Source organism: Corvus hawaiiensis, chromosome 3 (genome assembly GCF_020740725.1).
Source record: "Corvus hawaiiensis isolate bCorHaw1 chromosome 3, bCorHaw1.pri.cur, whole genome shotgun sequence".
NCBI classification, from domain to species: domain Eukaryota; kingdom Metazoa; phylum Chordata; class Aves; order Passeriformes; family Corvidae; genus Corvus; species Corvus hawaiiensis.
In genome coordinates, this window is record NC_063215.1 from 12,302,884 (window position 1) to 12,374,972 (window position 72,089).

Genomic DNA, 72,089 nt, shown 5'->3' on the forward strand with positions numbered 1-72,089 from the left:
CCAATTGTTCTAGGAAAAAGGAAAGATTTTAATAGGAAAGATAATTTTTATCACATATTTGACAAAGCCGTGGTGGAATGACCCTGGGAGATGTGAAGCATTGCAAAACTGCACAAGTATAAGTGCTGAAAAGCTGCATTTGGGAGCTCTCAGATATCAGATATGTGGTTATTAGTAACTCAAAATGAAGAACTCATAACAGCTTAGAGTAAATTTTTACTGTTTAACCAGCCTGTACCAGGGCTGGTCTTCAGCCCATGTGTCTGGTCACAAATGTGCTATTAAACTGCCTTTCCTCCGGCTGGCTATCTTTATGCTCTCTACTGGGGACTAAATATACCCATCAAACACAGTAAGAAAGTTAGCCTTAATTTCTCCATCAGCTAAGAAATAAGGAAAAAGGTTGATATTCTTTCAATCCTGTCCATGTCTGAACAGACAAGTTTTCCTATCTTGAATCCAGCATAGCCTCAGACTCCACTCCCAGTAGTGGCCTTATAACCAACTTTCTTCCAGAACCCAAAGACCTGGGTGTCCAGTGAGCTGCACAGTGGCTGACGGGAGTAATGCCACCCAGTAGTGACCTGGCCACAAGCCTCCAGCTTTTGTTCTCAGCTAACGACAACATTCTTGGCAAATGCTTTTGTTTTAGGTCACCTTGGACTGGTCCAAGAATTCCAATTCAAGTGTCACAATATGAATGTCCCCAGCCATTGCTCTTAATTATGGCCCTGCTTCCAAAAAACAACAAAAAAGGCCTAGAGTCCTATTCTGTTATTCCCAGCTGGAGTGTCCTGTTGGCTAGCCAGCTTTGAACCCTTCAATTTCTTCAAAAAAATGTATCAGGCTTCTCAATGAGTGTACTCTACAGCATTGTTAGTTTGCTTTGTAGTAGTAGTAGCAGTAGTAGTCGTCGAGTTTTTTGTGGAGGTTATTCCAGCAGAAAGAACAGTTTGGCAAACTGTGTTTTCTTACAGTTTTTCTGACTGACCTTATTCTAACTAGCATGGGCAAGAGCAGCTCTGGATTGGCAGTGAGAAGAGTTGTTTTTTCTTCAAAGCCTTCTTTCTAACCCACAGTGTAAAAAACACTCTGTTCTGTTCCTTCTCTGCCTCAGTTTACTTCAACTATAAAATGGAAGTGATAATTTCTGTTGTAAAATACTTACATCTGTGAATTGAAAGCATTACAGAAGAACTAATTACTGTTATGCTTAAACATTCCAGCCTTGCGATTAAGTGATTTTTATGCCTTGATAATTATATTTCACTAGGGAAGAGTGAGAAACCATCCATCAAAGTCCCTGGCTGCGACTGAAATCTTAAGCTGACAGGAATTTTGTGGTGCAGTCATTGATAACCATGGTTTTGAATAGCTCTGAAACAAAGCTGTGAAAAATTCACAGTCTCTTCAGATTCACCTTATTTATAGCACACCCCAGTATGACGTAAATTTCAGTCACGTACAGCTTGTTTTAAAAGCAGAGTAAATTTTTATCAGTCTCTTGAATGCTAACAGATGAAAGACTATGTTCAAATCTTTAGGCTTTATACAGCAGACAGGATTGCAAGGCTAATTGGTGCTGCTGGCATTCAGTGTCGAGGTTAATATGAAATAAAGCTGGTTTAGAAAATTATTATTTATTGTTTTGTACAGATGGATTTGATTTGTAGCTTGGAAGTTTCACAAAGCATCTGTAGTACCCAGAGGAAAGTAAAAGGAGTAGAATCAATAGGAAGTGCAATAGGTACCTAGCATGGTTTTAGAAAAATAACCACTTCAGACAGCTTCACTTTAAGTACAGCTTCTGAAGTCTGTATTTGGCATTCCTTCTTACTAAATCAGTGTTGAATAAGGGCTCCATGATTTTGCTGAAAATTAGGCAAGAGCTGTTTTTTCCAGGCTTACACGGAACAGAGCCTCATTTTACTTCTTCATTTCATGCCATGGGGATTTTAGAAGGGCAAAGATATCAGTAAATCAGGAGTTGCAAAATGTTGGCCAAGGAGTGGTCATATCTTGATCTGACCACAGTGTGGCTAAACCAGACACCAGGTAACAGAAGTCCAACTTCCAGTCATGCACATATAAACTGCTGTCCCTCCCTGTGGCATGACAACATCAGAGCTCCCAAATCATCCAGAAAGCACTTCTGTTGGCCTTGATTTTCTTGTGGCAGAATAACACCTCTGATAGTCTCTTTGGTGGGACATAGAGCATGTTTTGGCTCCCCAGAGGATGGATCAGCCACTGTTGACAGCAGCAGCCAAACCAGGTATTGCATGCTGGTATGGAGGAAACCAGTAAAAATTCAAAACACTGTTCTGCAAATCATTGCTACTGCAGTAGGGAGTGAGGCTGACTTCAGTATGACTACATTCATAGTGAAGGAGTGCTAATACATATTTCATGGCCTTTACAAAACTGTACCTTTCTGTGCAATAACTAATGAATGACTCAGGCCTGGACATAGTAATTGTAACAAGAAGCACTGTGCTGCTGAAAACTTGGGAAATCTCTTCTCCAGTAGTGTTGAAATTACTGCATAAAGCTTCTAAATTCCCAAGATATTGAAGACGGAGATCTGTATGCCTAAAAATAGGATTCATCATCTAGCACACAGAGTTTCAGCTAGCAAACAGAAAATGCCTGAGAGAAAAAACGTTCTGTTTATTCAGCTCTCTCCCCACCTTGCCCACTGGCAGTTCTGTGGTAGGTACTTATGTTAAACAAGGATTTAGTGCCAAAAGCTTTCCAGATTCCAAGTAACAGCTTCATACATTTCCAAAGAAATGACTGGCTCACTTTCTTACAAAACCTGCAATCAGTTCATCCTACTCTTTCCAAACTAATCTAATGGTTTAAACATTTCCCTCCTCAGCCTGAAGCATTGTGAGTCGCACCTCCTGCTCCCCTATGCAGCAAGTGATGGGTATGGGCTGTGTTTGCCCCTTCTCCTGCACATGAGCCACTCTGAATTGTGCAGCTGAAAGCTCAGCGGTGGGAGCTGCTTCTGCAAGCCTGCAAATAGAGGACAAGATCTGAGCAGAATTGAATGCCCACAGCTTCATTCTTTATCAGGAACGTCCTATCCATAACCTTTAGCCTCACTTGTGTATTGAAGCTTCGTTTGGTTCATATGGGCTATTAATATGGGTAGCATGTAACTCTTAAGCATTATCTTAGGTGAACTAAGATATTTGGTTTTGCTATCCTTTATGTGTGAGCATTTGTCATTCTATACCTCTGACTAACAAGAGTTGAGGGATTCATATTGAGAGAAGAATTAAACTTTTTCCAGTTAATGCCATCAATGCAGCCTTTGGCACGTTCTCAAAAAGCACTTTTCTGTGCTACCTAGTAGTACTGCGTGGAGAAATAAGGGCAATCTTTACCCCTGGAGTTCAACTGACTGCCCCCAATACTCCTTGGAAATGAGCTGGATAATCTATCTCAAGAAAGAGTGTATGAAATAATAGCTGCTACAGGCAGGGAAGTTATAAAAGTTATTTATTTCTCTCATAATAACCCTAGTTGATTAAGGAAAAAAGAAAAAAAAAAAAGCCAGAAAAAACTCCAACCCTGTACAATAAAAGACTCACATTGTGTGTTACTTTAATTTGATTTCACATCTAGACACCCATATGCATTTACTGTTTTGCTGGGAGGGTTTAAGTACCCTGAGCTAATTATAGGACAATATTTTCCAAGTTACAAGGGTAAAATTGAAAGCACAGCTAATGAGATACTATTTCTGGCTATTAAACTGAAAGAAAAAGGGTCTATTTAATTATAAAGTATGTAAAAGAAGCATAATCATCTCGTAATGTAACAGCTCTCATCTGGATTATTATTTTGGTGCACATTTATAAACACTGCCTGGCACATTACTGAATTGTTTAACATTTATGTGAATGTAGTTATTCTACAGAATATCAATATTGACACTGAGCTGGTTGTCTTTTAATTTCAAGAGTATTTCATATCTATCATATTTTCTCATTTATCAGAAATAGAAAATAAAATATAAAGGGGATGGGAAAGACAGGAGGAACTATTAATCTTGTCTGCCAATACCTCGGTATGTTTTCATGTGGTCATTTAAAATAGTACTTAATTTCACTTTAAAAACCTATTAAGTGAGTTTACTGTAACTTGCAATTCTCAGCAACATGTAAGATGAACTAAAAAGCAAATTATGGGGTTTTTTTTCCTTATTCTAACAGTTACTATACCATTTATAGTATAGGTTGTTCTTCCAGAATTACTTGCTAGTAAAACTCATGCTTCTAACAAACTGAGATATGGGCAACTTTAAAAACTATTTGTTGAAAATATGCCAGAGTTGCTTGGATGTCACTTAAGCCTTTAGTCCTCTTTCTTCACAGCATCCACAGGACTTCTGCTGATTCTTTGCCTTCCTTCAGCTGTCAAGACCTGCTGGGACTTGTCAAGTGGCACTGGCAGCACCCTCTGCAAGGCTTCTGTGAATGAAAAGGTGAGCTGTGACTCAGGTATGAGCCAACTGAGAGAGGCCATGGAAGGGAACAAGGTGAAGTGAGGTGATTTCCTTCATTTGGCTGACCTGCAGTTACTACATGGTTAAAGGAGAGGCACAAGTAACTTGAACGTTTTGGAGCACATCACTGAGCCACTGTAAGTTCTCTGGCAGATTGCTGGGGAATTCTTGCTGGGGAATTCTTTCTATGGCAGCTGTCAGCAGCTAAGTTGGAGATGTTTATGCTTATGGGTTTAAGGACTAGTTTGTGAAGTTAATTGCATACCTAATAAAGGCCTTTCTTGAACTTCTTGAACACACCGAGCTTCTGTGAAATAAGCAAAACTTTTGACTGGAGGGAAGCTGAACACATCTCCACATCTCCCAGGAGATCAAAGACAGAGTAAAATATATATATTATGGCTGTACGGAGGCATTATATTTCACTTCAAGGGGGTGAAGTATCTTAACTATCTGTCTCCTGGATTTAGAAACTGAGCTTTTACTACACTAGATGTTCTAAAAGGTCACAAATAATTACCAACTGTCATTAGCTCCCTGTTAGCAGCTTTTTGTCATGGAATTTCCTTGAATTTGTTATAAAAAGAGAGTGGAAATATAAAAAGAATTTGTTCATAGTTATCTCATGGGCCTATAACTGGAACCAGTAGTCTCACCAGATACAACTTGAAGCCACTATTCCTCTCATTGGAGTGGAACAGGGATAAGGGCCATAACTTCTTTTACATAATTGCTCAAATACATGCTGGGAGGAATTATAAACATTTGTGACTGTTATTTGTGGCATTATCTGGAAGTCACGGATGTGAAAAAGAATCGATGTCTTTCTGTCCTGTCTTCCACTATCCCCTAAAGCGTACAGGTCCAAGCCTTTCTATCACTGCTTTCCAGTTGATTTTCATTGATTTCTTCTCTTATTAAGCATCTAATTACCATTTTAGAAGCTACTGGTGTACAAGATATTGCTCCTTTATGTCTGAGACTCTTTGATGCTATCCACATGTGTCACTTGCAGCAGCTGACTACTCACTGGTCACTCGGAGGTGGATAATTCTTTGATCCTCTTGTCTGAAGTTGCACATAAATAAAGGAAAAACTTTCCCCAAAGAACTGCCCTGTGAACAGGAACACGAGGAAATGTTCCTTTAGATGAGTAAGCCCATGTGTTCCTGTGGGGAGACTGGAAGAAGAGCTAGCCATCACTAGATTCAGTCCAGGCTTTTCAGATCCCACTTTATGCAAGGGAAAATGAGGATGCCTAGGATTTCCTGGTAGCTGCCTCATTTGGAAAAATAAAAAAGCTTTTTTATGGAAGAACAAGAAATAGAACAAGTTGCAACATGTCCCTCATCCTTTTAATTACATGGGAAAGGAGAATACATGGTTAATATTTCCACTTGCAATCCCTTTACCTATTGTATTTCCCACCTGTTTAATTAGTGTTTCTTACTTTTTTTTTTAATTTCTCCCAGTCATTTCCTGATGTCTGAACTGTCTCCCATCTTCTTGCATCTTTTCCCTCGAACCTTGCCCACAGGTTTTCATCCTTTTGTGTGATCCCCATCTTGAAAACATTTGCATATAGATTGTAGTTTCTTTTTGAGCATAATTTTTATGCTATACAGTGATAACATTTCCCCATGAGTAAAAGAAAAAGAAAACAGAAGAGGCTTTGCTAGAGGCACAGAATATGCCTACATTGAGCAAGTGTCATGACCAAACCTAACTGATGTGTGTCTGTGGAGCCAAACAGAACCAAGGACCTGATACCGGCACTGAAAGTACTTTGGGGCTTTTACTTCGGGCTAGTTCTAGTCTGACTGTGCAGCTTAAATACTTGTCAGCTGCTAAAGTGCATTTCATGTCCTCCTGCAGTGCATCTTTCATTTTAGTTTCATCCAAAGGAGCAGTTTGCACACCCTGAGACCACTTGAGACTGCAAACCAAAGCACAGCAGTGGGGAGGAGGGAGCTGCAAAAGCATCTTCCTGGTCCACATTAAAACACTGATGTACCTTCACCTATACTGAGGCAAGATATTTTCTCTCCCTTCCACCTTCTCCCCTCAACTATGCTTTAGAAGGACCTGACAGAGCTTGCTCCTCTTCAGTGAATATATTATATATTCCAGTGGAGCACTCACTTCTTAGGGCAAAGGAGTACTTATTTCTTCTGGGTACTCTGTCTGTGAAGGCTCAGTGTAGTGTGCTTTGTGTTGCCTAGTCTTGTTTCTGTATGGAAATGTGATTTTATTATTTTTTGCCCATATAACTTTTAGTTAGGCTCATTTCATTAAAGTAGAGAAAAGTACTTCTCTGGAAATCATGGAATCATGTATTTTTTTCCCATATACTTAAATAAGTTGTTTAATTCAATTGGATACAGACATTAAAACCATTTATAAATATAGATTCTATTTTAGTAATACTAAGATTATTGACAACAAAATCACAATTATTATGACTGGTCAGAAAACATGTTTTGCAAAATATATAATGTTTTTACATTTTTTGTAACCATATATTCCTTAAAATTTTGCATTCCCCTTGGAATTATGAGAGCTTGCCTCAGGTCTGACTTTCTCCCTATGACTTTTCAATTGATGTCACTGGCTTCCAAAAAATCTTCCCAATGAGACAGATATATTTCTGAGAAGATGTGAGCATTTTAAGCTTTAAAAAAAACCAAACAGGTTCATTACAAAGTCACACACAGTAATACATGCAAGGGACTTCTGGGACCATTGATTTTATTTTCATCCTTCTGCAGGCAGGTATTTTAGGAAGAACTTTTTCCCTAAACCAATTCTGTAGCATATATAGTTCAGATTTTTTTTCCTACTACTCCTGTTGGAAAACTGCTCTAGAATCTCACTTATGTCTGGGTGAATTAAGTTTTAATTGTTTATATCCAGTTGTTCTCAGGTCACATTGTTCTTCCTAACTTGATATTGAATTGATTGATATATAAATGTAAATCTTGGTGATTTTTTTGCAGCCTTTCAGTCTTCGTTTTGTCAGAATAACATAGCAAACATCACCAAATGAGGAAGAATTCACTGCATCATTTTTAAAACAGCATAAGTACTTACTTATCTCAGCAGATTTAACTTGGGATCTCATTTACCATTTTCACAGGAACAGCTTGTTGATGATATATTCATTTCGTTTATAAATGGATCTCTCTGTCTTTTTCCTCGGTCATTTCTAGTTGACGAATACCTAGTTTATAACTGCAACCCTTTTTTATAAGTCCCTAAGTAAAAGTTGCAGCCTGGCCTATTGAATTTAATTTATTACTGTGGTCCTTGACACCCTCCTGCTATTCACCCTCCCTGACACTAATCATTAACTCACGTACTTCTTGGGCGCTGAAACTTTTGATGCTTCTTCTTTTAGCATCATCCATGGACATCTCTTTCATTTAAACAATAATGTCCTTTTAAAAAAATTACTTATAGGTGTAGAAATGTACAGTTTTTAATCCCCTGTTTCATCAGAGAAAGCTATCAGAAAAATATGGTATAGGCAAACCTTAGCAAATCCACGTTACAGTTGTTAGGATTTTTCCATTTATCTTTAGCTACAAATCTATCCAGACTATCTTCAGGTTTGATCTTGTAGTTGGGTACACAACTTTCCTTTATTTAAATATTTAGTGCTGACTTGCTGAATAATTTCCAGTTATTCAGTACTAATCTCAAAAAGTTAAAAAAAAATTTTAAACTATTTGCTACGAGATCAGAATTTCAGAATTCTGGATGATTTTCACACAATGATGTACTAGGATTCTTGATTTCTGCTTTTAATTTTATAATTTCTATTTCCATGCCAATTTTTATACTTCCATTCACATTAAACCATTAGTCCTCTGATTCCATACTCAGCAGAACTATTAATGTTAAAAATTGAGGTAACATTCATTTACTCTTTTCAGTCACACCTTGAAGTCTTGCTGAATCTCCCAATACTCGCTGCATAAAAAATAATTTTTTAATTGCCTTCTCTTATTTATTTTCTCCTTTTCCAGGTGCAATTTTTAATTGTGTTTGGTTCCTGACAGTTGTTGTTATGATCTTTCATGACTTGTCTTTAAAATATTATTTTCTTTACAGAGCAGTCCTTATTTTATTTCTGTTTGGTTTTGATTTTGCATTTCTTGTACAATCTCTGCTTACTCTTAAGTATTTTCTGTGATTTGGAAAAGTTAGTCTACTACACAGGGGTAGGAGTTCTTGTATTTTGTACTATTAATAGAGACAATTCCCAAGCTTACAGTACAGTGAAGTCTATAGGCTCATTAATGCGGCTGACTTTATTAACTAGATAACTTAATTTGTCCTTTTGAAATTGAGAACCCTAGTAATAACCATACCCATGAGTAGCTCTTCATTTCATTTAAGTGAATCAGACCAGGATTGACTAATAACTTTCTGTGAATATCTCCAAAGATCATGAGTTTAGAAAAGGCAAAGCTAAAAAAATCTTACTGTCATCTTCATGTTTATTTGACTGTTATTTTCTTCAAAGAAAATTACTCAGAAATGGCTGGGGTGCTATTATTTTTAGCACCTTTTGTCTCTCTCACTATACTTGAAAAGAGAAGTCATTCAGGCTACAATTCCAAATAGTATTTAATGACTTTATACATTATTCAAGTTCATCATTAGGTTTAGAGGCACAGAACATGTTCTAGAGCACTCTCCAGGAATGATGCTGACACAGGCAGACTTTGCTCTCTTCTCAATGTGTGTGGTTGTATTCATCTGTCATTAGTCTACTTTAAAGTCAATGTGAGAATATGAATACATTGATCTACCAAGTCCTGCTTTAGTTATAGCTTTCCTGAGAAACACATATCCTTAAATACCTCTGTTTCAGTCATGTTTCCTTTTTAACAATTTCTTTCTTGTCCCATAATATTTCCTGTCAGTTCTTTTTTCAGTATTTCAAGATTCTCCACTGTATTCTAAAACATTTCTAGTATTTCCAGTTTCTCAAGTAGATAAGATAGGTCTTTTTGCCAATGATTGTTGCCTCCAATGAATACTTTTGCAGCATTAATAGTGTTGTTTGGTTATGTTCTGGGGTTTTTTTCTGTTTGATATTTGTCCTCTACTTTCTGGCATTCTTTTATAAACAACCTTGACATTGACCAGCTTCATTGCATACATTAACAGAAAACTCACTGAAAAGGAGTTTGTGGACTGTTTGAAAAACATGCAGATAGAGTATGACAGGGAGGCCATAGAAAGTTAATGGACCAGAGAATCTGGCCATAGGAGATACCTGAGCTTTGTATCTGCTTGCTGCACACTGTGCTTCAGCACATGTACTCTAAAACACAACAGACAGGGCAATGTCAGAGAATATGCTACAAATGCTACAAGCACAGTCTGCTACTGTAGCCAGCCCAGTGCCCAGAGTATGGGGAGATATTCACTTCGTCCTCTGCTTCACTCAGTGGTGAAATACAAGAGGCTACTATGGCAACATCACATGGTACATTTGTTATCTCTGAACGAGAATGTGTTGAAGGAAGTAGCAGATCAGTATGCCATGTGTGCTTTCATTTTCTGGAATGTTTTCAAGGGAAAACATCTGTTCAGATATTTTTCCTGAGATTATGGCTTCAGTTAACAAAAATGTGAAGAGGAAGGGATGCAATTCTCTCTCACACTGCAAGCTTTTCTTTTCTTCTATAAAATTAACTTTTTTTCCCAAGAAAGTATGGCTCTTATATCCTATACCATGCTGTTTTTCCTGGGTTGAATGTATTATTTGTGTCTTTACTAGTTTCCTTAAATGAGTAAAAAGCTAAATATTCCTTTGAACGCTTGTGTAGAGATATTGTGGGTAGGTGGAAATGGAAGGTATGGCTGGGAGGTTAGCCAAAATCTTTCTGTACTAGCTACAAGCATTACTTCAAGATGTGAAAAAATTTATATTCCTATTCATTTCATAGAAAAGATAGTCTGTGGTTAAAATATTAGAATTCTGGAATTTGAGAAATATGTATTCCATTCTTGGCATGGCTACTCAGGTGTCATCTCTGATGCTAGACATGTCCTTTAATATCTGTATGGTTCAGATCTTCTCAATATGATATCCACATTCTTGGTTTTGGATGCTAAGCTCCCTGGATTCCTTTCACTTAACTTTAGACATCTGCAGTATAGACATTTACATTTGAACAAGCTGTCTAGGCTTCCTTTATAGTCAATGGAAAAATGTACAGGCTTTGGATGCCATTCATCTGGACAATTTTAAACATCTCAGTCAGACTAAGACAAATTGCATCCAAAAAGTGCCTTTTTCTTTCCACTGATGACGTCACAAGCAGAAATTAAAGATCATATATATCAAAATTTGGACAGATAAGTACTACCTTTGCAAACAGAGTACTCTATGTGTGTTAGTAAAGTAGTTTTGCTGATGTGCCCCTTTGTTATGACTGTAGTTTCTGTGTGATACTTGAACACCAGCTACAATCAAAAAGTAAACTGTAGGAGGCCCCAGTGTTCTTTCTTACTTAAAGACCAAGGCAAATTTCAGTCAAACAGAGACACAGATAAGAAAACTGATTGAGAGAAAGAAAAAAATAATGTTGGCCATAATCCCAATATTAGGTTCTTTTAAATACTAAAAAATAAACTATTCATTATTGTAAAACGTTTTTTTTAAATTGTTGTTTGAAATTAGATCTGCAGCAATAGCCAAGTATTTTAAAAGAAGAAAAAAACAGAAACACATTTTTCTTTACTAGAATATGCTTGTTATTGGCAACTGAAGTGTCTTCTGCTGCGAAAGGTTTTCAGTTCCATGCCAGGATACTTGGTTGAAATACAATTGAATGAATCTGACTGCCAGGGCAGAAAAGTTCAATTAATTTCTTCGTTCATGGGTACACACAGCTCTGAGATGCTCTCATGTTCAAGATGCTCTCATGGGGAAGCGGGCAGTACCACACAGGACCTGTGAGAACTCCTGATATTTGTGAGAGCCCCTCAAAACACACTAGACATCTAAAACGGGGCTGAGATTCCCAAGTATGCACAACTGAGCTGGGCACACAGAGAAGGGAGAGTCACAGCTCCTACATTAAGCACTGCTTTTGAAATGCTGAAGTAAAGTAATTAATGTCTCTAAAAGCCAGACTCATACTGTCAGAGTATTATTCAGAAGAGACATCTAGTTTAGGGGTTCTGAATTGCCTTATCTAGGTTTTATATCTGTCAAGTATCTGCAGCAAGTTAAAAGGGCAAGATCTGGCAATCCTGACCTTTGAAAAACAAAGTTAGGATATGACTCATTTTTCACTTCCACTAAAATCAATGGGGAGAGATGCTTCTAACATATATTATACAAAGCTTATATAGGCACAGGAAGATATCTTATTCTGGAAGTTCTTTTATTTTTTCTGTGTCTAAGGTTAAGGTGACATCATTCCATACCTACTCTAGTAAGAACTGTCTCACAAGCAAAACCACACCAAATAAGTAAAGGAATTGAATCTGAGGTGAATAGAGGACAACCTTAGGGCAAACTGTATCCATTACTTCCAAGTTTTTAGTCAAAAATTAAAATGTCATCCAGATGCCAAATCCAAAGTTTTATGATAACTCAGTAAGTGTGAGATACATTAAACACTTTCTTGCAGAATTTTGTCACAAATGTCTGGTAACAAAGGCCAGTTTTGTAAAGATCTGTAGCTAATTTTCAGGCTTCAAGTTTTACTTGTAATTTGCATCTCAGGTTAATCACATCCGTGCACAACTGCAAGATGTTTGATGACTTTAACTGAAGTAACTGAAATAGAATTAATGAGCAAAAACAAAAGCACACAGAAATTTCCAAGACTTTAAATTTACTCACAATGTTTTAGAGAATATTTCTTCATGGCAGCTGCATTGACTTGAAAGGTATTGTAATGTTAGGGATTTATGAAGAAGACAAAAAGTTATCTAAAATACATACAGTCAGCTTAATAGTAACTAGAGCAAGAGACAGTGAAATAAATCCAAAATAATAAAAAATAGAAATACAAGTCAAAAAAAACAGTTTAAAGGAAAAAAAAAATAAACTAGATGAGCAAGAAAAAGTAGAGTGGCTCTGCCCTTGGCTACATTCTCAGGGTATGTAAGATGTCACAGGACAAGACCTAAGATTTTTCATTAATGTATGAGCTGAAGGAGCTTACAGTGCCTAAAGGAGATAAAGAGACCTTAACTGTTTCCACTAGGAGGGTCCACTGCCCTCACAGCAGGAGATGCTGCTCTGACTTCTCTCTTCGGGACAGTAGCAACTAAGTTTGCCTTTTCTGGCACAGGAAGAGCTGGAAATGGGACTGTGGCTGTTTTGCCACTGTCAATAACCCACTTCCTTCAATGACTGCCTGCTTTGCCTCTTCACAGAGCCAGTCCTGGTGGGAGATTTAGTTTAGTCTCAGTGCAGGAAATACTTTAAAAGTCCCTCGTTAGTCCTCTGCCTTTGATGTCAATCTCAGAATTTGTACCTTTCCCGAGGACCATTGCATGCTGCTGCATTTTAAAAGCTTACCTTTCTGTCTGACTGTGAATATCTGCAGGATGAGAACTTTCCCTGGTAAATGTTAAGAGAGGAGTTTTCTGTTGAACCACTTTACATTTTTACATATTGTGCATTGAAAGAAGCAGGAAAGATTTGCTGATGGCAGCTGGGCTTGGGCTATGTTACCTTCTGCAAGGCTTTTGGAATGGGTTGACTTAAAGAGATTCAATGAAGACTGAAGTTTCATGTCAGACAGAGATGTTGTGAAGCAGGTGAAAATTGGGAATAAGACTAGACAGAACCAGCATGATCTGCCTGAAAAAAAATTAAGAACTTCTCTCTGTAACTCATGCTCACTCAGTTCTACAGATGGACTGTATAGCCTATAACAGACTCCTTTTACGGGATCATGTAAAAATATTCCTGACCACAGATGGACTTTGAATCAATGAAAGCTAATTACATTTTACAATTCTACAGACATGTACATTTGTTAGGATGAAGAAAGGATTTTGGAACCATGTGAAGTGCTTTTACTGAGTCTAGATTTTGTACGGTAACCTGACGAATTACCAGGCTCATGTAAAAGTTACTATTTTGATTGTTTTCTTCCCTGAGAAAATCACTTTCTTCCTAACCTGGTGTTGCTACAGCACATTGGGTACATAGGTAATTCACATTGATGCAGTGATGTGCAGCTCTTGGAAATGAAGCATTATTACATCATAATTCTCAGTTTCCATTTCTAGGGAGGTACTACTGTGTATATTCCATATTTAGCCTCTATTAGTTTAACAAGAATAAATGTCTGACATTGAAAAAAATTAACAGGACATAAGAAATGGCATTATGGGTCAGATGAGTAGAAACTGAGTGTTCTGCTTCTGACAGTGATGGTATGAAATGCTGTTTTGGGAGAGAACATGAACCTGCTCACACTCTGTAGTCCATCTCCCATCAAAATTTGTTTATAAGGAATGGAGAAGACACATCTCTGCTTAGCCCTGCCATCACTGATTTATAATCTAGTGTTCATGAATTTATCCAATCTACTTTGAACCTGCTAAAACTGTCCTCTCTCACAACTTCCCATGGCCATATGTTTCAGAATTCTAACTAGCTACTGCATAAAGAAATACCTTCCAGATAACAGTTGTACATGCTATCAGGATTTTGCAGGAGTTTTTTATATGCCTTTTCCTCTTGAAACAAAAACGTTCAAACCTTTCTAATGTTTTCTTGTAAAATAGCACTTCCATCACCTGCTTACTCTTCTCTGTACTCTCTGTAATTCCACCACATCCTTCTTGAGATCACAAAACAACAAAGAGCACTGAGGAGGTAGGTGTACAAAAAGTTTTATATACATGTAAAACAATGGCATTTGGGTGGTCTTCTTCCAGTGATATCTGATGTCTTGATGGCTATTTCTAGCTGCAGCCAAAGACATTGTGAGATCCTCCTGTTTCTTGTCACTGAGATAATATTTAGCTATCTAAAAAAATCTTAATTTCATCACCACACTTGGAGATGTCACAGTTCATTTCCATTTCCAGGTCATTGGTGAGGAAATTGAGTAAAACAGGTTCTAGAATGAGCCTCTGAGGTACAATGCTGCCAATTCTTCTCTATCCTGAAAATGAAACATTAAATCTTATGCCTTGCATCCTATGCTTTAATTCAGTTTCAGTCCTGAAAAGAGCTGTGTTGTCATGACAAATGAGCATTCTAATTATCGCTAAGGTTTTTTTAACAGACTTGTGTCAAATAAACCCTTTGAAATTTCAAATGCACATTGTCCACATCATTCTCCTTATAGATGGGCACCCACATTCCCTGGTTCTGTGTTCTGAAAAGCTTCCAATCTAAAGAAAAGCATAACTGTATCTGTTACCTGAAGAAGCTGAAACATAATGCTTGTCCTTAAAAATTTCCTATTTGCTCATTTGGGGCTCAGTTGGGCCCAATAACTATAGTAAGCTCCTCAAGGCAGAGGCAGACTTTGTGCTCTGTCCCTACAGAACCAGAGCTCCAACTCAGAGCTGAGACTCTTGGGAAAGCAGCAGAACAGAAATCTAAATCTCATATTTTTTTTTCAGTTATCTCAAACCATTCATCATTTCCTTTCCCAGATAAGGAAAGCCAAAGAGGGAAAGGCACTCAAGTGAAAGAAGCAGCAGATAAATCCACGTCATCCAAATCCTAGCTCTACTACACTGGACTGTCTCCAAAGCCAGGGGATCCTAAATGTAAAGCTGCATTAGCATTTTGTCCATATCTCTTGTCTCTTTCCATTAGCAGTGAGCTGAATTAAATCCCTGCACCTGAAGAACAGAGATACTCCAGTCCAAACACTGTGGAAATTTAGGGTTATATGCACTCCAGATTCTCTTTTTTTTTTTTCAGTTCAGGCTCATCTCATATCTCAAAGATATTTTTTTTCTACTTAACAAGTTTCAAATCTTTACATTTACCCCATCCTCAAGCTTTCTGTTCCTTGTCAAGTCTTCCAGCCCCCAACACTGCACCATCTTTTGTCTGCTTCACACTTAATCAGCATTCCTTTATTAAAAAGCTATTAATTAGCTTCTCAGTGGTCCAATCTACTGACTATTGTGATAATTGTAAGACTTTTAGAGCTTTTACCCCCCACCTTTGTTGACAGACTATTGGACTTAGAAACAGCACCACAAGGAATGCAGGCTCATCTTTGTTTCAACATACTTAAGGTGCTTTTATCTGTAAGTTTGCCTTGAACAAAATCCTGTTCAAATTGTATTAAGCCCCAGATAAACCTCTCTTTCAGATTATGGTTTCCAACTGAACTCCTGTGCACTGAAGAGAGGGCACCAAATTCTTGATTGTTTCAAGAAAACCTCTTTGAGTAATCCCTTGAGCTTGCCTACAGGGCTTAGATTTCCTAATGGATGCTTTGATGACAGGAGATAAGAGCCAAAGGTACCCTTATTCTCTTAGAAATTGCTCCAAACAAACAACCTCAATGATTAAAGCTAATAGAAATACCTGGAAGATTGATAGTTTGCAAAGCACTGCTGAGTGAATGAATAACTTCCCCTTTAGTTCCAAAAGCTAATATTTGTCCACATTTGCTGCCTTTTAAGAAAGTGCAACGGGTTTTTTTGTATGCAGAGTGTTGATCAGGAACAAACAGACACCATTTAACTGTTATTTGAATTTTAAACAAAGGCTCCCTACTTCAGCTATTGAGGCAGATTTCTGCATGGCCCCATTTATAATAATTCAAACATGGCACGGGGAGGGTCGCTAGAGTAAAGTACATATAAGTGTGAACATGATACTCTTGTAAAAGTCTTTAATGATGTGAATGGGCAGTGCACTATGGTATTCTATAGAGGGGTTTTAAATTGCACAAAGGGCTTGTAAAACTTCTATATCTGTTCCCAAGCCATACACCTATCAGAGGGTTGAACAAATGGAAACCAAACTCTGCAGCAAATAAAAATCTTAAATTTACAATGCTGGATTATAAAATGGTGTCTCTCAACAGCAGCCCTGACTTATTTCATGTTCTGATGAAATCATTGCTTGTGAATGCCAAGAAATTCAGCTGTAAACTTTTGGCAATAAGTAGACTTTCCTCGGAACTGATGGTTTTGAAAACATCTGTAAGTAAGGAATCAACTGCAGAACCAATAAAAGAGGCTGAAGAGACCAAAACTTTCACTAACACCTCATAACACAGGCAGTGCGGTGAGTGCCACCAAGCCCTGCTCCCTGGTATGTGGGTTATGTACATACCAGAGTTCATTTCCAAGATGGAGGGTTTATGATTCCCAGTGTCACAAAGCATGCAGTGGAGGAGTGTATCACATAACAAAGTAATCTAACAATAGAGCTGAAAAGAGTTGAACATTTGGTTTTTGAAGTAATGCAGCCCAGGGTGGGTGGTTTTCATATTGAAAATTCCTCAGGTTTCTTAAACACAACATAAGTAAAACCTTAGAAGGAACTACTCTGAGTGAGTGTTTTAAGGAAATTCTCCTTTTATAACCACATTGAGGAAGGATTTGATTTAATCTCATTTTCCTTAAAAGATAGTGGAGTATGGAGTTAGGAGTCGCAGGAAAAGACAGGAGGTTTGAGGGTGAGGAGGATATGGCTATATTTTGACAGTTGAAAAGGAGATTGTGAGCTGCTGGTGCCTCAGAGCTTTGTTCCCTTAGCCCAGGTCACCACCAGGCCTGTGGCGTTCAGCTAAAAGGACTTACTGAAATGGAAATAGAAGTGTGAAGTGAGACTTCAAATTATGTTTAGTTCTCTGACTGACGCTTGAGCATTCAACAGATTTAAACATGCCTTCTACAAAACCAGCCTTGGGAAAGAATTTAGATACAGAGAAGGCACAGATTTAATCTAACTTTTCCTCCCCTTGTTGCATTTTTCCCCCATTCCCCCACACTACTTTGATACATCCTGTGGTCCCCTCAGAGGATGAAGGTTCCCAGACAAGATGACATTTTGTTCTCTGAGCAGAGCTGCTCTGATTACACCTGAAACTTTGTGACCAAATTCTTTCCCTGTCCTCTGCGTTGTGGGGAAGGAAAAGGCTGTCTGCCCGCTCTTCTCTCTCACAGTTCCCTGGTCCCTCACAAACCATAAATCCCCCCAAGTGAAAACAGTGCAGCTTGTTCGCTGATGCCTACCCAGCAGGAGTGAAGCCACAGCTCTTCCTGCCCCCAACATCAGTGCTTGGCAGAGAGGTGAATGAAATCCATTTTTCAATACTGTTGTCACCTTTTAATAAAACATGATGAAAAAATTATTAAAGATCTTATTGAAGGGAGTCAAAATAATTATTTTATATTATTTTTGACAACTGGATTGATGACCCCACTGCATGATAATTTTTTTTCTTTTTTTTGTAACAGCCATGATTTCATGCTGAGGGACACAATTGCACTTCTTTTTTGAGTACACAGTTGCACTCCAAGGCATCTAGCAATAGGACAAGGGGAAATGGCCTCAGGTTGTGTCAGAGGAGGTTCAGGATGGATTATAGGAAAAATTTCACCACTGAAGGAGTGGTTGTGCACTGGAACAGACTGCCCAGGAAGGTGGTGGAATCACTTTTCCTGGATGTTTTCAAAAATAAGAGGACGTGGAACCTTGTGATATGATTTAGTGGGCTTGGCAGTATTTGGTCAAAGGTTGGACTTGGTGATTTTGGAGGTCTTTTCCAGCCCTAATGATTCTATGATTCTCTGATCATTTACAGCTTCCAGGTATTCAGGTTCAGATAATCTCTCTCTTACACTGACATGCCTTCCACAAAATAGGGTTTAGGACTGATAAAAACTGTCAACTTGACTGCATCTGAGGTTCTTACGTGGATTTGCGGGATGATGATAGCTTAGATGAACAACAAAATATTTTTGCCTTTCACAGCCCCTTAGAAGACTAAGGCACAGAACTCCTGTCTGCCTACAAAGCTTTTGGGAGCACTGCCCACCAGGCCAGACTGGAGGCAGGAAGGGTGAGTGTAGAATGGGAATGAAATCTGTGCAGGTTTTGGGGAGTTCTAGGCAAGGTGAATCTCAGGCTGAGTACAGAAGTGCTTTCCCTTGTGTTATGTTAAAACATGGCAAATCCTCACCTTTGAAGGACACTCAGCATGACAAAGAAAATCTCTCTCCTCTGAATTTATGCTCCTTTAAAGGCTCGTGCAGGAGGAGTTTGAAGTAAAACCTGTGGTGTTCTTTCAACCAGGCACTGGGTCATACCAGGTTGATCTGACCCATGACTCCCTTCATCCCCAGCTGGGAAAAAAAAGAAGTCTATCACGATGTATAGTACTCAGTAACTAAGAATTTCAGAAGTAATCCTAATATATGTAGCATACACCCTTCAGTGATGGAGAAATACTAAAATATCACTTAGCTGAAAAGACTTTATTGCGATATGCTTTTAACTTGTGCTTTCTGCTTCTTTCCAGTCTCCTGTTTTCTTTTCACTCCTGTAGAGTGAAAGATTGGTCACACTGACCCACTGCCAGTATTTCTTAATTCTCCTTAATGAGGACAACCTGCCTGCCAAATCTGATCCTGGAAACCCACATAACTGTGAGTATGAGAAAGATGAGATTAGTACTTTAGAGCTGTTATTAGTGATATAAAATACAAATGAATATGGTTTCTCACCCCAGATGCTATGAATGGTCTGTGTAAATGTTTTTTAAAGCCCACATTTTAAAACACCTTAACACTGAGTGAAATGAAAACTTACTTATAAAGAAGGAAGTTGAAAAACAAAAACTCAAGTAATTTTTGTTAGCATACTTCATTATGTAAATAAATAGAGAAATACAGATCTGATTTCATGTCTCATTAATATTAACTGCTGCTTGTCAGAAAGTATTTATGCAATTCTATTTTATAATACATTTTCAGATTTTAGCATTCTCTTTCTCTTTCACATAATCAAGATGAAAATTTGCTTATGATTCCTCAGAAACACGATAGAGAAATCATTCAACGTACCAAAAAAACACACCAAAGATGAGAGAAAAAACTATATTCTGGAATAATCAAAACCCTCCTAGTTTGGTTACCCTTCTAAAGCTGGTAGGTGAAATCCTTGACCAGTTCCTTTTAAACCCAAATGTAAATGCTGATTTCCTTCACCAGGGCACTGTGTCTGAAACCATCATCTTGCTGGTTCTTTTGAAAGCAGAGAAACAGAATCTTTTCTGAAGCATGTTTGTAAAAAATAGCAGGTTCTCAACATCAACAAAAGTAGAACAGCTCTGTAGCTACAGCTGAGCTTGGAAAGTGCTGGAAGGACCCTGTGGAACTCGGGATTTCTTAATCAGAACAGAGTTCTGCAGCCCTTCGAAGGCCCTGGCTCATATTTGTGGTGGTGGCAGTGGAGTCCCACTCCCTCTGGGCATACACATCCACTCTCTTCCATGGACAGAAAGTAGAATAAAGGTGGAATTTCATGTTCCTTGATATCACAGATACCTTTGCAGTGATGCTTGGTCACACACAAAGAATATCTTCGCTTGTCTCTGATTAGTCATATTCCTAGAGAACTGCCACAAGTACATTGCATTCCCAGCTCATCTCTTTCCCAGTATTATGTCTGCATCATATCTGGTGTTACTGCCATGGTGTGGTCCATAGGGGTCCAAGGGATGACCAGAGCTCCTTGTCCAAGGCCACAAGTGTGTGCTCAGCCCAGATAGTCCTGTGCTCCTTGCAGAGACCAGCTAGGGAGACACTTTTGGGGGTAAAGGGCCTTTGATGCTCGGCTTGTTTCCTACTTCTCTAAGTGAGAGAAGGTGGTAGGGAAGAAATTATATCATTAAATCTGTGCTATCCCATTATATGGGAATTTTAGACAAAAAAAAACATCATAAAGAGAAAGCATGAGAGGTGAATAATAAAAGAATAAATGTGTATCTAAGTTTATTGTCATTATCCCAGCGGATGAGTGGGGGTGCATTAAGTTCTCAGCTTTTGACACCATTTGATGCCAGCCCTTGGGAGCTGGGCTTGGCCACTGCTGAGGGCGCTTGAAAAATCCCACCTACGAGTCAAACAAACTATATTAGTCTAGTGACCTGTGTTTGAACCCACTTGCCTTTTAAAAATAAACCCCTGTACAAATCCCAAAAGAAACATGTGGTTAGTTCACATCATGGACTAATAATAGCTTACATCATCTTATTTTTAAAATCAGTCTTTTTTTGAATTATGGGAATGTCAGAAATAGTGTTGGAAAATTCCAAAGTCTACCAACACTATCTTAAAAGTGGCCAATCCTTCTTTTTTTCTGAACCTATTTAAAATTTAAAAAAATAAAATAAAATCCCAACCTCTAAAACGACAATCTTTTTCTGCCAACTTTCAGCCTGGAACACATTTTTACTGCACTTATAATCCCCGAACAAACCAGGTTTATGCTGGAAGTGCTGACAGACCTTTAGCTATTACAGCTATCTTACTAGCTCAGCTGTATTTATTTTTCATTATATTTAAATATAATTGGTTGAGGTTTAAGTCTAGTTCAATTTGATGAGAACCTTTTCATTTAAATATCAGTTCTTGGAAATGAGTCCTTTCTTGGGTGTCTTTTGGGGCTATTATGAATATAATTTTGGGATTGCTTTTTAGGTTTTTCTCTACTACCTCATTTGTGTGGTTTTGCTTTTAATTCAAAGTGCAAGAGGAAAAATAAGCATTCTTATGAAGCATATGGTATTCAACTGTGGTTTGAATCCCAGTGTGAGGAATTCCACTAGAAATTTCACACATTCTGTTCTGGTCTCAATTAAAAAATACTGGAGCTGGCCTGGCACATCAGTGGAAAAGCTATGGGCTGGTGTACATGGATCCTTGATGCTTTCCTGAAATTCTCTGGACAAATCTGAGTGGGGGCAAAGGGAAAAGGGTCAAGGTGCAAAACAACTGTGGAAACCCAGAACTGTTTGTGTCAGGGATTGCTGATGGGATAGCTGTGGAATTAGTTTAAATATGAAGTGTCTGTGCTCTCCAGATTGAAAAATACTTTTTTCTGGATGAAATATGACCAAGATGGAAGACCTTTGAAACTGAGAATTAGGAAAAAAGAAAAATAAATTCAGTAAAATGACTTTGAAATACCAAATCTAGCCAACAGTTATCTCAGAGGGAAAAAAAAATCTTCTGAAGTGAGAAATGTAGGATTTGAACTTTAACTACTGTCATACATAAAGGAGGATGGCAATGAAGATGAAGTCATAGTTATTAATGTTCTTATTGATATTAAGTAAATGTTAGAAGTGTAAATTTAGGAGAAATGAGAACAATATTTTTATATAATTTAGAGGAACCATTTCAATAACTTAATCTAATGTTTTTCATAATACAGGATAAAGAATCACACCAACCCTTTTCTAACTGAAGACTTAAGCTTTTTTTTGAAGACTGTGATCTTTCTCTAGAAGATGTGATTTAGGTAGGAAGTCTTAAAGAGATGGATAATCCACAGGGGAATTTGTCCCAATTGCTCTCATTCTGGTAAAAAGATTATTTCCATTTTTAAAATCTTTTTCTGTCTTTGCATGATTACCGTCTTCAGTATCTCTTTCCCTTATGATTATATGACTAGTGATTATATGCAATTATCATTTGGTTTGTTAGTTTACTGTTCTATAAAGTAAATATACTAAAATATTTAAATCTCCTGTGTCACAGATATTTTTCAAAACCTTGAATAATTTCTCAGGGCAAGGACTAAGGTGTCTTTCTTAGCTATATTGTTTCATTGGAGGTTCATATAGATTGGGTTATCCAAATGATTTGTAAAGCCCTTTCAGAATCTCTGCTCTCAAAGACACAATTTCACATTTTGTGGTTGTGGTACCTTCCTTTGCTCTTTGAGCATGAATCTTGTCTGTACCATGTTAGGAAACATCTTCAACTGCACTCACCCTGTCAAGCAACCTAGATAGTGTGAAATAGAGTGGGGTTTCATTATCAATTTCTGAATTATCAGCAATAATTGAATAGAATACTTTCTTTCAGATAATTTGAAAAATATTGAATTGCAGCTGTCATGATTGCCCATTCATAGTTAAATTAAAATATATGTGTCTACAATTTCACTTTTCTTCACAAGATTAGGTGTGTTTTGGCCTAAATTGTATGTCATAGAATGTGAAATGTTTAAAAATGTTTAAAAAATTAATACTAACAGAAACAGTTTTAAAAACAATCCCATTTTTCACTTCTAAGTGCCTGATAAAAAAACTTCTAGGGAAAGAGCTTCCCTCTACTCCTCTTTTCTTACATCTGCCAGAGATGAAAAACTTAGATGGTCTCTTATATGACCCACTGTGTCACTTTCTGAAGTCTTATGGATGAGAACTTGTTACTTAACCTTTGATGAAATCTCTTGCACTTCAATATATCAATGAAACACATACTGTGCCTGACAGACATACAGAAACAGACACAGCTGTTTCCTGGTAATCACCAAGGTGCTCTGTTCTCTAATGGAGTTCAGGAAGGGTTGACACAGACACAAAACTATTGCAAATCAGTGTCTATGAGTCTGTAACCAGAGAATTTAACCATGTAACACATACTGTGCAACTGATCAAAATGCAAAATCAAGTCAAAATACAGAGCTTCCAGAGTGCATTTTGTGTTTGGTACAGGAAAATACACCACTTCAAAGCTAGTCAATAATACATAAGACACAATTTTTTACAGTGCTTGCTATCGCTTTTTTTGTCAGGAAGAAGAAAACAGACATGGGCAAAAGAGGAACAAAAATAAAAGTATGTGGAAAATAAAGAATGGAAAAACTGGTGTTAAAGTAGAATGAGTCTGTTTTGCATCTGCTCTGCTTATATCAGCCAGTTAGTAGCCACACAAACAGTGAATTTAAGCAATTAACAGAGTCCACTTTCCTTGGGCGGATTTACTATGTTTGTGTTCTGCTCATTAACACACCCAAGATTTTACCTGCGACCTTTGTGATTTGCAGTCACAGTTCTGCCTAGAAAGTCAAAAATTAGCCTGGATCTTACCAAGCCAGGAGGAGCTTTGTTATGCTCACCTCAGATGGTACTTGCTTCCTGCAGCCCTACTGATGCTTGTCCCACATCAGATCTGGGAGAACAGCAGAAGAATAACGAGATTTGCAGGTGGCTGGGCTGATCCAGCAAGCAGATTTCTGGGCTAGGTGCTGATAGGAGCTGTATCAGGCTCACCCAACCATCAATGGGTACTGAGGCTGCCAGACAGAGCCAGAGCCTAGGGCAAGTTATGAGAGATTTCCAGAACTCAAACAGAAATCTAAGCCTTGTTGAAATTCAGGTTAATAATATTTTTGGTTTGGATTTTTTGGGTTTTTTTGTTTGTTTGCTTTTGGTTTTTTGTTTGTTTGGATTTTTTTGGTTTTTATGGCATTTTTATGTTTTTGTTTGTGTATATGTGTCCCTTTTTTTTCTTTTCTTCATGGTTATTAAGATAAACCTCAGGTCCAAGTTTATTGCTAGGAAAATGAAAAGAAAAAGTAAGCTTGTTTCTGGAGCCAAGAAAGTTTTTTCAATTTGCTTCTCACTTCATATCTGGAATAGAGTCTGTCATAGTATTAACACTACTTGATAGCATATTAATAGAACTGTTTGAAGCTTGTAATCTCTTAAAATGAGACGGTTGGTAATATTCTGATTTAAAAACAAACCCACCATTTTTTCCTCCTAAAAACATGCATCCCTATGGCAAGAGGAAAACACTGTCCAAACAGATGTCAGCTCGTTTTGGCTTTTTTTCCCATTTTAAAGTCTTCCCATTGTTTGAGACACACTAACATCTATGATGCCAAATACTTCACTCAACAGAACTACTTGTCCACAGTTTATGACTGCAGGACAAGTGTAGCACCTGGATTCTCCCAGGGATACCATGTCTGCCAGGATCATAAGCAATTATATCCCCTCATCCCAGGAAATTCTTCCAGTCCAGACCTGTTTACATGCCCAAATAGATATTTTGAGACATCTGGGAGAATAGCTGGGATGGCTGCCATAGAATCCTGAAATCCATAGGTTATGTCCACTGTATTTTGAGTCACCATGTCTAAGACCACATGTCCTCTCCAGGCAGTTCCTCATCCCAGCATTGCTCGAGCTGGGGCTGGCAGAACTGCAGGGCTCCTGCCACCTTTTGCTGTGGAAATCAAGTACCTCAGGCAGGCAGTGTTGGCATTACTCAGTGTCACTGATGCTGGAGTAAATGATGACCCAGTTACTAACTCAAAACATTTGAAGGTAGTTTACTTTCCTTTCTAAAGCAATCCTTATGCTATTTCATAGCTTTCTGGGAAGTGGCCAAGAAATGCTGGATTATGGCCCTTACAGCAATATGGCACAAAAAAGTTATCAAACACACTTTAGTAGTTTCATGTTTTCAGACATCAAATGCTTCAGAGGAAAAATATAAAATTTTCTTTGTAGCACTCTTGGTTTAAAAAAAAGCTAGTAGAATACTAACAGTACACAAAGCTAGTATGTTTTTTGTGCTAAAATGTATCTGAATCTTGAAATACAGTAGTTAATTTACTTATTCTATGTTGATTTATTTGGATAATATTATGCTCTAATTTTTCCTGCACTCAGCATCATGTATATTCGTGTACCCTATTGTTTTTAACTATGTGAACTTGAAAAGTTTTTGTTTTTCTTAAATCCCATGCAAGATTCTTTTAAAATAATTTGCTCTACTTCCACGCTGATGCTACTGACCTCCCCCTATAAATATATGAGAAATTCCTTCTATAAAGAGTGAATTAAGCCTTACTATTATCTTTATAAATCTATATCAAATCATTTTCCTGTTCAAATGTGAAAGCTAACTCTTTTAGTAAAAATTTTTATTTGTTTTCAATCTGTTGTTTTTAGCAACCAGAAGAAGAAAATATACTAAATTATGTTTAGCTCACCTCTTACATCATTTGCTAAGTCAATAGATTATCCAGGTATGTATCCAGGCATATCCAGGTATATCCCATCCTTAGCCTGCCATAAATATATAGGATAGAATGGTCTATAGTTGCTAAAAATTAGTATATCCTGTCTGCAGTCTGTAAGAACAGCTTTACGGAAATATATTTCAATCTGTGTTTTTTATTTTTCCATTTTAGTGGTACTAGGAATCTTTCCATGCAAAATTTGTAGAAAAATATAGAATTTTATTTTTTCAAGTGCTTTACCTTTATGCTAGTCTGTACAACATTGGTTGGGGGACATGAAGCAAAATTCAGCACACATAGCTCAAATACAGACATTCAGAAGTCCCCACAGATCTTCACGATTGTCCCCACAGCCTGTGCAACAGATCTACATTTCATAGTTCTTTGCCTCACTCTAGCCATACTGGTCCACCTTCAACCACGATTTTTAATGCAGGATTTGAGGGAATTTCCATCACCATCTTAACAAGGAATTTTCTACTTTATTATTATTATTACTATTCTTTTAACAGAGAATTTAATACTTCTCCCTGTCTTTGTCCCAAGATCACAAATGAGGACATTTCTGCTTCCAGTTTTGGCAAAGCTTTGAAGCCCCATTACAACTCACCAGCAGACTCCAAAAGCCTGAGTCCTCTAATATGGACTTCTGGATTTGGATGAACCTTTTCAAGATCTCCAATAATGACTCCACCTTGGAAATGCAAAGTCTTACAAAAGGATCTGGTTCAAGCCTGCTTTCCTGGATCCCTACATGCAGAACACGCTCAAGTGAAAGTACTTGCACTATTGACTTAAAGAAACTTTCTGTATTGTTCTTTCTTACAAGTTGTTTACCTGTTTTATAGGTGTCAAAGCAGAAGCTGAAAAAAAGTTCACATTCTAAGTTGTGAAGTCTCAAACAGGAAATCACATCCAGACTTAATTTCAGGAACCTATTTCCGTCACTTCTAGAATATATTCAGACAGTATAGTTGCTGTAGTGGTGGTTTGGTTTATTTGCTTGGTTGGTTTTTGTTGTTGCTTTGGCTATTTTTAAATTTTGTATTTCATTAAAAGATCTGTTTTTATTCCATATTCATTCCTTCAGCAGGCTTAATGCTAAATTTGATGAAAATGTGCAACCTTTTTTTATGAGAAAAATTAATTAAGTAAAGGTTTTCCATTAAAAAAAGAAAAAGTGTGATCATTTTTTTCTTCTAATAGTCTTCAGTTACATCAAAAGCTCTTGCAGAGAGGAAGGATAAACTCTTTTTTATGTCTGAGTTGCTATAGCAAGAAGTAATGAACTTAAATTACCAGCAAGGGAGTTAAACTGGATACAAGGAAAAATATTTTCTGATGCTAAGGCCAATTAAGCATTAGATGGTCTAGGGAACCCACAAAATATAAATTACTGAAAGTTTAGAGAAGATATTGGACAAAATGTGATGTGACTACCATTCCTTCTGATTTCAGCAGAAGGAGAGATGGTAGATAATCCCTTAATATTCCTTTCAACTCCACTTTTTGTTGTCCTATTTTTAAAGTATTTTTTTCACATTTTAGATATCACATTTCAAGCTTTTTTTACTGATGGTGCTTTGATTTTATTCATAGCTTGCCCAACATGACCTGTATTTTTGTCTTACCCTAAACAGATGAGCCTATTGTAAGATGTATAACCTATCTATACTCTATATGTAAAATACTTTAATATAGAACTTGCCTTTCTGCATGATTTTGCAGCATAGAACCCAGCATCAGATATTTTGGCAGCATGAAATGAAATAGTTCGCCTCTGTTTTCCTGCCTGCAAGATAAATATCACAACAATGATTTCATTCTTCTGAGAAATTCTCAAGATGTGAATATTCTTTTTAAATCTGAAGTAAAGGTGAAGAAATAAATTCAATATTATGTGGAATCATTCAGGAAACAGTTCTGCTACTTATCAGCCTTGAGAGGCCTTAGAAAATAATTTTGCTTCATCTTCTTTTATCTTTTAGACTACAAGCTTGCTGGGACAGGAACAGTCTTACTTTGTTTACATTATACCTAACACAAAGCGACCTCATTCTGGGATTCTGTTGCCCATTTTCCCAATGCAATTCTACACTAAAGAAATTAAAGCCTAATGATATAGCATCAAGCAACCTGCGATGAAATATAATCAAAATGCAGCGTGTTGCCAATATATCACATTCTCAGAACAGCAGTAAAGACTAATTCCTCTTTCTCTCCTTTTCCTATATTTTAATGGATGCACTGACGGTGTTAAGCAGCTGAACAAGGCTTTGAGTATTCCCATGAAAACGGCCAGGAAAGCCCCCTGCACACTCTGCAAAGGGTAATGCTGAACAACTGCTGCTCCCCTGACTCGGCGCTTTGTGCGATGCCGCACACGGGCCTGCAGACACACATTTTAACTCTGGTGCAAGCAGAAACCTTTCTGACATGAAACCTCCATCAAAAGAAGCCTGTGAAAGCAAGTTTCCTGTAACTTTTGCTTTGCCATCTTTTAACTAATTCATGAAAGCAGAATAGCAACAAACAGCATTGTGTCACTACATGTTATATCGTGGAAATGCCTTCAGCACTACAAAGCACAAGAAAAGGCAATCTAAACAAGATATGATATAGATTTAATACACTGGGAAAGCTTTAGAGTTCATTTAGGCCCTGATTCAAATATCAGAAAAGTCATTAGGAATCTTTCCACTAACTTTCCCTGAAGTCTTTTGAACATGTATATTTAAAGCTACATTTGTCTCTCCTTCCCAGCCAAACAGAGTGCTGTTGGCCTCTGTGAGGGAAATTATTAATCACCTCTTTTTTTTCCTAAAGATACTAACAGTTAAATGCTAAAATTATTATATCATTATGTATCTAATTTATGACCATTGCCTCCTACAAGAAAAACTATTTTTGCCTTCAGTACAAAAAAGCTTAAGGAATTGCAACTTCTGTACCATTGTCTTAACAGCAACATAATTAATTAATGTAACTCATTAATTACTGTATCTCATTAAGAGTAATTAAAATATTGTGGCACAAATTTGGATCCACATTACTGCATTGGATTAATGATTAATTTCAGAGTTAATTCATTCCTTGGTGTAACTGAGATAAAAATCAAGACCACCAAGAGATTAGAAGACTTTCTGAATATTAAAAAATTCTTTCTGTTTTGTTTTCATACTTCTTTGAATTTGTGGGCTGTCATCTGCCTCTTGTTGGGTGGTCATTTTCTTCACTGTCTCCCTACTCAAGTGCTGCTTCATGCTAAGGAACTTGCTAGTGGTGCACTCTTCCCTCAGAAACAAGGATCAAGCAATCTGGGAGCAGATATTCTTGTAGAGAAGGCTGGTAGCTCGTTGCTCTTTTGTTTCAGCATAAAATAAACCTACATATTTAAATTTAATTAGAAGTCTTTAGGGGGAGAGTAAAAGACAAAGTTGTGTTTTCAACCCAGTATGGAGTTCAAACTGAAAGTAAAAAGAATTGTAAACTGAAAAATTCCTAAAGTTTCTAGCTAGAAATGACAAAGAAGAGAAAAAAATATCTAATTGAAGGTAGTCAGCATAATAAAACATATTAAATATAGAACATTTTTTCCTTTTAGATTTCCCTGAACAGGAAAAAAGTCCAAAAAATGTTACAGCAGCATGACTATCTTTACAGACCATCTTTTCCAAAGCCAGTATTTAGTGTTGAAAAGAATCTATTAATAATAATAACAATATTATTGTTTTAAAATAATAATAATTTTAAAACCCTTATTTGCAAGTCTACCATTGTCAGATAATTCTTTCCAAAGATTTCCACTGACTGAAATGCAAACATTTCTTTCTGTTTCTCTTTCAACCTTTAAATTTCTGTCAAAGAAAGTAAAAAAATTCAGGCAATTTTATATGAAAGAAAAAATCAAATTCAAGTGTTAATTTTTTTTTTACAGTGTGCTCCACTCAAGAACCATTCCCATGTAATTTGGAGGATCTAGTTCATGTGTTGGGGTGGAAGGGAAGGGACTGATGACCACAGTTCTGACAAGATGGCACTAAAAAACCTGATAACTTTTGGATAAAATAGATTCAAGCTTTTAATCTACACAAAGAATTTCTGGTCATTTACTGAAACACAGTTGAATTTTTTGTCCCTATTTCATGCACAGTAAGATAAGACAGCAGATTTTTCAATAAAGTAAAATATTTACTTAAGCAAGATTTTTTACTTCAAACCCTTGGAGGTCAGTAAAGAATTGGATCCACAAACTAAGAGAAGACCACAAGTGTGGATTTACAAGACACTTTTAAAATCAGCTGTCCATCTGCAGTCTTAGTCTCAGGAAGTAAGATGTGGCTTATGGTACTTCCATCAAGACATGGACTTCTCTGCACTGACTGTAAGGAAAAGTATACAGGAAATATTTTACCCCAGAATAATTAATGAATAGCAGGTTCATAAGGTAGTTTACCTTACTTATACACTTATTTGTCTGCGAGGTCATCATACCCTGAACTAAAAGGGAAGTCTCTAAGGTCCAACTGCCCAAACGTTAAGGTCAAAAGTTGGAGCTAAATAAAACCTTTGCAAAAATGCTTTCATTTTAAACTCCAGCTTGCTAGCTACAGGGATTGAAAACATGCAGAGGTAATTATCAGTGATTCAAAAGCTATTGCTAATGTGGTAATTTATAGCTGTGCTCTTTTGAGTGTCTCTTTACCTTCTTTGCTACACAAATAAGGTTATTTCCAGAATCGTTCTAACCTAATTAAATCCTATTATCTCCCAGCCAAGCATAATTCACACCCTATTCTCAACATCAAGCCTGGCAAGCATTACAAGGAGTATGCAGTGGAAAACCTTTCAGTGGAAAAAGCTGGTGGATCTCAGCTTTCTACGTTCAATTATCTGATATTGTGGTGAATTTAAGGAGAGAGAGAAAGAGGTAGATCAAGAGATCAAGAGATCACTGTGTGATAGGAGGTTGTTTGATAAAGTGTTAATCAGTTAAGGACAATTATGTTCAGTAAAGATTGCCATACGTGAAAGATAAAAGCAAAAAAAATGAGGTAGCGTGAGAAGAAAAAGTAAGGAATAGAGATTTAAGCCAGGATTTCCACTTAATCTTTGCTCTGGCTACTTCTTGGATCCTGTATATCTGTGTGTTGCTACTATCTAGGGATGTATGCAGGAGATTTTATTAGTGATACTTGAGAGACACACAGCAAAAGGGGCATACACCCATGGAAATTAACAACTTCCACATCACTGGCATTTCATGTACCAGATGCCATTTTTTTTTCCTGTCTATGTAAAACTAAAACCAAGATGTGTAACCTGTCTGCTAGCTGGTACTGGCAGCAGCCAGTGTGTTTATTTTTACAATCCCATCTCAAGGATACTTCCATAGTCCCAATATCGAAATAAAAAAGAACCAAAAAAGTATTTTCCTAGTGGTCTTCCAGGAAGGAAGTGGTTCTTCCTGCCTAGAAGCACACTGGAGCAAATTGGAGAGAACTAGACTGAAAAGAAAGAGAACAAGACCAAACAATACAAACAAACAAAACAACAACAACAACGAAACATATGGAGAGCTCAAGTATATTCACACAGTTAAGAAACCTCAAAATAGTTCCCAAGGCCTTTGTTTGACGTCCATCATAGAAGTATCTATATCAGTATATATCAGAATGGGTAACCCTGGTAATCCAAGACCCTTTCTATAAGTCCATCTTAGCTATCCCTCTCTCAGCAGCCCATTCTGTTCTCCTAAAAGTGTCTTCAGAGTCTTCAGACCTCCAGGTACTAATACCCTCAGTTTAAAAAGGCACATCATCCCTTCTACCTGCTTATCAGTCCAGCTCAACCTGCTGAGTGCTGCTAATTCTAGAGAATGAGGGTTATGAATCAGACATAACTGTTTCTTTCCCCCTCCTCTCTTACACATTAACTGAAGATGAAGGAAAAAAATTTTCTCCTTCACTCAATGCCGTGGAGGTCAAGTTGGATCTGAGCCTTGCCAACGGTAGGTTTCTATGCATAGGAAGACAGCAAGGATATTTTCATATGGATTTCAACCTAGGTCTTCAGATGTCCTTGTATTTTCAGGGTATCACACAAGGATGACATTGTGTGTCAAAATGAGACTCGAGGACTATGCTGTGAAACTAATTTTGGAAACCTCACAGACCAAATCATTTCTCAACGAGGTTTGTCTGTGAGCAGTTGTACATTTTTAAGAGTTTTTATTTAAGTAACTGCCAATGCCTTTAGTACACTTTAGTCAAATACCTGAAGAAGAAGCAGGCACTGAATGAAATTTTTAAATTGTCTTTGGTTATGTATGAACTTTCAATGATTTGGACCTTAGGGCTTGGAGCAGGACTGAAATGATGGAGGGATAAAGAACAGAAGGAATGATGAAAGATATACCCTCAGCTTAGTTCAATCTTTCTATTACTACCACACAATCAATCAACAAAATTGTATTCAAAAAGGAGAGTATCCTTCAGGCATTCAAAGGGCTAGTTTGGGGAGTACTGGTGAGGATCCACCTTTCCACATGGTCTCTGCACTGAGGCAGGCATGGATTCTCATGAGGTCTACTTTTTAATTTTTATTTTAATTTTTATTTTGTGGGTTTGATTGTCTGGTTTGGTTTTTCCCCCATAGAATTCTTTCAAACTAGAGTAAGCTTTCCTAAAACTGTTAGTGGGGGGAAGAAGAGTGAATAGAGAGCATCAGGCTGTCAAAATGATGTGTGGACTAGGAAGCAACTTAGCTTACAAGTGCAGCTAGTTCTGTAGCCAAGGGGAGAAAGCTGGAGATAAACAATCTTTTTCCTCACTGGCCTGAGTCCCTGGAAGTATGCTAAGAATGCTGTTCTCCTTCCAGAGGAGCTGATTCAGTTTCACTTGTGGCGGTTTAGTTCCCACTGTCATCACTCTCGCAGTGACAGTTGCCATAGTGAGTGAGAGAGAGCCTTGCCTGGCTTTGGGTACTAACACAAAAGGCTGCCTGTCTCCTCTGCAATTTGGCAGGAGATCCTTTAGTGTGGGATGATGTGTAACTGTGCCCTTACTTGCTGCAGACCTCTCTGGAGCTTACTGGCACATTCCTGGAGAGAGCAAGCAAGTACAAGCAGTGCTGACTGGCCATTTTCCTGGCAGGAAACCTACCACAATATCTGCACTTGACCCATGTGTTTTCCCAGCTGGTCCCTCAGCACTTCATAGACTTTGTACCTGCTGCAAAAAGAGAAAATATTCATTTATTTGAACGAAGCATAAAATGACTCAGCTGCCCACCAAAGATCCCCTAGCAAAAAACCTGGCCAATGTTTAACTCAGCGGTACAGAACAGCCGTATGAAATTCAGTAAAAGACTGCACTTCTCTTTTTGAGGGGGGATCCCATCTTCCAAAATGGAATTTAGGACACTTCATTTTACACCATTAATCTCCATGTATAGGAAGAAACATTAAAGAAAAATCAGTCAAAAAAGATACATATTTAAAAAGAGGGAACACCAAGTCTTCAAGCTACCATTTGGCACTAGCTGAGGATGCAGCTGTGAGGTTAGCTGTATCCATCAACTCGGTGCCAGAAAGCTACTGCAAAAGATTTGGTAAGAATTTCTATTTCATGTAGATGATTAGTGTTTTTCCTTTCCAAATGCAGGACCTATAACACAATATGGTATTTTAGAGACTGGGCCACTCCCACCTGCCAAGGAAACCCCGTTTCGATCCCTTCCTTAGACAGAAGATCTCAAACCTGTATTATCCCACTACCAGAGTAGAAAACCATCAAAACAGAGGTTTCTCACAGGAGGAAATTTGGTTACTTCCTTAAAAGCAAAGAACAGTCATTTACTTGTGAAGCCACGGTCAAGGATGAGATGCACAGATTCCAAAATTCGGAGATGAACACTGAACCCGGAGTGAAAAGCTGGTACTTCTTTTCCCAGGGGAAATGAAAGGGCTGGCCACCACTGCTATTTCAGAGCCTTCATTTTCATATGCTCTATCTCCACACTAAGCATTTCAGAGAAGTAAAATGAAAGAATATTCTGCTTCTAACCTCTGAAAAGACACAGATATTAGCCCTCCATCAGACACAGAAACCTGATGTGTTGAAACATTTCTAAGTCAATGCCAAAGAACTCAGATTTTTTTGTTGTTGCAAATTGAAGCCATTAGCATTTATCTACCTCCAAATTTGGGCAACGACTGGACAAAGACATTACTGTTCGTTGGTTGAAAATATCTTGAAAGCTACTTTAACAACTTTTTTGCAAATTGAGTCCTGTCAAGTCTGACTCATTTTGGAACACTTAACACAGGTGCTTCTGAAAATATTCTGCTTTTCTGGTTTTGTGTGGCTTGCTTCAAAGAAGAAAAAAAGAAGAAAAAACAGAAGAAATATACACCTTCATTTTACAAATACCTGACCCGAAATGGAACAAAAGAATGGCCTCATACTTAAGGCATTGAACAGTTATTCAGGAATGACCCGGAGCAAGTCATTTAATCTGTCTCTACCCTGTTTCCATAGCGAAGGTCTCTTTTGCTTCCCCAGCAATTTAAGCAGTAAGCTTTTCATGAGAGACTTTGTTTTACTTTGTGCATTTGCATCTGCATTACATGAGAGAGCTTCTTTCTGCAAGAGCTTCTAAGCACAACTTAGTTATAAAGATAGACATAAAGAATATAAATATAAACTTGGCAATTTTTATGATCGTTTCTGAGGACAACAGTTTAGATTTCAGAAAAACAGATTTTCCTCTGAATATAATTTTGAAGATGTTGCTTTAGTTATATAAATCAAATATTGCAGAATAGAGTTTCATTTGCACACATCTCAGTTTTCCCCAGTCTTAAATGAACACTGCATAATCTGGAAGGATGAGCTAATGCCATTTTCATTTGGTGACAGTCTATCATTGGCTATATTCCCTGAAAGCATCATTATTGGAGATGTTATTATTACTGCTATAGAAATTAAATTATCTCCAAGAAGGAGATACGCATTTAAAATGGAATCAGTGCCCCCTTATCGTCAGCAGTATTTGTGTTATAAATTATCTCAGGGACTCAAATTAGAATGTCAAAGGAATTTGGCAGTGGAAAACAAAGGAAGTACATGAACCTCCTTAGGACAAATCTGATATCTCTTTCTTGCATGTCAAGTAGGCACTGCCCTTACCACATAACTATCAAACCCCAGATCCTCAGCTGGTGTAAGTCAACCTCTCTCTGCCAATGGAGCCCTGGCTGTTTACCCCAGCTGAGGATCTGGCTCACATGTAATTTATTTCGAGCTGCCATGCCCCAGACTATGCAGCTCAGGGTCTTTATTCAGGGATCCTTACAGCAGTTGTGATCATATTCATTTAATTGTGGCAATTAGGATTTTTACGCATGGAAACAAAATTTTGTTCTTTATGTCAATAGTATGTAAACGGACACTTCAGAAGTTTCATGGCTTAGTATAAAGAGCAGAAATAAGGTAAGTGGGCAGAAAGGTTATAAAACACTTCTTCAACATCATTCTTTCTGACTGTATTCAAATAAACTCTACTGTGTACCAGGTCTGCTGCCAGTGTATTACTTGACAGGAAAATGCTCTGAATATTTTATTAACAAAATCAAAGCTCAAATAAAAAATTTATGTCATGTGCTAATGACATTAATTTTGGCAACATTCCTATTTCCACACCGTTTTATCCCAAGTCCACTCTGAACCCTAGATTTTCAACCTGAAAACACTCCAAGAAAGACTTCATTTGGAGAAATAACAGGATGTGGCCTTTTGCTCAGAAGTCTAAAGGTTAATGTCTTTGCCACATAAGCGGGACATTTGACATCCATGTCCTCTTCAACTTGAGTGGGTTTGAAGTTCTTTTCAGGTGAGTTCAGCCACCAGCCCCCTATGCAGCTCCCTGACAGAAGTGCTCTCCTCACCCTCCAGTTGAAGTTGGGCCACTCTGTATACCATAGAAAGAAGATTACTTGAATGCAGTAAGTAGAAAAAGAAGACGTCCATCCGTCTCAAAATTAAGCATATTCTTCGCCTCTGTAATACTTCGCCTCTAATGTAATACTCATTATGGAGTCAAAAGAAAAGGGATTGCCAGGAGTAAATGTCTAGGAATGAAAACCGATATTATGAAAGGGAAACCAAAATTCAAAGTTGTGAGCTGGGAAGTCCAAGTAACTGGAATCCCCTTTCATAATAGAAGGATCCCAGTGGAATTTGAAGTCCTGTAGGAGGATTTCATAACATGCAATTGTACCAGGTAGCAAAAGGCAGTGATATCTGGAGCATGGGGCGCAGTTCTGGTTCCTCAAGTGCAAAACAGATAAACTAAAAACGAAAAAGACAGAAAGAAGACTATCAAGGTATAAAATTAGAACACCTTCCTCTGACTGATTTGGAAAAAAAAAAAGCATAAGATTGCTTTCTTTATAAACATATCACTAAATTTACTACCAGGAGGAAAAAAATGGGATTTTAAGCTAGCAGTGTTGGACAGGAACAGATGGATAAAAACTTGCTAGGAAGAAATATGCTGAAACCTTCACTACTGCATCAAAGGAGTGAGGTTCTGGAACAGCTATCCAGTAGCAGTGGTAGAGACAACTCCCCCAAATCAAAACAACAACAACAAAATTAGTTTTTAAAAGGACTTTGATCACTTCATAAAATAATTCCCACCATAGCTGACTCAGGTAACAGTGCACGGATTTCTGTGATCCAAGAGGCGCCCTTCAGTCTTGCATTACTCTGAATTTAGAAATTGTTACCAAAATCACATAAACACCTTAAGGTAATTTAAGTACTTAAGCAAATTGGTAGATTCTGTTCCATGTATCTAAGACTGTTCATTAACAGCACAATGATTATCTTTTAGCTCTATTTAAAAGGAAATGGTTTTCCATTTCCCACTCTTAATCTTTCCTCACTGCCTGCATTAATTATTAACATCTGTGTTTTAATTCTTTTTTCACTCTTCTTAAATGTGCTCAATGTGAGTTTGGTTTGCCCACGGGACACCGAGAGATGGATGAATCAGCTGCTATTATTTCAGCTAGAAACCATGTTCTGTAACAGATTTGTATTTTGAGTTGATCAAATTCACAGAGCTCAACTGACAAAAAGAAGAAACCAAACAAAAAATAACCAACCAACCAACCCCCCCCCCAAAAAAAAAACAACAACAACGAAAAAAACCAAAACCAAAAAGAAAACCCAACAACCCAAACCACCCTAACCAAAAACTTTAGTGGCCATCAAGTCATATCTGAATCTCTGTCTGCCATACAGAACTGTCATATTTCTTTTTATCAACAAATTATATCACTTTGACGTTTGTAACACCAGTAGACACAAGCTACTTTTGAACTTAGAGAAATCTCTACCCTTCTTCTGCACTCTCTTAGTGCCTGAAGGCCTCAGGAACAATTTTGTGACAGCAGACATGACCCAAGTCCTATGTACATGTATACTGGGTGGCTGCTGCATGTACTTACCAACACCGTTTGTCTGAAAGTCACCGATTACCTCAGAAACAATGTGGAAAGCACACAGAAAGTGAGTGAGTAATTAGATTGCAATGCTTCCTTGTAGCCGGAGTTTCTTGTAAGCCCTGACCATGTTTTGCTTTCAGCAGCAGCTCGTTGGAATCACATTACCCTGTAACAGACCCGGTTCACTTTAGTCATGAGCAGCTGGATCTTAAAACCTCACACTAGCCCATATGCTCATAGTACTTAACAATGATTTTTTTTTTTTTTTCTTCATTTATTTGTGGTAGAGACTTCTTCTGAGCAACATTTCTAAGATTTTTCTCAAGCTTCAGGAAGCTGGACATGATGAGCAATGCATGAAGTCTACTACCTGGTTAATTTTATTTCAAACTGCAGTAAACTCATCTCAGTCTGAAGAAATATATGATAATGGGTAGTCATCTCCTCTCACTTATGTATTGCATTTCAGTTACAGCAAGAAATTGCAGTATAATGGAACAGGATAGAGGTTGTCAGGACTGTGAAGTGAAGGAAAATGACTGATTAATACACTTTTTAAAAAATGGGCAGCAACATAGTGCTGGTGAGCCTATGTTGTGGTATAAAATTAATCTTGTCTATGAAGCTTTTCTTCCTATTTCATGCATTTAGCACCCTTTCGTAATGTTTGCACATTCATAGGCTAAAACTAGGTTTATGGAGGAATATATTTTAACGTCTCTTAATTTTCAAAAATATTTCTATTTGTCCACTTTCCTCTTAGAACCACTTATTCTTCATAGAATTTGTAATGCTATTTTCCAGCAGAACAAAACAAAACAGAAGACCAATAAGAATATTTTTGTCCCCTTAGGGAAATTGATATGAACAAATAAATGAACAAAATTAAGCTACAGTTTCCTATAATATTTTTGAACAATCTATCTTTAAGTGATTTTTGAACTTTAGGTTTTCAGTCAAAAATCAACATCTGTTCATCAAAAGTCCTGAGATGGAGTAGCATGTCATACTCAGGCCTTCTGGTTACCCTCAATCCAGCTTCCACAAACAACTTTACACCAGTTTCATTCATGTTAAACAGTTGGGCTGGGCTGCCTTAATTTAATTTTGTTCGTGTCGTTTTAGTATTATTGTCTATAATTTGTGCAAGTTTATTAATGGTTAAGAAAAGCTAGTAGCTATTCTGGATTTTATTGTAACAATAGATGCTACCTGCAATTTTCTAACAGAAATTACTGAAAATTCCTAGATCACAGGAGTAACTCTGTCCTTAAATCTTCTTTTAAAGAGTCAAAATGCATTCTTGAAACTCAGGGGTTTTCTCTCTGCTATTTCTATCAGAAAATGTGTTGGACCACCCTTCTTTGTTGGTTTTAAGGTATTTCTTGCCTCTTGGCCAGTTTTTTTCCCTTTTTTATTTGTTTTTTATTTGTTTGTTTGTTTATGACAGCACAGCCCTTTATTTTAAAGTTTCATTTTCCCCCTAATCGCTGCATTATCATTTTATTGAATCAAATGCTTTATTACCTTTCCGCTTCCTTAATTGTACTTAATGTAATAAACCAATTTTCTCCAATAATTATCTATCCTTCGAATAATCATTCCTTTAAGATTTTTGTAAAACTTGTTCATCTGTCAGTGAGAGGTAGTGTTTGACCATTAACCACAGAACAAAGCCAAAACTTTCCTGTAGAGAAAGATTTCCAGTCATGCTCTTCCAGTACTTTTCAGGCACCAGTTTAATGGTCACAGAGAAGAGGTAAAAAAGTGTTTTCTTCTCATATGTTTTTAAAACCAGAAGACAGACTTCAGGATTACCGAACTGCGAGCAATGAATTTATGAACACTAAAAACTATCCCTAAAACCCAATGTCAGTGGAGCATCTGTACCTGATGGATCTGCAAATGGTACAACACAAAACCATTTTTTTTTCCATTTAGAAATATTGGAATTTAAGGAAACACAGTTGTAAAATCTGAAATAAAGAAAATCTAGATGAACTAAAAAAGGCACAGTGTTTGCTGAAGGAGCTGGCTGAGCTGAATTTAAACAAACCTCTCCCAACTCTGTGGAACAAATTCAGGATGAATCCATCTTTAGTAGAGTCATAGAATATATCAAGCTAGAAGGAACCTTTAAAATCCATCAAGTCCAATGTTCTGATGCTGTAATGTTGATGACAGTAATAACTAAAATTAAATTAATCATCTAAATGCTCCTTAACTTTGACAGACTTTGCTACTGTGACCATTTCCCTGGGAAGTATGTTCCAGTCACCGACCACTCTCTAGGGAAGAACATTTTCCTCATGTCCACCTGAGCTTCCCCTGTCCCAGCTTCATTCCATTCCCTTGTGTCCTGTCACTATCACTGAAGTTGGACCACATATGTCTAGCTCCTTGTCCTCTTCCTCACCACCTTCACAGGAAAGGCTAGTTTCCATGCTATTTCAAGCCATCTCTTAAGTTTTAAAAGGTGTTGATAAAACTAATGCATTGCAAGGCCTGGTTTGGTGTTTGGGGTTTTTTTATACTCACAGAAGTTTTGTGCAAATATAATTATAGCACCTGATAAGCACTTAGGCTTTGGGGCGATTCTGTGAATTGAATTACATCTTTGTATAATTCATGGTTTGTTATCACTACTCTGTTCACACCTTGCTGCAAGCAACTCCCTGTTGTGCAAAATGCAAATGAGCTTTTTTTAAGAGCAAACTCAGTGTGAAGCAGTGCCTTTTGACTTTCTTAAAAAATAAGATATTCTGGAGGTATTTTTGATACTGAAAATGCAGTCAGATAATCATAAATTACAGAACTTTCAAAAACTTTCCCTTTTATTTCCAATTCCTTTTTTTATTTGTAGTGTTGCAAGATTGCATATGCCAGTACAGCAAAAGCCAGGAAGCCTCTGAGGATTTAAGCAGTATAATATATTTAACAGCAGTGTTTCAATCTAGGGAGAAAACAGACACTTTTTAGTATGGTACAAAGAAAAAGAGTGTGAATGAAATAAAAATAACTTAGAAACAAGAAACTATGAAGACAAAAGGAAAGACTATTATTTTTGAAGTGAAGCCTGTACTTTTCCAAGTAGTCTGTAGGCAAAGGCACCTCCCTTGTATAACACATCTGAAATGCAGAGAGAAGGTCCTGTACTCAAACTGCATCAGTTAGCTTAATAGTAGATATACTAATTTTTAAAAGCCTTTTTTTCAGTCTAAAATATCCCAGAAATCCCTTTCTTTACTCTCCTGAGTGCCCATCCTTCCTGGCACAGGGATGACACATGAAAAGCCACTGCTGTCCAGGTAGTGAGGATGTGTGAGGAAGCTCTGAGCCAGCTCCAGATCTGAAATGAATTGCAGGGTCCTAACAGCATGCAAACAGCTACAGATGAATCCCTTCTGCTTATTTACTCTATTCCCTTGAATCCATTTGGTAAACTGGAATTTTAAGGCATGATTTAATGACACTATTGGGGAACTGTTTTAATTAAATATATAGAATTCTTTATTGATTTGGGGATATATTTACACAGAACTAAGAAGTGTGATGTCTGCTTTTTGCTTTGTTGCATGTTACCTCATTTGAACTTAGAAAAACAGAATTTCTACCTCAAAGTTGTGAATTGTGTTCAATTATTAGGTCTAGACCATTTTCTGTGCTTCCAGATTATCTCTCCTAGAGAGATCTTGGTGCAGCTAGTGTCTGGAACATATCTGTGGCTTCCTTGTAGAATTCCTGTGTGACCTGGAGCAACTATTTTGTTTTATCAAATAACACAAGGCTCTGACTGAGCACATGTTAATAAAACTTCCCTACCTCATAGGCAGGCTGTGGGAATCAGCAGCATTAAATACCTGAGGTGCTCGATAGCCTGGTGATGAGGACCATATAAGTAGTTGCATAGTCAATCTCCCTATGGTTAGAACGTTGTCAAAGTGTGTGCTCCGTGTATCTGAGTCTGATGTGACATTTCACTAGTACCAAATTATCTGGAGACATTACAAGCAGAATTGTGGAAGGATCAAAAACAGCTCAAGTGGCTCACCCAGTCTCTTGTTGCAAGATAAAATGGCATGCAGCTGACACAAAACATCTCAAAGCCCTTGATTTGCTTTAGTGCCTTTTAAAGTACTTCTTCTGAAGAAGGAATATGTGTGTGCACACAGGAGTTATTACCAGCTAAAAACTCTGTCTGCTGATATCCCACGTTAAAACACCGTATGTATCTATTCTAAAATCAGATGCGACATTGGAAAAATATTTGAGAGGTATGTTTGTCTTTTGATCTTTATGAATTCCTCACATATTTCTACTGATTGTGACCTTCCTGCTACTTTCAGAGGTGTACAGAAATGAGAACCATCCCTTATGTGCTGCCAATTTTTATCTTACCAGTGAGTAGTGATAATTTTTTTCTTTTGGTACAGGGGGTCATTCACAGGCCTGCATGGGAGTTTTAGCTACATCAACCAGAAGAATAACATAATCATGATTATTAATGTAACATGTAATGGCTGGTCCTATTATATATGTAACTATATATAATAGTAAAGAGGCCTGCTGTCTTGTGCATTAATATTGCTTTAGAGATGAGATCACTTGCCACAGAATTTACTGCATCTTTGATTTCAATTGCAAGTAAAACTATTAAAGCATGTCCTATTTTTAAGAGCAGGCCCTTTCAGCTGCAACAGAGAGTTTCTCAGTGGCTGATCTAAACTGGTTCATACAGTAAATATGAGATCACTAGAGATCTTGAAGTTTTGGGATGTTGACAAGCCTGATAAGCAGACAAGAGGCACGTCTGTAGATGCTCTGTATTGCTTCTCTGTCAAACTTCTAATTTGTCCACTTACTCTTATGCTTGCTTCCCCTGAACAGAGATTCAACCCCAAACAAAAACCACCTAACTTCTGAATGGGGTAAAAGCTTAGGTTTAAACATTAACCAACATGGCTGATGGACACATATTTTTTCTGTTTGCACCCCTTTATGTGAAGAACTGCAGTGCTGTGATATGTCTTCCATATAAGTTCTGAATTCATCAGCATTTAATGAAAGTAATCTGCTGTCTTTTCTAGCAAAATTTTTTGCATGTTTTTCAGATCATCGACAAAAGTGTCATGTGTCGTAAGGACAAATCTGACACATTAAAACATATTTACTGTTATATCTCCCTGTGTCTAAACTAACCGGGTTTTAATGCACTCATGTGATGTCAAGTTGCTGATTTTACTAATTACTGTAACTTCTTAATTGAAATGTTGACTAGTTCCGAATTTAATACTTTGTTGAAATCCATTATAGCAACAGCCTTGCTTGTAACAATTACGCATTCAAAACTGGGATTGATTTTTATCTGCTCAGGTAGTATGAATGGGGTTTTTTTTAATGTATCTCTGCTCATTTTCTTCTAATTCTGTACTAAACAATCATCAGCTATCATTGCCCCAGGGTTGATGTCAACCTGATGGACTCCTTATTACTCGTGCAAGGTAACTGAAATGGTAAAAAAATGTTGGGGTGGGAGGGACGCTGTTTGCGTTTTTTCCTCTGGAATTTCATCAAGTGATCTTAGAGTCAATGAAAACCGCCACCAAGGAACCTAAGGGTTCCTTCTCCAGTGCATCATCTTGCTGTAGACCAATTATCAGTACTTGCTGACATCAAAAATTCTAACTGAAATTGTTGCTGTTTGCCATCTTCTGAAGATTCCAATGGGGAAATGTGTGAAAAGTAAAATATAGTTGCCTTTCCACTTCCCTGTCTTTTTAATCTTTCTGTCCAGCAACACAAAAAAGAAATTGTATTTAAAATAAAATAAATATGCAAACTTCCAGAAGGTCTTCATTTGTGGGCTTGGTGGTCAAGCATTCTTTCTACCTCTGCATCTCTTATCAGTTCTAAAATTCTAAAATATTATTATAAAGTTTATTAGTTATTAATAATATATTCTTTTTTACAGTCAGCACACACTCAGTTTACTCATATGTGCGTACACGTGTGAGACAACTTTGTACATATGTATGTGTAGCTGCTTTCATTTCCAAAATCAGCTTGTGGTTTCAACCCCTGTGGCCTTTCACAGATGTGAAAGTGTGTATTTCTGAATACCTATTAAAGTGTTCTTAAACAATTTCTGATTATTATTCATGTGTTTTTAATTAAATTCTGCTTGCTGCTTGATCTGGTTCATAATTGTTTTCAGCCTTTTGAAACTGGCCCTTTGAAAGTATCAAGTGTAGATATTGCTGATTTGGACTTCCTTCTTTCTAATCATTGCAAATATTAAACAAAACCACCTCTCTCCTGGGCTAATGATATTCTCTATGAATAATAATTAATATCGAGTAAATTGTTTCATATCCTTGAGATTTTTGCATTTGCATTCTTATCCCTGATTGATTTATGTAAATCAATTTGGGAAGAATTAGCATCTTGTAATGCAGCTTGGGTAAAAGTCAGTGCAAAGTAGAACCATTTAAGGAGCAGCAGAAGCCAAGTTGTTTCTGAGGCAGAAGCTCAAGACCAGGCTTTTTCCTAGGAGACCTGACCTTTTCTCTGTTAGGGCTAGTGCTGCACTGACTACCTGCCCTCCACACTCATGTGTTACCAGCATGCAGTTCTGTCACCTACATGTTTTAAAAGTACTGAATCCATCATTTTTCCCCAAACACTGTAATACAAATATAATCCTCAGCATCAAAGGAAGGAATTACATTCATGCTTTTAAATACAAGCGAGATGCTAAAGTAATTTGGTTTGGTTTGGTTTGGTTTTTGTAACCAAATTCATGAAAGCTGAAAACCTGGATGAGGAAGATGCTTTTCTGTGATGACATAATTATACAATTATATTGGTTTCTTTTGACAAGGCCAAATGAAACAGAGCTCTCAGAATTTTATCTTATGGTGATGACTGTCAACTCTGGTGAGTTAGAACCATCCTGCAGGAATCTGACATATGTGGAGAGCAATGAAATGGAAAACACAGGCTTATTTTTCCCTCTGAAATATCTGCATTTTGGGTAGATCTTTTAATCATTCATTGAATTCTGAAAGACAGAAACTAATGATACAGTAGACACAAATAACCCCAGAGACATCAACATGTTGTAAAAGCTTTCACAGAAAATCTACTCCTCCCTCTTACATCTGACTGCAGGTGCATTAATTTCCAGCAGTGCCCTCAGCAGGTCGGACAGGCAGATCTCCAGGCCATGCTGAGAGTCTGATGTTCTCTACTCTTCACCCAAAGGACCTTGGGCCTCACAGTCATGAAGTCCATGTCATCTGCTGGTAAAGATGTCATCAGTTCACCCTTTGATCCATCTGGTTGGGGTTCACAATTGCTTGCTACTGCCAGACCTCGAACATCTTCAACACAAATTTCTCCTTCACAGGACAAACATGACAAATCAAAGCCTAAAATTGTAAAGAAAGCTACAGTGGAAGAAAGAGGCTAGTTGAACAGACATGGGTGGGTTTTGCCCAGGTGCAAGGCAGAGAAAGAACAGTGACTTAGAGCATCACAAACCTCCATCTGTCACACAGTGGGTACCTAAAGTAGGTGTACTGTGCTCAGCAAAAAGAGTGGTTAAATAAAATAGATGGTTAAACCTGTATCTTCATCTTTTGTGCTTTTACCTACCTGACTTGTGTGGCCACAAATCAATGCCCTGAGTGACCAGGGTGGGAAACGGAGGTAGGGTGCAGAGTCTGTCTCTGTCAGGCATCCCAAATCTCAAAGGGCACCACTAGAGGTTCAGGGAGCAAAGGTGAACTTGGAAATTAAAATCTTGATCTCTGCCACATGAAAAAAAAAAAAGAGAGCACATTATGACATAATTTAAAATAAAAGGTTTTGCTTCAACTTTCTTGAGACGAAATTGAAGTATTATATTTTGCAGAAAAGTGTTAAGATCTTCCTGCAGAAAAATCCTCACTCAGCTGTAATGAAGAGATTTCCCAGTTCCTTCCATCTCTGCTACAGCTTTCTGCACTTTGTCTGTGACTTAACATTTTGAGAAGAAAAAAACTGCACAAAAACCCTGTGGCTCACTGAGCCACTTACTGGCACAGGGCCTTGTTTAAATATCTTCCTGAAGTGGTTGCCTTGGCTCACCCTTTCTCTCAGGATTTCTAATGGATTTCTCTGCCTGAAATTAGGCCAAGTAGTTTCCGCAAAAGAATTGAAAATCTAAAAGGGTTACTACCATTCCTTTTCAGTTTAAATTTATGAGCTGATTTCATCCATGGATTTGTAATGCTCTTCCTTCCCCCCATCCAAACTTGTGGGTTTCTGGTTGTGCTCTATTACCTTGCCTCTGTTCTGAAAATCACCCAGAACTTCTCTGGTTGTTTCTACACTCATGGGACTGGTATTCACCCATGAAACAGGTGACTGCTACCTCAGTATCACAGTAGCAATTCAATAAACCACCTTTCTCAGTTTCTCACACAATTCCCTGGAGGATGGTCAAGCAGTGGAGCAGGCTGCCCAGGGAGGCTGGGCAGGCCCCATCCATCCTTTGAGGGTTCCAAACCTTGCATGGTCTGACCCCATAACTGCCCCTGCTGTGAGCAGGAGGTTGGACCCCTCTGGAGGTCCATTCCAGCCTTCATGATGCCACAATCCATTCCTAGGGGGCTGTTCAGCAATTGGTTTGTTTTTATTTTAATACAATATTAGAATTCATTTATAGTTAAAGGTCTTTGTCCATATCCTGAAATTCAACCATGGTTTCCAAAATACGCAACTAAGCAAACATAGATCACTGCATCATTGAATTGCACTTTGAGATTTTCTTTATGTAAAAGTAGGTTAATTACCAGAGTTATCTTCACACTGTTGTCATAAGCCTACTACTTCTCTTAGTAGCTCCCTATCAATTCAGACTTCTGCTTCTCCACACCCTTGGCATCTTTTTTACCTACATGGTCCTACTGACAAACAGCAGTAGCACACAGTACTGATATAAATTGCTGTAGAACTGAAACTGTGTTTTCCCATAATGAAAACCTAGCTCCACTTTTACAGATACACTCCTATCTTTGAATCCAATACTTTCTGACACTGTCTGGGAGTCTAACCAAATGTGTTTCTCTAGATTTTTTATCTTCAAAATGAGTGTCAAATTTTCTTGTGGCAACTGAAACAACTCAGAAACATAAAGTAGCCCAGCTCGTACAGGTGTCTACAAGAATGAGCACATTTTCCAACTCTACAGGAAGATTTTCCTTGACATGTGCCACAAATTAATATTTTTCTGGGAAACAAAAAAAGATTTGCTGTCCACTTGACATGCTCCAAAGCAATTACTTTTGCAGCCCTATTAAGAGTAGGAATATTAAATAAATTACAAAATGCCAAGTATGAAAGCCCTTGCTAAGGACTTGATTGCACCAGAGTGTCAGAAATTCATAACATAATGTACAGAGCTGTCAAAAAAGGGGAGGATTTGGAGGAATTCCACCTCTGTTTTAAGTACAGTTTTATATATGGAAACACTATTCTTATGAAAATTCTCACTCTTTGAAGTTTTCAAAGATGGCTTGTTATGTATTCTGTTGTGGAGAGAAATATATATCCAATACTGAGAGGGTTTGTATAAAATCAGTTTCTGCTGTTTATTTCAACCTCACTACTCCTCATAATTTATTTGAAAATTCATTTTAGTACAACCTCCCAGGAGAAGTCAGTGAGTTCATTCTTTGTATCTTTGGTGTTTGCTAAGAATTTGCATTTTTTCAGCTTAGGCAAGCTAGAAATAAAACTGATAATGCTGAAGAGTTGATGGTGATTTTTATGGGAAAATACAAAACATAGTGAATGCATCCCTGCAATATTTGTTAAAAATAGTTCTGAAGCTTGTGCAAGACCACTTTGAATTCTATATAAAACATCTAGCACATTTATACTAATTATGATATATTCAATTATTTATATAAAACCATAACAAAATCCTGGACTTGTGAAACTGGTATGATTTTTGGCATTCATTTCAGAGAAAAAAAAAAAACATTCAGTGTGAATTTCCAAAAGTAATAATCTTTGAAAAGTGATAACATACTAGTTCTTGGCAAATTAATCTGTAGTTCAAAATATACGGTAGAAGAGGGAAAAAGGTCCTTAGAGGATTTTGGGGCTATTCTATGTGACAACAGTAAATGTTCTCAACTGTAAATTACTTAAAAGTGTAGCACACCATGACATTTCTTTAGTTTCAAATCACTGAATTTGTAATGTGGTTGCTTCTGTAGACAGAACTATTTCTGTGGGATGCATGCAAAACATTTCTTCACCAAATTAAAAAATATAACAAACTGTATGATGTCCAATGAGACCACATATTAGGCTAATCTGTCATGGAGCCATAGACTAATGAAGAAATGATTGAAAAAATTAATCCATTTTTACTCTATCAGTGGACATTAGGGGACCATGAGTCAGGTGAAGTCGCTCAGTCCTTGATTCTGCCAAATCTACAGAATTGTTTCATATCATTATTATTTGTCCTTAAAATACTATATGTGAATGATGTGTAGCTTTTATTCTTTTTGCTCTATCTCAAAACACCCTCCAAATGCGACAGATATCTTTATTGGTTTTATATAAAGAAAATATTTATTTTTCTTACATATCTTAACATTCTTATTTCTTTTACCTTCTATTGTAAAATGTATTTTAAAAAATCTTTATTAAAGGAAAATCAATTAAGCCAGAGAGGGGAAAGGCATCAGAGTGCCCCTTTTGATGATGGGACTATTCATATTATTACAGTTCAGTTTATCTCTAAGCTGGGCAGAATCCAGGGTGTGATTTGTGTCTATCGAGGCACTGGGGTTGAGATGTGACATGTTTCCATCAGGCAAACCCAGCACCATCTTTTAGGCATAAGCACATTTCTATCAGATTGCTACTGTGAAAAATGTTAAAGTAGAGGATGCATATCTTTATTATTTTCCTTCAATATTTATAAAACTTGTCCCATTGGGCTAGCAGCAGGTTAGCAAGAATAACTAAAGCTTTTCAGTATGTTGAAAAAAAAGCCTTACACAGGCAGTAGCTCTCATTTGCAGCTGTCCCTCATGGCACTTAAATGTCATTTCAAACTTCACTTCATCACCTTGGTGAACTAATGCACTCTACAGCCTCACCAGATGTATTTCTCTCAGATGCAGTAAGCACTTCAGATGGCTTCACCCTCTCACCCCTCTCCTGAGAAACAGTCTTGGGAGAATATTTATATGTTAAATTGCAGGAGAACTACGGATGAGAAATACCAATTCTACTATAGCCTATGAACTGATCTACATGTCTTTCAATGCAGTGAAACGAGGTCACATAGTTAGAGACACACAAACCAGGGAGAAAAAAACCAGTGGATTACCTATTGTAAAACTGGAGCCAGATGCCAAGGATATAACTGAAAGAGAAGCAAGTGAAAAACCAAGAAAATTATACTGGTAAAGCCATATACAACACATACCTGTCTCTCAAGATACATCTGCAGTGAAGACTCGATTGTCTTCTGAAATGTATTACCTACAAGTGTAAATCCTTTTACTTTAATTGCATTTATTTCTGGCTTTACCAATCTGATGAACGATAGAGGTTCATGGTGCCAAATCATTGCCTTTTCTTCTAAGATCAATACTGCCTTTCTGCCAAGTAAAGTGTGTCCTTGGGCTTGATTTCTCATAGAATCACAGAGTTTTAAGATCAAGTCCAACCGTTAATCCAGCACTGCCAAGTCCACCACTAAAACATGTCCCCAGCTGTCACATCTACACATCTCTTAAATACCTTCAGGAATGTGACTCCACCACTTCCCTGGGCAGCCTGTTCCAATGCCTGGCAGTCTTTTTGATCCTAATACCCAGTCTAAACCTCCCTTGGTCTCTTCCTCTTGTTCTGTCACTGGTTGCCTGGAGAAGAGCCCGATCCCCACCTGGCTACAACCTCCTCTCAGGGAGTTCTAGAAAATTATAAGGTCACCCCTGAACCTCTTTTTCTCCAGGATAAACTCCCCCAGATCCCTCAGCAGCTCCTCATATGACTTAGTCTCTAGACCAGCTTCATGGCCCTCCTCCAGACACACTTCAGCCCCTCAATGCCCTTCTTGTGGTGATGGGCCCAGAACTGGACACAGCACTCAAGGTGTGACCTCACCAGTGCCAAGTACAGGGGGACAGTCACTGCCCTGGTCCTGCTGGGACCATTATTTCTGACACCGGCCAGGTGCCATTGGCCCTCTTAGCCACCTAGGCACACTCTGGTCCATGTTCAGCCACAGTTGACCAGCACCATCAGTTCCTTTTCCTCTTGGTCACTTTCCAGCCACTCTTCCCCACCCTGTAGCACTGCAGGGGTTGTTGTGATCCAAGTGCAGGACCCAGCACCTGGCCTTGTTGAACCTCACACCATTGGCCTCAGCATCAATTCAGCCTGTGCAGACCGCTCTGCAGAGCCTTTTTACCCTCCAGCAGATCAACACTCCCAGTCCACTTGGTGTCATCTGTGAACTGACTGAGGGTGCACTTGATTCCCTCATCCAGATCATCAATAAAGATATGAAACAGGACTGGCCCCAGTAATGAGTCCTGGGGAACCCCATTAGTGACTAGACCCCAACTAGATGTAACTCCATTCACCATCCCTCTCTGAGACTTGCCATTTTACACCCAGCAAAAAATGCACCTGTCCACACCATGGGAAGCCAGTTTTTCCAGGAGAATGCTGTGGGAAATGTTGTCAAAGGCTTTACTAAAGCCCAGACAAACAACATGCACAGCTTTTCCCTTATCCACTCAGTGGGTCACCCTGTCATAGAAGGAAATCAAGCTTGTCAAGCAGGACCTGCCTTTCCTAAACCCATGCTGGCTGGGCCTGATTCCCTGGTAGCCCTGTACATGCTACATGATGGCACACAAGGTGATCTACTCCATGAACTTCCCCAGCACTGAGGGATGGATACTGGGATTCTCCTTCCAACTCTTCTTTTTCCCCAAGTTCCAGCCAAAACTGTCTGTTCTTCTTTGGCTGAACAAACTGTTCAACCAGGACAGTTTTTCTCCCTCACCAGCTCCTCTCTCAGCATGTGGAGATGAAAGCACCCATAAGATTTTCTTCTTGAAGAATGTCCTCAGTAGAAGACATTGATGGTCTGGGTAGTTTTTGAGCACAGCTTCATTGAATTGCATGTATACGTGGAACAGTTAGGTGGAGAATTGTTGCTGCCTGTTCTGAGCTTCCCTTCCCCCTCCCCAAGACACTTGCCTCTGCCACGCATTCTGAACTCCTTTGTTCCAAAGCGCGGGCAAAACCAAATGTAACACAAACTCTTTAGCAGTGTCTGATTGGCTGCTCACCCCGGGTCCACCCCCAGTCCGCCCCTTTCCCCTTCTCCGAATAAAAGAGACGATCAAGGGAGGCCCCACCCTCTTTTGGCTCTGCTGCCCTTTCTGCGAACATCTCTTGTCGTCTGTTTCTTTTGAAGGCTTCTAACTGCAGGAAATTGAGCGAGCAGGGAGCTATATTTCTCCCTCTTTGCTTCTGCTGATGGTATTTGTTTTGCAGCTGATACAGGTACTGATTTTAGAGCTACTAAAGTGCTGGATTGCCCGTGCTACCTCTCTGGGTTGCTCGAGGCTTTCTAAGGCATTGAACTACTCGCGCTAGCCAGTAAAAAGCTGTAAGTATATCTCCTCAGAGAATTACCAAGCAGCCGTGACAAAATGCGGCCGGACTTCCTAAGTGCAACACTGTCTGGGAACAACTCCAGTCAAATCTACCACAAACACTTTTGGTGTTGACACCACGCTTTTTCTACATGGGAAACAAATGAACATACCAAACAAAACCCCCAATACTTAAATTTTCTTAAATTTTCAGGTGGTTTTATAATAATGTCATAGATACTGTCACAGCAATATGCTATGTTGTCATGCCATTACTCTATAAGAAAATATTTCAAACACAGACATGCACTTCCTCAAGAATGCAGAACATAAGCCCTTTATTATTTTCATTATTCTTGAAATACGCTTTTATAACAGCTCTTGCAGTGGCCATCAAACATTCCTTTGTTGAGGCAATTTTGAGAAAACTTATGAAAAATATTTTAAAAATCCACTATTTTTGAGATCACTGGACAGTAAGTGTTGACTTTGCTGACAGAAATTGTGTCCTGGCAGCAATCCACATGCCTGGAGACAGATTATTTCATGGATTTGAGATGGAATTGTTTCAGTGCTATCTCCATTCAAACGAGCTAGGGGCCTGGACCACAGCTAAACCTCAGATGTACGTATGTAGTTTGCTGCCTACCTAAGGTGTGTCACAACTACAAAGCAGTGTACAATTCTTCATACCATGCTCATAATCACTGAAAGGAGCAGCACAGCAAACAACACTTACTAGAAACTTCTGTAAACTAGACACATTCCTAATATCTGGAGTATAATGTATTATTAACAACTAAGTAAATGAGTAACAGAATACAGGAAGATTATAACAGTTATAACATGGTCCCAAAACAAGATTAAGTAGTGTCAAGAATGTGGCATGGTGTGTAGCTAAGCTGATTTATTCACAAGCTCAAGTGGTTTAGAGTAATATCTTTAAAGGCCAGTGGGGCAAGGCTACAAAATGAAAGTAAAATATTTCTTTTTTTGTTTGCTTTCATTGTACCTGCTTTCTTCCACTTTTTATCAGTACTGTTCTACAAGTAAAAATTGTAAACATGAATAATAGCAATTAAGAGAGAACTCTCATACAAATTTGCACCTCCTGTATGATCCAAGGTGGGCAGCCCACTGTCACGTGCTACTGCTGGCACATAGCCCATAGGTGGAGTTTGGTAGGTTTATAAGGGATGCTGGAATCAAAACCACTGAGCACTCCTCTCACTGCCTTTAAACTGCCATGCTGGATAATGGTCTCATTTCATTTCCTAAATGTCAGGTTTTTGCGTGCTAGCTCAAAGAGAGCCCGGAGGTGTAGCCACAACCTGACTGCGCTGCGGCAGCACAGACACACAGAAGCGCAGGCAGACGGGGCTGCGCTCCGCACCCGAGGGAGCCGTCCCTGAACAGGGTGTGAAGGCACGCAGGCAGAGGCTAAGAAGGGAGAGAGAGGGGACTCTCCGTGTAAGTGCCATGCAAAACGTTTATTGAGGTGAAACAATGGGGGGATGAGACAGAGAGCCAAGGATCTGAGGGTGTCCAGGGTTTTTATAGTGGGGATAGGAAAGGCGGGGATAAGAGATACAGCCAATGGGATACTTGACAGGAGACAGGGTTGAGGGCAAGGGAACCAATGGAAATAACACAAAGGAGGGATTTAGGGAAGGAACCAATGGGGTGTCGAGTACAACAGAACTTTCTAGAATTAATACATATTAACTTAGGGGAAATGAATATTAACAAACTTATACATAGAACAGGGAGAGGAAAACATGAACCTGTCACATAAAAATATGTAAACTGTAGAACTGGGGGATTACGGGCTCTCAACCACAGAGCGAGGCATTATGCTTCAGTGCCTGACCACCACAGCTTGGTGTCTGTTGGATCTTCAGCGGTCAGGGTGGCTGCAGCCACTTGCATCGCTACACCTAAACTGAACTAGAAGGAAACTATTTTCTTTTGCTTGTCCCTTAGATGAACAAAAGATGGTCACTAGTCTTCAGCACTTATGAGACAGTCATTAAAATCTGTCCCAAACACAGGAATTCCCTCTGATTTTACAGGAATCCCAAGACAAGATTTTCAGTGGAGGTATATAATAATTTCATGGAAAGTAGTAGCATTATACTCATCTACACTATCTAAAGAGATAAGCCACATATACAAGGTTAAAATGGAGTTTTGTTTCCAAAGCACCAAGAAAAGTCACACAAGGCAAGTCTCTGGTGAAAGGATTGGAAGGAATGTCCTGTAAGGAGCAGCTGAGGGTTCTGGGTTTGTCTAGTCAGGACAAAAGGAGGCTGAGGGATGATCTCATTGCTCCTGAAGCTTCCTGAGGAGGGGAAATGGAGAGGGAAGTACTGTGGTCTTCCTGGGATCCAGGGGAAGGACATATGGGAAAGATTCGGTGCTCTACCAGGGGAGGTTTACACTGGAGGTTTACATTTCTTTACAGAGAGGGTGGTCAAATATTGGAACAAGTCTTCCTAGAGAGATGGTCAATGCTCCAAGGATGTCAGTGTTTAAAAGGCATTTGGACAATGCCCTTAACAACATGCTTTAACTTTTGGTCAGCCCCAAATTGGTGAGGCTGTTGGACTTGATGATCCCTGTGTGTTCCTTCCAACAGCAATAGACAATTCTGTTCTCTTCTATGTGTTGTAAATGATAATTTTCTTATGACTTACTGTACAAATGCATCAGGGTTTACTTTTTTTATTCTTTGCTGTGCCACAGAATGCTGTTAAAACACTATATTTGAGATAAAAATCCAGTGTTTCTGAAAACATGATGACAGGAATGTAACCATGGCTGCAAGAACATTCAGTTCAGTCATAATTTAAGCAAAACAAAGGGTATTAAGCATCAAAAGGGGCACTTCACATCTTCTGATTGGCATTTGTAGTAGTTTGAAATATTGCAAACCTGACACCACAGAACAGGATGAAATATTATAATAAGAAAACTGATTGATTAGTTAATGTCTGCATAGAACTTTTGAATATGAAACACTGCCAGTTTATTGCTAAGAAAGGAGTCAGATTGGCCTGATGTATAAGCTGAGATAAAAAATTATCCTTCTAATGAAGTAATGTACTTGTTAGACTGTAGCATTTAAAATTCTTTTGTGTTCCCTCCAATTATTACTATGGTCAAGCATTTTCTGTTGATCCATTGAATAAATGGTCAATTATTCTCTTGTACACAGTACAGAGAAGTTCATATTACAATTGCAATAGACCTAGAGCAAGTTTTACTCATCAGCTAAACAAAACATTTTTCCTTAGAAAGCCAGTCATGGTTCTCCTTGAAGAAAGCATGTAGGAAATGACAGCTTGCAGCAGCAACTTTCTGCTTCAAGTAGATGGCTAGAGTGATGGGAAGCTTTATGGGAATCCTGTACTCTGGACCAAGAGAAACTGATTCTCTTTAATGTGGTGGGTTCCATTTAACAGAGTAAATAAGAAGGCAATACATAAACATCCTTTAGAATACTTAATTTGCAAGAGAATGGAAGGGACGAGGGATAAAAGTAGAAATAATACAGGAGTTTCTTGATCAGAAAATTTTAGTAATCTGAATGATACAGCAAAGGACCAGTGACTTTCAGGACAAAGGTTTCCAGACCAGCAGATTAGCAGTTTTTCATGCACTATCAAAATCTCAATATTCAAGCAAATATTGTCCATATGACATCTGCACTCAGATGTCACTAGCATGACTACAGAAGGAGCAGTGATGAAAGGCATATTTTGACAGTAATATGCAATGTTTTATAAGTCATAAAAATTATAATTATGGAATGTATTTTTTATACACTATGCAGCTAATCCAATTGAAAATCTTGCTTTGTTTTTTTCTAATTATAGTAAATTATAAGCAGAACTGATATCACTGCCTATATCACAATTGTCAAACTGCACAACAAGAGGCTATTATCACATAATTTCTCACATAAGGCCTCACATAATTTCTAAACGAATCCTTTGTTTAATGCTCCATGCAGGGTTTCCTCCTCAGATTGGCTACTTCTGGGAAATTTCAGACTTTTTCCACTTATTACTTTCTGGTAAAGTTTTCTTTCAAAAGCTGTGTGGCCCTTTTTTCCTGGATGAAGGTTTGGCAATTTGACAAGCTGTGTGTTTACTACTATCCCACAAAAATAAACATGAAAGAAACCAAGGTAGAAGGCTTTGTAACAGCTCTTTCCTCTCAAGAAGGACACGCTGGGTGTCACAGGCAGCTGTAGAGAGCCTCGGTGCTCGCTGTGTGCGTGCCACAGCTCCCAGTGCTGCCCCGCTCTGTGTGTGTGCCAGATGAGAGGTGGGATGGAGCTGCTTTCATCCTGTGTCAGCAGCAAGGGGCCAGGCTGGAGAGCTACCACCTGGAGCACGCTGCCTCCAGCACGCAGCTGCACTGGGCTCAGTGAGACTGCAAGGCTCATGCTGAAATCGTGCTGAGTTGGGGCTCTGGTGATGTGATTTTTATCCAGATGGCTGAGATTAAATCAGCATAGGTATGCCAGTCATGCATATCCACACTCACACTTTCTGCTTGCAATGAGGACATGCTGCCAGTGACTAAGCACTGATGTAACTCATAGCCTGTTCACCAACCCTCTCAGAGCTTGGCTCCATTTGAGGTTTACCTTCATTTTGGAAATTGGAGCTATTTTCAGTTTAATACCAAATACAGCTTGAAAGGAATTCTATATATGCCTGTTCTGATCTATTCTTTAATGTGGCTTAAGTTATGACCTAGTTCTATATAAACTCTAGCTTCAGTGTCTTCCAGATGGGCAGTAAATCTGAACACAAGGGAGAGGTTCTCAGCTGCTCTAAGTCAGCACATATCCAGATGAAGTAACTTGTGCTAAGGGTTATGTATTGCAGCGATTATAAACCCACAGTTTCTGTAAATGATATACACGGTGGTTATTTGGTGGTGTGGCAGGTTAGGGAAAATCAAAGGAAAGGAAGCCCAAGCTGGTGTTCAGTAATGGACAACTCAGGACATTGCAAGGAAAATATAATCTAGTTCTTTACTTGGTCATTAATAATCACTTCCAAGAAAATGTATTACGTATTTATATTGAGTGTAACAGATAAGATTTTGTTCCAGGTATAAATTTTAAAAGAGGGAAAAAATAAGTCGATACAAAAGTATAAATAAAATAAAATATTACATCAATTCTCTGTAGCTACATCACTGAACTATTTTGTTTTTCTGATAAGACAGTATTATTTAACGTAAATTAAAGGTGTACGTTTAAGAGATCTGGACTTCACTAAGGCGTTCAGTATTGAAAAATGGGATGTTTATGAGCCAAATTGGAGAGGATGGTACATAAGGTACACACAAAATGCAGAAGAAACTAGCCAAAGGGATAGCTCATGACAAAGTTGTCCTGAAAGGGGGATGAATGATTATGAGAAAGACTATTTGCGAAGTTCTCTGTGGATCACTCTGAAATCTTGCTTAATTGAATATTTTCCACAACGATCTATGTTACTATAGTGACATCTGCTAATGATACAAACATGGGAGGTGTAATGCCTCTGTAGGGACAGGAGTGGTATTTGATCACAGCCGGGAACCTGGTAAATGCTCTCCCACTTTTGAAATACCACAGGCAGTGACTTGTAAGTGCTCTTTGTTGCTTACCTAAACACAAACTGAATGTGTTTGAAAAAGTAGCTGTATGAATAAAACAATGTTTGGTTTTCATGCTCCTATTCTGTGAAAAGTCCAAACTATATAAATATCTACTGTCAAGAGAGAACAAAACTAATGACAATAAACTAAATTGGACTAAATTCTTATTCAGAATAATGCAAAAAAGTGTCAAAAATAATGTAGTCATTAGCTCTTGCACCCAGCCCTGTGGTCAGTTGAACTGAATGGAAGAAGATCGTTGAGAGCATTTTTGTAATGAGCTTAGACAGGTAAGTTACCTTCATCATGAAGCACACAAATTTGATGAAGTGCCATGGATATCTTTGGAGCCTGGATATTTAAATAGTGATCAAGCTTACTAAAGTACAAGAAATTGCTTGGGCCTGATTGCTTAAGCTAACAAAGAAAAAGAGAATTTTTCCAAATAAAAAAGGCAGGGTCATAAAAATAATTATGAGGTGTGAAACCCTACAATATTTAATGATAAAAGACTGGACATTCAGAGATGGGAATGACTTACAGAAGGCGTTAACAAGATCACTAAAAAGAAACAGTGGAGGGAAATTTAAAGAAGTTTTAAAAGACAAAACTCATGACCCATCCAAAAGCAGATGAAAGTGCTGCCAGAACCAAGCGTGAGCTGAAGTGAGAGATCTGACTATCAATCAAACACTCGCATGAAAAAGAAACAATTGTAGTTGTACAGGAACAGGGTCATATTCAGCCAGGAAAGAGACGTGCATAGTAAGGGCACAGATGCATTAGATTTGCTTTCATATGGACATCATCTTGCAATACAAAAGGAAACGTAGCATTATGGAAGATACGCATGAAGTGCCACACGTAATTTGTTTGTATACGTCTGCTACTAAGCAAATCAAAATAGGGAAAACTCTGTAGAACAGAAACATTTACACTGGTAGTACAAAATTTCTTTAGGCTCATACTGTAAACTAAGAAATAGAGCAGATGTGACTAAATAACTACCTTCATAAATCCAAAGGATGTGCATTAGTAATTCAGTGATTTCCTTTCGGGTAGTTATTTATATGGTTTCACAGATTTCCTTCACTGCGACATTTTGGGTGCTATTGTCAAATAAAGAATAGAAATTACACAGAATTAAACTTTGCATGGTCCTGGAAGGAGTTTAGTTAGATCTCTGCAGGACTTTGAGTCCGTTCAACTCTCATTTTGAACTAGTTGGATTTGCCTAAAAAAGAAACACTCCATCCTCATGTTTGGATACTCAATCTGTAATGCAGAAAAACACCAGTAATTAGGAGAGCAGCAACATATTTTTGAATTCAAGTTGATTTAATGCAAGTAAATACTATAAATTGAGCAACTAATAAAGCGTAGACCTGTGCTGAGGCTTTAGAACAAAACCATCCTTCAGAAATATTTGGATTTTAATGTTGTTTATTGTAAGGACACCCTTCTGAGAGGTCACTTTCCTGTGAGGAAAACCACCACAGAAGTAGGTGTTTCACAGTCAAACAGCAGAGGGGTGGGTCACACTAGGCACACAATGCCTGGGTTTGAATCAGGGCTGTAATATGAATCCCAAGACTTTACAGCTTACACCAGTTATTCCCCACATTCCTAATAACAGGAGCTGATATGCTGTAGGCAATGAAACGATGGAGGCTTTGAGAGGAAAAAGGTAGAGATAAAAGGAAAGAAATATCAAGGAACAACTCCACGTATATTAAATTTTGGGGGAAGTTGTTAGACAGATGCAAAGTTTAAACATTTTAACAAAAACCAGGCCACTCCATGCTCTCTTTGCACTAGTGTGAGAACTTCAATGTTCGGATACCTCCTAAAGGATTTGATGAGAGACTAATAGCCTGACAGGCTAACACTTTACTTCCTTCCAATTAGGAGACTTTAACATCAAAGCCAAGGTCCTCTACTCAGCACGGGCTTACTTGAATGAATTATAGAGGAGAAAAGTCCAGTAGTTTCTTGGTTTTTTCCCTTGCAGAGACACAGTCCAGCAAAGGCTTTAATAAGATGTTTGAGGTCAAAAGGTTCAGGTTCCTCACTGTGAGCACTGAGGAAGCTGCCAGAGTGTTTCAATATGTGTGGTGTTTGCAATGCAATCAGACAAAGCTGAAAACTCTATTACAGTGTCATGTGCCTGACTTCCTTCTGGAGTGCTCTTGTGTACAGCCAACAGCCGAGTGAGGACTTGGAGCACACTGTGAATCTTCCGTGCTGCCACTTCAGCTGCTGAAACAAACAATGCCTTCACCACCTCAGCTTGTGGCTGCCAGGAGTTGTGTGACAGGGGCTTCCTCCAGGGAATTGTGCCAGTTGCGTTGTTACTGATTGGTAACAGACCTCCAGGATTTAGAGGTTTTCAACGAGAAATGATGAATGTTTTTGATATGATGTTATTTGACTTGATCAGCTCAAATCTCTGGCAGAATCTAGAAAAACTACCATAAACAGTTTTGCTCCTATTTACATCAAACCAAAAAATATTAAAATCCCCTTGAGATAAGTGTAGAAGATGCCTTGTTTCTCCTTTTTGTCAAAAATATTTTCAGATTTCTTTTTTCCTGTACATAATAACTATTTTTACTTTTTTTATTTTTTAATGTTCCCTACTCTCATAACTGCATCTCTCTATCTTTAAGCAACATCTTTTATTCTGAAGTTTACAAAGTACAAGTATCATTGATTTTAATACCTATTTCACACAGAACAATTGACAACTGATTGTAATATAGCAATTGCATTATTTTATTACTTCATTTGTATTATTTATTACTTCAATATTACAATGGAATGAGGAAAAAAGGGAAAAAGAGACAAAGGAATTGCCTTCTGTTTAATCACACAAGGGACTGGATTCACCTCACCTTGCTTTAAGTCCTTCGTGGTCAAAGAAGAGAGATCAACAGTAGTTAACATCAAAGCTTCATTCCATGCAAAACAGCTAAGCTATAACAAAGACCAAGGACAACTGCAGAGGTAAAAGTGGGAGACAAAAGACCTTTATCTGACATGAAGATCTCATAACTGACATCTTGGGAAGAGTTTCTACTGTATATGGTCCCTACCTAAATAATCAGCAAATGTTTGGATGAAAATTATTTATGTAGCAGTTCACTGGTCTCCAAAAGAAATTCTCTCCAGGCATTAGTTTCCAAACCACAGTATCTAAATTTACGCACTTTACAAAATCAAAGAAAGTCCTGTTAATTCCCTGCGCTGCAATTCACAGGTAAATGTCTCTTTTTTTGAGTTGGTATTGATGCACAGTCCGTATGGGAGGAACAAAAATCAGCTTCGAAAATCAGCTTCAATGTGAGGGACTTTCATAGCAACTCTGCTGCGGTCACTAAAGTTTTGGGGTAGTATTACTATTTTCATTTATTTTCAGATTTGTTTGGAAATGACAGTTCCTAATTGGAGTACCATTACTGATAAAATAAGACCTCTGTGTATTCTGTTTCTTGCATCATTCCTCCAGTACCAGCACCCCTTATTTAATGCAATTTACTGAAAAACCCTAATTTAAAGGAAAATTTTACTCAGTAGATATAATAAACCAAAATCCTTTTAAAAGTCTGTTTTCTTAGAATTTCTTGATGCATCTGTTGTTTCTTTTTTTTTCTTTCTTTTTCAACCTCCTTTCTCAACACACCTGCCTTTCTTTCTTCCTTCCTTAATTTTTTATGTGAAGAAGAGAAATGAAATAAGATTATGATGATGATTATTATTATTATTATTTTATTAAGAGTTTAGGACGGTGGTTAAAGCCAGTTAAAACACCAAGCTAAGCTTCAAGGATAGACCTTCACCATGAAGATTCTGGCCTTGAAAACACTCCTGGCAGTGGTCATTCAGAGTTGTCACACCCATAACAGCTATGAAATTTAACCTCCAGAAAGTTATATCACAGATTGTCTCAAGGATGTGTCAGGCCAAGCACAAAGAAAACCTTAATGAGTTCAGTTGAATGTTGGAAATATCTAGTGTACACAGAAGAGAAAGTAGGGAACGGGAAGATGAACTCAGCTTCTTCTTCTTATTTAAGTTCTTAAAAGTCTGTTTCTTTGTTCCTGAATAAAAATGGCTGTGCATAATTCATAGGAATTCACTACACATGTGGCTCCCCTACAGGGGCCCAGCTTCTAAACCACTTTTGATAGAGGAAAATATTGACAAAGTTCCAGCTGTTTGAAATTCAAAATACATCTAGTCATAAGATGGTCTAAATACAGATCTTTTATATTCTACAGTATCTTCAAGACATGAGGTGATGCAAGTGCATAGCTCCTTAAAGGCTTCCCTTTTCCAGTAATTTTCTTCAAAGCTTCTTGGTGCAAACACAAATGAAGTTCCAGTGACACTTCTATATTTTTCATCCATCTTTAAGTAATATATGTTGAGGCTCCTGACTTATTTTTACACGTAGAGACATTTTCAATTTGGATCCAACTCATAAAAAACCTCTGTAGATAAATAAAGCTCAGTGATAAGAAATTAAAGAAAGTTCTCTTATGTACTGTGAGAAAAATGCATGCATTGCAGAGAATTCTGATTAACATCAACAGCATATACTTTTTGCCATAAAAGTAAATAAATGTTACAAAAATCTAATTAGTCATCTATTACCAGACTATTTTTAAAAATAACTATAAAGTAATTAATCACAGCTTTTAAAGCAAAATAAGAAAAACTTTCTTTTCCTTCTTGGTTTATGCTTTTTGAAATAAAAAAGAAATTTCCATAGGCAGATTTTTGAATTTAGGATTCTGAATAAAATTTTTTATTATATTTTTATATTATTATTTTTATTTATTACTGCTTCTGCAGTGTTGTATGAATGCAGATATTACTCATGCTGATTTTGCCTTACATATATACATTTTTCTGCAAAATAAAGGTTGTGTGATGCTAATCAGATAATATTATCTGATAACCACTTTTTCCACATTTAAACATGTCTTCAAGGTTTTCACTATATTTCAACAAAAATTAACAAAATTAACTGAGAGTATACTACAAATAAATCTTTGTTAGGAATAACTTTAGGCTGATCATGCAAAACCCTCTATGGATAAAGTTTTGCATGTTTTCTGTACACCATGGAAGTCACTCTGAGCAAGCTTTTGTGTGATTCCTTGATGTGGCTGAATAAAAGATCATCCTAAGTATTATTTACAGTCCATTTCCCTTTCCATACTAATCATATTATTACAGGAACTCAGTCTATATACACTTGCCAGTCCCCGCTGGTGAAAGACAATCTTTATTATGTTAAAAAATGGACATCAGAAAATTGTTTTTGAAGTGTAATGAAATGATTTAATAACAATATATCTTCATATTTCCTAAATGATTTTAAAACGTTAATACACTGCAGGAGTCTGCCTCAGTGGCATAATGAAATGGGACAGTTCAAATTGCAACCTGCTGTGTGAGGTTCCCCCTGTGTACAGAACAGCATGACAGCTCTGTCTCCTTTCCTTTTTATCTTTCTTTTCCTCTCCAAGTGCTGGGTCATATTCTTGGAGAGGGAGGCGTCACTCAGTATCTCACATATCCAGCTGGTGTTTAATTTGCACAGCGTAAAGATGAGGTACTTCTTAGAACTAAATCTACTGCTACAGTTGGATCATGAAAGTTGCCAAAAGATTCAGAACAGAGCTCTGCTAACTACTGGGTTAGTGGAAATATTAGCCATTTACCTGTTATAACCAGCAAATTGGCCTCTCCACACACACACCCTGGACACATAGAACAGATGTGTAGCTCAGCATAGAGATAAACATATATTTAGAGAGAAAACAGGAGAAAAAGAGATGTTCACACACATATGCACTGCTGACATGATGATTCTACCTTGCCTAAGACTACAGGCAGCTGCAAGGGGAAAATGGATGTGAAAAAGATGTGTAAGTACACAGCATGAAGTAAGTTCACAAGAACTTGGGCAACTCTTACAGCTATGATCCTTTGGACTTTGTACATTTAAATGATCTGGTATTCACTGCATTACAACTACTTTTCTTTATATTCATTGGGTATAATCCTGGAGCCTTCTTTTAGCTGTGGCTGTGGCCTGGACACTGTAATAACCTAAAAAGAAGTAAATTTACTGATTGCTGCTGCAGCCTTCTACAGAGAATGTTTGCAGAGCAATAACATTCATGAAGGAAGAAAGCAGGAGCAGCTGTGGCTGGAAAAGACTTTAGCAGAGAGTGTGAAGTGGTAATACTGACTATACTTGTTTAACAAATTGTCTCAGTGTAGCTTTGCACTGAGGCAAAAGTTCACCTGAATCTACTGGGCAGGTAACAGCATTGAATTTCCAGTATTGCTTTGCTCAAGTGAGCTAAAGCACCAGTCCTGGGTTAGAGCTAAGGTCTACTAGATATTACACAAAGTCAAAATACAAGGAAAATTTTGGTTCCAAACTGTAGAGAATCTCGACTAAACATTCAGGGTAAAAATTGTTTCCCCTACATTTAGTGCATAAATTTCTGCATATTATAGGCTCCTGTTTGAATCAAATGGGCACTTCTGGGCATTCCTCAACATGTTTTAGAAGTCTGCTTAAGGATAACATGGTTTGGACCCTATCTTTTTTGACCAATCTTTTTCGGTAGAGGGAGACCCTGGGGTGACTGTTTCGTGTGTAGATAGATGAATCCCTACCCATCTCTTCTTAGAACAGTGCTGCAGCTGGATTATTTTTGTGATGGCACACTCCCTAGCAGAGCTACATTACTGTATCAGGATTAATAATGTAGGTGATCCTGCTCATGAAGAAGAATTTCTCAACTGGAAGATGAGCGAAAAGTTATTTTAAGTCATATCTTATTTTGTATTTAATTGTAGCACCCTAATGCTCAGTTTTGCTCTGTGTACATTGTATGTGTAGATTTTCCAGTCATTGAATTGACATGAATAATACTTCAGTCTATAACAGGTTTAATGAAGAGGGAAGAACTGGACCATCAGCAGCTCACCTGCAAGTTAATGACATGTAAAATAGCACATGTTTTTTGCTGCCAACCTGTCCTTCCTACCCTAAACTACACCTAATTCCATCATCATTTTTAATACTGGATTTCACCTCTTTCAGGACTGCACTTTACAAACACTGTTTAACTAGTGACACGTATTACTTTACTGTGAGGTAGGTGGCAGAAGACAGAATCTACTCCAGATCACAGGACTTTTTTCCAAATAATTTCTTGTGAAATTTTCCTGACCTAAATGTCATGAAGCCAGTGTTTCCATATATTTCAAAGAATCTTAACTCAGTCCCCTAATGGTAACCCTGGATGACTATAAATATTCCATCACATATTCTTTGCTAGTTCTTTAGACATGGTTCCCCATATAGGACCAAGAGCTATCTGTGCCTTAACTGTAAGTGTGGAGATACTCTTTCTTCATAAACTTCTAGAATCATATAGTCTAGTAGGCAGCTGTGTGACTTTATCTGAAAGTACTCATTTTTAAGGGTGACACACTGGTAGACCCAGATCAGAGGGAATTGTAGAATAATTTGTGTTGGAAAAAACCTCTGAAATCAAGTCCAACTGTTAACCTAACACTGCCAAGTCCACCACTAAACCATCTCCCATGGTTTGTATGTAACCCGTATTGCTTTGTTTTAATTCTGGCATTGCCTAATCTTTATTTTCCTTTCAGTTGCTCTTACATCTGGGCTATGAAAGCAAGAAAGAAAGGTTTAAAAAAAAAAAAAAAAAAAAAAAGTAGTGTCCTGAGAAAAATCTTTTAAAGCAATAAAAACCTCACCATAACCTTACCATTAATAGCAATACCAAGATACAAAGATTGCAGTTAAGGTGTCCCCAAATTGTCATCTGAAGAACTGGTTTCTTCTCTTGTGCATATTTGCAGAGATGAACAAGAGATATGCTTGTAAGAAACTACTTCTTTCTATGCAGTGAGATCTTACAACTTTTTTTTTTTTTTTTTAGCCTGAGGGCTAATCGAGGACAAAATGCCTAAATTCACAATGTTGTACATGCATGAATACAGTAACTTCCCCATTCTAATTAGCCGGGCCACTGATTGAGGTGACTTGCAAATAGAGACCTAGCATGCTTTTTTTTTTTTTTTTAACAAGAAATGAAAACACCTAGAAAGTGACTCACTCCCTTTAGATATCACTGAAGAAGAGCTGCCTTGTTCCTATCATGCTAATGCAGATGAAGGTAACTGTGCCCCTCGGATGGGGATCTGCATTTATACAGAACCCGGACCAATATTTTGAAGTAGAGAAAACAAAAACATTGCCCTCAAGCTGATGACTTTCCCCTGGTTAGCAATGCTGCACATGGCAGCAGAATTGGGCTGGGTGGAGCGTGGAGCAGCTGACTTGTGCAGCCCTGGCAGGTGAAGGGGGTTGTCGGGGAGGCAGCGGGAGAGCACAGCTGGCGAGGGACCAGAGGGCAGGAGAGCCATTCACTGCTTAGTTCCAACGTGTTCAGGCAGCATCAAATAAGGAAGCAATTGGTATGTTCACACCTGCTTACATTCAAACTGTCTGCTAACTGCTGACACAAACCTTCTATCTTCTTACTGAGACATCGAGATAAATTCAGAGGAAATGGAGCTGTACAGAAAAAAAAAAGGCTACTCTGCTAAACTGAGTGATTGCTCCAGGCTCTGACCAACAGCTTGAGGTCAACATAAGCAGGAAAGACAAAAGAGAGTCCCTCAGGGATTTTTCAGAAGCTAAAATAGAAAATTTGCTCAGCTGTTTATCACCTGAGTTTGACCTCCCAAGCAATATCTTTTTTTCACAATAAGAAGGCAATGAAGTATTTGGCAATGAATGAAAGGGAATTAATCTTCCCGACATTTTGTTAGTGACATTCTGAGGCTCTGTTTGACTTGCATTTCCTTTGGAGTTAGATCCTTAGGCTCGTTAGGCCTCTTTCTATTGTTGTCGTTGCTTGTTTTGTTTTGCTTTGCTTTGTTTGAATGAGGTGAGTTTTATGTTGTTTTGTTTTGTATTGCGCTACACCCATGAGCAGCAGTGTCAGATACTGTGTATGTTTGTAGGGTATGACTGGGGCCAGGCTTTACCTGTGATTTTTTTTTTCACAATTTCTTTCAAAAAGGCACATCAAAAGCTTTTTGTTTCCTCATACCTTTTTTTTTTTCTTTCCTATAGTGAATCTGTTGTCATTGAAAGGACTGATCTTATAAGATGTCTCGAATCCTCCTCTCCCATAGATACTGTCACAGAAGCAGGTGCTTGGCATCTCTCAGGATCAAACCCTAAAATGCTAGTTGCCATGGTGATTGAATGTGAAAGAACAATGAAGAGCTGTTTACCGCGGAAACTTATCAGCAAGGCTCGACAAAGCACCACAAAACTGTAATTAGGGTTGCGTTGAAACAGCTTTATTTCTGCAACTAAAACTAGGCAACAGTCTTTGCCTTTGATTTCTTCCCGATATTATCCCTTGCACATCCCTTGCATCCCTTGTGTAAGATCCCACCCAAACTCTAAGTAGATTATAGCAGAGTAGGCAAAAATTAGCATTTTGAAAAATCCATTAAAAACAAGACTGCAAAACTGCATGCAAATGACTGTATGAAAAATGATGCTTTGAGAAGCAAAGTGCTTTGAAGTATCCTACACACCCAGAGGTTGCTACACTCCACAGCAATCTGCAGAAGATCACGATAGTTTAGCATACACATTTGGATGTAAGGATTCTTTTCGTATTTGATTGAAAGGGCAATACCCCAAACAAAACAAAGTCCTTTTTCATGTTAAATTGTGCTTGGTTTTTTGCTTCTTAAGATTCTAGTTTCCTACGCTGTTAGTAATACTGCTGTCATAGCTGACAAGTTAAAACAGAGATTGTTAATAGTAGTAATCAATGTTAGCTTGGCAGCTCTGTGTCCTGAATGAATTCGGAGGTGCACTGTGAAAAGCATTTCACAAATGCCTGTGAAGGGAAGGTCTTTACAGAGAAGAGCTTTCGCTTTAATTAAGCAAAGCAGATGGTGCTGGAAGGGAAACAAAGGCACACAGAGGTGAAGCATCTTGCTCACAGCTGATCAGTGACAGGTCTCAAATTGTTATTCCCAAATTGTTAGGATCCTGAACGAATGTCAGTCATCAGCAAAAATCACGGTGCACCTTTAGTATTCAATTTAAACACAGTGTGTCTGCAGGGCAGAGGTGATGATGTGGATCACCACCAGCCCACAGTCAGCAGTTTGGGAGTCTCTGTGTTAGATGTACATCAATACTCCTGTTTCTGCACGCAGGAATTGCACACTGAGGAAAGTTCCACTCTTCTGTCACGGCGTTCAGGAGGGTATTGGCAGATTTCTGTAACTCCGCAAGAGATACTGGGAAGCCTCATGTAGTTGTCTCATTTATGTGCTGGAATATACAATGAGAAAAGTAATGGTAAAAAAAAATATTATTTAAATAAAATCCTGTATTAAGGGTGCCATAGATAGTGATCTGCAGCATTCATCCTCCCTGCTCTCCACAAGGTGTTTTTGTGATGCTTCCATTGTTTCTGCAGGTTGTGTTGCTTCAAACTTTCGTGCTGGTGGTTCACCATGTGAGTCCCAGAAATGGGGCATCTGTTTCTCTTAGTGCAGTGTTTGAATCAGTTAAATCCAAAACACTGACACTTCTATTTTTAGTGTGCAGCAGCAATAGATACCTAATATGTTCGCCTGAGAATAATTCTGCTGAATATATAAAAAGCATCTCTTGTGTATCATCTAAATCTTTATTTTACATATGTAGAAGAAATGGATCATCTGTGCTTCCAGGCAGCACCCTTTAGCAGTAGATAGGGAATGATTTTCTAAGAAGGAAAAAATATTTTCTTTGAGGATTTAAATCTCTGAACTGATTTCTCTTCCACTTCAATGTAAACCCATTTCCTTTGCTTCGGTGTGTTGCAGCTGGATGACAGAGAGGAAGGTCAAATTCTTTGAAGTGATATAACCTGAGTTACAAACCAGGTCTGGAAGAGATAGTGGGTGGAAAGAACACAAGCCAGGGCTGATCTCTATACAAGCTACAGCTGCTGTCAGTATTTGTACCGCTGGTCTCTGATAATTAGCTGCTACATGAAGTAAAATGTCTGGTGTGCCCCAGGTAACTGCTGTTGTTGTGAGAAACTAGGAAAGATAAGGATATCTGTTTCCTGCAATCGTTTCTAATGTTCCCTCGTTTCCATCACTCACCTTTGGTAATCAGGAGGAAATCTCCTGGCATTCATTCCTCACCCTTGGCCCGGGGTGCCTCGCCCCGAGGGGCAGGGCATGGGGGGAGGCAGTGCCTGCTTATTTCCTGGCACGTGTAGAGACTTCGGAGAGAGTGGGAGGGGGAGGGAAAAATACCTCCTGGAGCAGAAACAGTTGCCAAGACATCATGAGTAGGAAATGAGAGACAGGAGTTAAAAGATGGATCATAGAGCTGCAAATGATTGTTCTCTGTAATGTGTTCTCTCCTCAAAAAAGCTACAAAAATGTTTGTCATTGATTACCTTTTTTGATTTGAAATATGGGACTCCACGCTTAAGTGTCCAAGCTTTCCTGGCAGTGAAAGCAGAGGCAAAGGGCTTCCCCTGAGATCCAAAATACTTGGGGTTTGGGGCATGCTGCAGTTTCACTGCTTCATACACAAGTCTTCCCTGGTTCAAACATCTCTTCACTCCAGGTGAAGTCCTGCTCCACTGGCCCATGTAAGACTTGAAAGGACACAGAGATCCTTGTGTTAGCCCACTCATAATGAATTACACCCATAATGAAGATGATTTCTTATGTCATTTAGCTACACAACATCTGAAATTAATTTTGTGGGAGCAAGGAAGTTGTTCCCATTGGGCTTCAGGGGCTGCAGCCCAGTGACTCTTAGCTATCAGAGGCAAACCAAGACAGCATCAAAGCTAAAAGAGTTTGGTGAGATGAAAAAATGTTTTGCTTAAGAACAAGAGCAAACACTCAGTTTGGTGGGAGACATTTCACACTGTTGTAGCTGGTTTAAGTTAGGCTTCTGTTGGAGAAGGAAATGTTTAAGCCCACTGCAATCAGTGGGGGCCAGTGAACACCTTAGGTAGTTCTCCACCAATTTTCAGATTAGGATATTTCTTGTCCTCTACAAGTAATGAAGTGATATCTTAAGTCAGAGGCCTAAATTTGAAGGGTGAGATGGGGACCATCTTGTAGAAGAGGCAAAGTTGTCATGAACGGACTGTGTCAGCTGCAGTAACTAAAATATACGAGTCAGTGAGCTTATCAATTTAACACAATAGGTGAAGCATAAAGCCTTGTTATAAATCCTTCTCCAATATACACACACATACTAAACCTTTCCACAATGTACTTTTTTTTTTCCTTAAAAACTTCATTTTCCTCTTAAGGTCAGGAGTTTCATGAAAATCCATCCGTTTGAAAACTCATTAGGTTCCATTAAACTGAATGGGCAGCTGAGCCAGGTTGTCCCTCGGTACCTCTGAACTCTGTCCCTGAAAACAGGATGTAGGGATGGGTGGGTCAGTGGTGACAGAAGTAAAGTACTTCACCGACCTACTAGGAATTTGGGATTTTACTCACATGACCATTTCTTTACAACCAGCCTCCATATGTACACTCATGATGAAGGAAAAAAAGCATTGCTGAAAACAGAAAAATAACACACAAAAAAGTTTAAAGTTATGTGTTGCACTATGTTGAGTGTCAGCCTGTAAAATGGAAGCTATTACTTCTCGGGGAAAACAATCCAAAATACAAATATTCCATGATATATAGAAGTCTGTGAAAGCAAGGGCAATACTGATGGACTAAGGCTGGTAGTAGACAGGAAATTAAACATAAGTTTACAGGGCATCCTAAAAAGACATCTGGGGCTCCATTCAAAAACACGTTATTGCCTCACCAAAAAAATGGTCAAGATTTGGTAGGGCTTTTGCTCAAATACTGGTTTTAGTTATTGACACATAGTTAACAGATAAAACCAGGAAAACATCACAGAAATGATTGTGATAGAGGAGAAACTCTCAGGAAAAAAAAGGGAAAAAAAAGAAACACAATATATAGTTTCTTCTGCTGCACATTAACTGTGAAAGTCCCACTGAATATCAGCTGTGAGACCTCTGGTCAGCCTGGGTACAGTATTAACCCCGGTGAAGGGAAGTAGAGACAGAAGCTCCATTAATATTTGTCAGTAATACAATGTAGGGTGGAGTAAAACAATGAAAGAGAATGGAGCAGCACAAGGAGATAGTGTCAAAGGACAAACTCAGAGATCTGAGTTATTTCCCAGATTTGCATAGACTTTCTATATAATGTTGACCAGAATCACCAAATTTGTTTTTCTCAAATCCCTTCCTCTCTAAATAACTACGTTGTCTTTTATTTTGCCTTCTAACATTAGAAGTATGATCAGTCTCTATCCATGCTGCTTCCTATAACGGGACTATGTTACTGATGTGACTCCTACTGCTACTTAATCACTTTCCTTAAGAGAAGGGGTAATGTGGAAGAGAGGAAATAAATGTGTTCTTGCGGGCCCCAGGGGTGCTGGAGGACCTGTTGCTACCTTTGTTTAAAACTGGCTTCAATGAAATACTGCAAAATTTGCTGTTAAATGCCCTCTGGCAGTAGGAAATAGGAGACAAGACATGTGCTGACATTTCCATCCTAGGGATGTTATGTATAACTGTGTATTTCACCCTTTTCAAACACACAAATACACCCACAGTAATCTCGATTATAGAATGCCAGCAATCAATCTCTGAAGAGGTTTTTTAAAACCTTTAGAAAGTATTATTTCTCAACAGGACAGAAGTAACTGCCATTATATTTTTCAGTATTTTTGTTCACTATCAAAAGAAATCCATAAATGATATCTCAGATTGACATATTTTTCTAGTTTTCACTTACTATCAAATCATATTTAAGTGGAAGGCTGCTAGGTAGAAAAGCTAGTTGTAATTAATACACTATCAAGGAAAATTAATCAAAGCTCTTCTTCAGACTCCTGGATAAATTCTGCAAATTTCCCTGTCAGTGGTCCCAGCCACAATTTAGCTCAAAATCAAACAAAAAGTTAGAATCAAACTTCTGAGTTTCCTCATTTGTTTTCTTTCCCCTTCTTTCACTTCTGTCGGGATAAGAAGACAGAGCAAAGCTCAGAACTCTTTTTCTTCCAGAGGATGCTGTTTTAACATGTGCTGTGACCTCTGGGGAAAGAAAAAACTACATGTATGCATACAAAGAAAAAACAAAAATACATCCCTCAGCTGCCCCCCAGATCCTTACTAAAGCACTAATTCCAGCTTTAATCTGGCCCACATTATTTTCCTGAGCATTCAAACTTTGACAATAAAGCCATTTATAGAGTAAGCAGATTTATTGTTTCACTAAGCACTGTAGGCTGTATGGTCTGTACACTTTCAGTGAGCCTAGAAACAACAGTGGAAGAAAATACTAGATTATTAGGTTATGTTTCACAATTTTATGTCAACAAATAGCTTCTACTTTTCTAGCTATGCTACCTGTCTTTCCCTGTCAGCTGTCAATGGCTTGCTTCTTTTTAATGAATGCTGTGGCCTCCAAAGTTCCCCCAGGCACACATACATCAAGAAAAATGCTGAGATTTGTCAATTCCCCTAACATCCATTTAGGATTATTGTCAACATTTATAAATCTATAAACAAAACATTCCCTTGAGACTAATTCTTTTTGACAGTTAGTTGAGGTAGGTCACCCAGCAGGGAAAATCTTCTTGGTGTATGGCAAGGATGTGCTGCCTTTAATGCCTTCTTCTTATCAGTGATCTTTGAGTCATTTGACTGCTTCTAGAGTGGATTTATCATTTCTGTATGTGTCAAACCCCTTGATTTTTTAATGATGTTTGTGCATTTATATAGATTTGGTTAGTACTTGGCATGGGAATGAAGAATGGAAAGGCATAGAAAAACCGCTGTCCTTAAGAGTAACATAGGAGACTTTTATTTTATTTCTTATTTTTTGCTAAGGCTTCTGCATAAATGCTTAGCTTGCTCAGATAGAAAAAGAAATATCAAGTACCTCAGAAATTTTTTTAGTTTAAGTTCACTCAGAAATTTCTCAGTTCTTTTAAGAAAAGGAAAGTACTACTCTTATGCAGGGCTAAGGAAGGCAAGCACACATGGAGGAAACTGATACTGCCAGGCCATCAGTTAAGGGGGGCTGTATTTGTATCCTACATCTGATATTAGAAATTAGGTGTAAAGTATCCCTAAGGTACATCAGAATTATTCTCAGAGAAGTCTATCTCAACTTTTTTAATTGCTCAGACATATACCAATTTACTAGGTTACTAGGAAAGTCTCATGGCATTTTGGTCAACGAAACAACTTGCTTATTAACAAATATTCTTAGAAAGTCCATTTAAGATCTGTACATAGATCTATAGGTAGAATCAACACTAGGAAGTTAATTCAAATGCTTTCCAACCTCCATGAACACCCTGGTCAATGCAAAGTATCTGGGAAGAGATTGAAAGTGAGAATTTGCAGTGTGTAAAGGAGTCCAGGGCAGTAGAAAGCTTCAGAATATAAATGGGTTTGTAATGGTTCAGGTCAAAAGTTCATTCAGTTCAGTAGTCTACCTGCT

The 72,089-nt window shown here is 38.1% G+C and overlaps 2 long non-coding RNA genes across 2 annotated transcripts; both read left to right on the top strand.

The window, feature by feature from the left end:
* The first annotated feature begins 2,751 nt into the window (after positions 1-2,751).
* LOC125323429 lies at positions 2,752-26,665 on the top strand. The gene is made up of 4 exons (XR_007202518.1): positions 2,752-4,498; positions 19,021-19,147; positions 21,939-22,087; positions 26,097-26,665. It is a non-coding gene; the product is annotated as an uncharacterized LOC125323429 (long non-coding RNA).
* A 35,540-nt stretch (positions 26,666-62,205) lies between these two features.
* Positions 62,206-66,064, top strand: LOC125322390. Its single transcript, XR_007201965.1, has 2 exons — positions 62,206-62,356; positions 65,620-66,064. It is a non-coding gene; the product is annotated as an uncharacterized LOC125322390 (long non-coding RNA).
* Positions 66,065-72,089: the final 6,025 nt, after the last annotated feature.